The sequence below is a fragment of the Pelobates fuscus genome, chromosome 3, assembly GCF_036172605.1.
Source record: "Pelobates fuscus isolate aPelFus1 chromosome 3, aPelFus1.pri, whole genome shotgun sequence".
In the NCBI taxonomy this organism is placed as follows: Eukaryota; Metazoa; Chordata; class Amphibia; order Anura; family Pelobatidae; genus Pelobates; species Pelobates fuscus.
In genome coordinates, this window is record NC_086319.1 from 370,321,423 (window position 1) to 370,393,511 (window position 72,089).

A 72,089-nucleotide genomic window follows, 5' to 3' on the forward strand; every position below is an offset into this window, starting at 1 on the left:
CGGTACACGTGACGTGGCGGCGTTCAGCCAACCACAGGTGCTGCAAAGGTCTCTAGGGGAAAACAATCCAACGTTGTTTGCTGAAAGCACCAGATATGAGACAGATTCAGACACGGATTTCTGGAGTGGAAGATTAAAGTGGAAAGTTGAGGTTCTTATTTTTTTTAACTCTTTTTCTTCACTGTTTTCGAAAGAAAAACACCGGAACAAGCAGACAAGACCCTCCCCCGCCCAACCTACTTTTGTTCACCTTCTGTCTGTTTTGTTGTTCTGTATTTTCCACACAGTCATCCTGTCCCTCTAGGCCCAGATGCCCAATCGCAGGTGTCAAAGACTAAACAAACCAATGGCTTCACAACTTTTTGTATGTTTTAAATTTCTAACTTCTGAAGCATCTTAACTTGTTTATTTGGCTTCGTATTTTAAGTATTGGTTGTCTAAAAGACGCAAGGCTGGCCTTACTTGGTTCTGGCATTTCTGGATTGAATGCATAAGGCACGTTCTAATGCTCTTTCTCAGTGGTGGCTCCAACAATATATTAAATCATAAACTTAAACAATTTCCAAGTTATAAATCGTACATCAAAATATAATCTTAACCTTTATAGGCCATGGAATGAAACTGTTATGTATCTAGAAAAAATTTGTTTCTCTGATATACTTTCCAGTTACTAAACCATCAATGGCACATTGCTTGGACAGTTGTGTGACACCGTTTATAGATCATCCCACCCAGACTTTTTTTTTTTAATCCGTCACCTTGCCTAGATCTTATGTAATATTTGTTTTAATTTCAAGCCACTGATCAAATTTCTTACTAGTAAGAGAAAACCAATGCTTTATGCCCCTGTCGAAACCTTTCCACCCATAAATGCTCTACTGTGCCTTGCTGCAATACACCTTTGAGTCTGTCATTTAGTTCGGCTTTAAAATAACGCTGAGTTGCTTGTGTCCATACTATGAACAACTTCCACTATCTCGTGGGGAGATGTATTTTTACTGCTATAATCAATTGTCCATTAGTACTTTGATGCCGTTGGAAAATGGGAATCCATCAAGATACCTGGTTAAAGAGACCTGCACAAATTTTTAAAAAATCTTCTGAATTATTACTCCTTAGAAACCAGTATCAAGCATGTGGGAATAGGCATCACTAAATTTCTCAGCTCTGAACGCTTGCCATGGCCCATAAAATAATGAATTTACCAAATACAACAGTCATTGTAAATGCTACAAAACTGGGGCATACAAGAGTGTTTGTTGCTGGATAATATGGAAGTTGGACCTTATGGAAGTCTTGAGATGTATTTTTTTTTTTTTTTTTTTTTTTTACATGACTCCGTCTTTAAAATGGTTTACAGCTGCTAATTTTTTTTGTCTTAACTGCAAGTACTTTTTGATCAAAGTATTAATTTTACCAGTTTAATCCCAATTGAAGCCTAATTTTTCACTGTTCCTTGACATGTGATCCACGCCTGTTATTTGCTAGATTTGATCTAGTGTCTAATAAATTGGTTGACCTGACATCATAAAGGCCTCAAGGAAATGTAATGGCCTCTTATCTAGTGGACACACCCCAGTGTTGCCTACATTGAATGTATGTGGATCATGTACTTCTCCTCTGGTTTGTTCAAAACATGTCCCTTAAATGTAATTACAACGAGGTTTATTCAGTAAACTGAGAAATGTGGTGAATTGACAAGGGAACTGAATTTTAGATTAACATAGTCAAATAGGAACAATTCTCCATTTTGTTATATAACCACAATTCTCAGTTCAGTGAATACGCACACTGGTGTTAAAGAAGTTCTAATAAAACATAGGTTTATTCTGGTAGATATATTTTGCCGGATCACGTTTTCTGTTGTACTAGGCAATGTGTCTGGATGTATTTGTTATTTCTTCGTTTTTTTAATAAGCCGTTTTCTTTTAGTACATCTAACCTGAAAATTGTCAATGAAAAGAATTTCATAGAACACATTTCATTTTTGAAGGATGGTGACACACCAGTGAATGAAGTTTTATGCATTATTTTTGAAGTAGTAATTAATCATTTTTATCATATATATTTTTTTCTTTGTTTTTTGTTTTTTCCATTTTCTCTTTTCTTAATAGGCAAGAAATAAAATCTATTATTTTTTATTTATTTTTTTAAACCAAGGGTAAGCCACCTCAGCCATTCACGATGCAGTGGATTGCATCTCCCATGATGCTTTGTTAACCTTCTTCCCTTGGTTTAACCAACGAAACGCTCTGCAATGCAGTGACACAAAGGCTGGGAGTGAATGTAGATTGCCTTACATCAGGCATTATTTAAGCCATCTCACTGCCTAAAAGACCTGCTTTGCATAGCTTCCAAAGCTAAACCCCATTAAACCTTTGGGTGTCCAACATATTTGTTCCCTGCTCTCTTTAAGGAGGGACAGTTCTTCTGGGATTAGTCCTACTGGCCATGTGTTTTGTGACGCAACAGCATGAACTTAATTTTACTGTTTTCCTACTTTGCACTGATAGGATGAACTTGGGGGTCACATGAATCTCCCATCTGTGCATGGAAACAAAAGGAAATATTCCACTTTACTATTTAAATATTGTTTATACAGTGTATCAAGTGTTATATATTTTTTTTCTTCTAAGAAATGTGCTTTTAGTGTGACCTTTATATTGTTTGTGATCCATTGTTGCTGAATATTTCGAATTGTCAGTTCTGTCCATTTCAGATATAAATCCCAAAGGGCACACCTACGCTTTAACATATTGCTCCTTCCTTCCACGGAGGGGGGCTTAATTGGCATTGCTGCTTTTTTTTTTTTTTTTTCTTTTTTTTTCCTCCTGCCTCTCTTGTCATTTGACAGAATGTACATTATTACTTTTGCTGAATGTTTTGCTCTTTTCTCGAATAATAAATGTTCTGAATTTTTATTAAAAATAAATAAAAATGTATTCTTTCATGAGTTTCAACAATCTGACCGGTGTAACAGAAACAAGAACCAGGGAAACATGCGGATAATCAAGGTAAATATGTAACATGTTCGTACCGGTAAGCAAGGAATTATAGGTCAAGTCTAAGCACCAAAACCACTTTAGCACAATGGAGCAGGTTTGGTGTATAGAACTTGACACTGAATTCTCACCATTTAGGAGTAGTTATTATTATTATTATTATTATTATTATTATTATTATTATTATTATTGCCATTTATATAGCGCCAACAGATTCCATAGCGCTTTACAATATTATGAGAGAGGGGATTTAACTATAAATGGGACAATTACAAGAAAACTTACAGGAACGATAGGTTGAAGAGGACCCTGCTCAAACAAGCTTACAGTTTATAGAGTTAAATCACTGTATTTCTATAGCCCTATCCACACCTGTTCTGCCTGTGACTCACAGCCACTTTGCACACTTCCTGAAAAAAGTGTTAATTTTGAAATCTATCTCAGCAGAGTGTGCTAACTTTAGAAGTTATAGTCTCCAGCTCTGTTAGTTGCCTGCTAGAGCAAAACATGCACCTGTGTGTGATTAGGCAGTGTTAGATAAAGAAAGAATGTAATAAAAACGTCAGAGGAAAAAGCAAGATGTCTTCCAAAACAGCAACCATGTCAGAGAAGCACATTTTGCGACCTGTTCCAGCAAATCTTGAATATTTTATTTATATAGCTTGTAAAAACAAAATGCATTACTTATGTTCTATACAGATTAATTTTTGATAATCTATTTTGATGTATGGTTTTATAGCTTTCAAATGTGCTCACAGTCTCTACGATGCTTCTCAATGAGAAGCATTTGGACACTGCACAGCAAAAAACAAAAAGGGGGGAGAAGGAGTAGGTGAGATTACTTGTTTGTTCAAGTGCATTAAAAATGTGCATTTTTAAATAGACCTTTTCTATAAATTGAAATCGTTGGTGGATTTAATTTAAATCGCTAGTCGGTAAGACAATGTAAATCGTGATTTTTTTTTTTTTAATTCTTTATTTTTGTTGTGCAAGCGATACAAACGAGCCTGTGTTGCCACAACAGCAGTCGCAGGCGAAATAGATTCTTACAGTGTCAAACATGGCATTAGAAAATCTGCACAAATTTTATATATTATTAGTACTTAGGCATTGTTCAGACGAGGTAACAATAATAGATATAACGACGTTATAACATAGGAGTAGGTCTAGAGGTTGAAGCATTGGTCGTCCTGCTTAGAGTGCTAACATTGCTTGGGTAGGTAGTTATTATAGTATGGTATCGCATTAGAGAGGCATTAAGGAATGCATAAGGTTATAGGAATAGAATGCTTCACAACATGCTAGATATCTCATATTTTGTATGGAACTAAGCTTGATTAAAAGGAGGGTCATACGTGTTAGGTCAGCGTCAGTACAGGCTGATATATTATTCTAAGCATAAACAAACTATATATGTAAATCCACGTTAATTATATTTTAACTTAAGTCACAGTATGTAGAGTACCTGCTGTAAACCAGAGCAGTGAGAACAAGTGGAGAGTATAACATGTGCACATCATAGCTTAACTGTTGCTTAAAAGGTTAATACATCCATATCTGCATGGTACAAACATTACGTCAATATTCAGGCTGCGCAAGTAACAGTTTAGGCGGTGGGGGTACAACATGTTAGGAGCTGATACAGGCTAGAATGGTTGCGTAAGCTCATAGTAGTGGACCTATGGTGTATGTAGACTGCTTATCCAAAATGTGCCATAGTCTCATGTTAGAACCAATGGTTGTATACTTAAAACTTTCGCTCCGATTTACGTTAGCATAGGGGACATAAAAACATGCGAAATGTCGGTAGATTAAACTAGTAGTAGGTAAAGAAATTGGTCTTGCTTAGCAAACGAGAGTATTAGAGTTATATGAGGGTCGCCATCTAAGTTTAGCATACAGGATATATTAACTCATGAAGCAAAACCTAGTTCTGCATCAGTAAACATACGTGGGTCACATAGGGTGCCCTGTCATGCGCCGAGAGGCTAAAGGAACGTTACTCAACTAATGCCCCCACAAAATACAAATACAACTGCTAAAACTTAGGTGCAGTAATTAGTAAAACAGAACATAAGGTTAGGTATATCTCTTAGGTAGATTGCTTAGGTAATAAAACAAAGTATATGAGCCACTGAGTCCCCGCATACCCACACCTTATGGAGGCTGCTGAGTTAGGAATACCGTGCATCGTCCATGTCCAGAGGTTGGTGGCTTGGTAGTGCCGGTCGGCAATGGCGGCCTCGTGGGTACCAGCCTAACGCAGCTGGGGGCCAGTCTCGCAGAGTGGGTCTAGTTTCAGCCGACACCCGTGCTCGGAGGCCCGCTTGAGCCTCTGTGAGGCGGTGAAAGGCGGTGAGAGTCAGTGTCCCTCCGGCCCCAGGCTCTGATGAGGGCTTGCATCTCTGCTCCATGGATTCGGGGCCTCATTTCGGAGACCGGATCCTTCCCCCGCTGGGGACCGCTGGAGCTCCTGGTGTTTCCCTGCCGCCTGCGGCGTCGGAGTCTCCGCTTCTGTGGGCGATGCCGGGAGTGTGCCTCCCTATGTGCTCTCAGCCCGGGAGGGCCCGCTTCTACTGGTGCCGGTTGAGGTGTGTTGGTTGTGCCCTGAGGGGACCTGCTTGTGCCCAGTTCCTCTCCGCTCCGATCATCAATGTGGTCCCGGGCGGGCTCCGCTTGAGTATAAGCCTCCAGTTTCATCCAGAAACAGTCGAAGGCTGCGTCTATGCGCTGAGTCAGGGTGTCTAGTGTGCTCCCCGGGTATGGCGCCAGCCGCGTGTTCGCATGCTGAGTCAGCCCGGCCGCCATCTTGCTCGCTGTAGCTGTGGACTGTGCTTGTTCCTTTTTAGCAGGTTTCGTCCAATCTGGGCGCGCATAGTAGGTCAGTGGAGACCGGGATAACCCCCACCGGTCCAAAGGGGGGGGACAGTATCGATTGAGGACCCCACCATCGGTCTGTGAACCAGGAGAGCGGCCGTCTCCCCTCAGCTCCTGTTCTGGCAGGCCCCAAGTCTTGGGTCGGGTGGTTCAGCAAAGGATAGCCTTATGTTAGGTATCCCCTTGCATAGCTGCGATCCGGGAACATAAAGGCTGCAAGTTCCGATCAGTTAGGGTGAGTGGACCGGGTGTAGTCCTCATTTATTAGAACCAGACGTGGGAGCTCTAGCAACACACGTCTAGCCTGCATGGCAGTCAAGCTCCGCCCCCGTAAATCGTGATTTTTAAGTGTAAAGACTCATATTTGCTGGTTGATATAATGCTTAATATTTGCAACCAAATAAACTAAAATGAGAAGTTATCATTCTTAAAGAACCACTATAGTGCCAGGAAAACATACTTGTTTTCCTGGCACTATATGTAGGGTCACTAGGTCCTCCCCACCCTGAGAGCCCCCGTCCCGCTGGGTCAAAGCCCCTACAGCCACTTACCTTAATCCAATGCTGGGCTCCCTTGGCACTGGGGAACTCTCCTCCTCCTGCTGACGTCAGATCCGAATGTGCCGCATGCGCATTCAAACCGCCTATAGGAAAGCATTACTCAATGCTTTCCTATGGACCTCCAGCGTCTTCTCACTGTGATTTTCACAGTGAGAATCGCAGAAGCGCCTCTAGCGGCTGTCCGTGAGACAGCCACTAGAGGCTGGATTAACCCTTAATGTAAACATAGCAGTTTCTCTGACACTGCTATGTATTCAGCGGCAGGGTTAAAACTAGAGGGACCTGGTACCCAGACCACTTCATTGAGCTGAAGTGGTCTGGGTGCCTATAGTGGTCCTTTAATAGTAATCAAAATCTATTAAACCAAATATATATTTGACTATAATTTCTATAAGGTAGATTTTTTTTAAAATTCAAATATATAACTGAATTAACAAAAAAAAAAAAAAAAACTGACATGAACCTTCACAAGATTAAACTGCTCGATCTTCCAATCTAGAAGAATTTGAGTATGAGAACATAGGAGGAAGAATGAGTCAGAAGGAGAGGTCATCAGGGACAACATGCATCTCTTGCTAAAATAATGGAAGAGAAAACAAGTGAAAACACTCTAGCGTAGACCGTGTGCGCATAATGGACAGCGGATCTACAAATGATGTTCGTAGAAACAGGGCAGACTGGTGAAAAACAGAAATATCCCACAGATATGTTTTGAGGGTCTTAAGGGGACACTCCAGACCCCTAAAGCACTTCAGCTTGCTGCAATGGTTTATGTTTAAAGAGTGTGTCCTCTTCATTTTATAAAATGTGCAGACACCAGGTCCTGTTACTTCCTGGTTTGGTTAGTTCAGTGGAGCTAAACACAAGAGGCCGCAATTGCCCAGAGCACCTGCTTTGCAAAGACTTCTCATTGAGCTGCCGTTGGACAGACTGAAAGCAGTGGCATACATATAAGGGTTGCAGCTGCGCCAGGCCCGTCACTCCAGGGGGCCCGGCCATCCTGCGTACCCCTGCAACCGGGTACCAGTAGCCATGTTATGCGGCCCTGGCCCGCGCAGGAAACCGCCGGGCCGCACGTTCAAGGGGCCCATGCTGTTAGGGTCACCCGATGGGTATGGATTTCCAGGGGGCCCGGGTCAGCGCTGCGGCGCTTTAACAGCGCGACCAGGCCCCCTGTGATGAGATCACTGCTGGGAGGAAGTGACTGCCACTGGATCAGTTTCGCACCGGGGCCCCATGGATTGTGTGTACGCCACTGACTGAAAGTATGGGCGGTGTTAGAAAGGGAGGGCTTGCAAAGGCCGCAGACAAAAGATCTGAAGCTTTTGTAAGTTGTTTTTAGATATAACTCCAATGTGAACAATTTAAAACTAAACGCACGCATTTACAGTGATTTGTATTTTGGGCAGTGGGGGGGGTCCCTTTAACCCCTTAAGGACACATGACGTGTGACATGTCACGATTGCCTTTTATTCCAGAAGTTTGGTCCTTAAGGGGTTAAAGGACTCCAGTATCGCAGTCAATGGGAATTGTGATACCCTCCGGGTGAGAATTCATTCATTATATAAAAGGTCGCTGTCTGTCTGACACTGATAAGCCTCTTTTTTTTTTTTTTTTTTTCCTTCATTGGAACGTCACACCTCCAACTCCTTACCGCATAAATCAGCAACTTTTGCCTTTTTTTTTTTTATTTTTTTTTTTTAACACTGTACATATGTAGCAAGATGGATGTCCAGGATCACACATACATCAGAACACCTTCCGTTTTCTTACAAGATGTGCACATCACACCTAACCCCTGCAATGTGTCCTCTCCTTGTTTGCTGTCCTAACTGCACTTTATTCCCATCACCCTAATCATTGAATTCATTGATATAGCAACTAATGGCAAACACTACTTTTGTAGGTTCTGTTTGCTAATTAATTCATTAAGTTCAAATGACTTAATTCCAGTAATTTAAATTATTGCAGGGTTACTATCACAACCATAACCACTTCCACTTGGTATTCTGTTCAGTGTTTCTACTAGAAATGCTGCCAGTTCAGATATATTGTTGGGGTTTTTTTTCTGTATGGAACTCTGCTTCTGGGTCCTGTCAATCTGCCTGTTTTGTGCGTGCTACATGCTTTAATAACGCATAACTCATTCCATAAACTGTAGTTTCATGGCAACTGTACATGAAAGACATGCTTTGAAGTACTAGTTGTTGTAGTAATCACAAGGTACAACAAGGGGGCGCCAGATTATAGGCTACATTGTTTCTTTATGGTATTAAACACTGTGCCTTAAATAGGTAGTTTCATGTATTGCTTGTTCGTACACAAATAAAATAAGCTATATAAAGACATTTTACCCCACAATTCTAATTACAAAAAATATTTAACATAAATGTTTGAGTGGTTGTAGGGGTGTGGCATCTACCCCAGAGAATTTACTCTCTTAATCTTTATGCAAGCAAAATCCAACAAATATAGGGTGATAGAGCCCTAAAGAAGGAAAACCAAATTTTTTTTCATACAATAATAATGTAATATCGCTTTAACAAAAATGGGCACCTCCTCTCCCACCCAGTACTGTTCGGGGGGGGGGGGGGGGGTCTAAAAGATCCAAATCTTTCTTCTACTTTTTCGTTTTTGTAGCAAAGAAAGTTTTTTGTGCGATATAAGCTAGGTTTTAAAATATTTATTGCTCATATTTAAAAGCAAGCCGCAAATAATTAACCATTTGGTCCTATGCCACAACTCTTAGAAATTGTGGTTATTTCAAGATATACCAAAAAACATATGGCTTGTTGATGGAATTTCTCAAAAATGCATTTCCAAATGAGTAAAACATGTAAATACAGCAATATAAACAACTCCTGTTTTAACAGGCCGATTACATAAACAACGCCTGTTTTAACAGGCCGATTACAACTGTAAGATCATTAAGAAACCATAAAAAGACCAACAATTCTGACATCTAAGTGACATTCAATAGACTAAAAATGAAAAAGGTTGTTGTTAAAACTGGGTCGAAAGGGGGCGGGGCCGGACTGCCAAGCTGGACGGTCGCAAGTAAGACCAGCAACTTAATGTAAAATCAGCTACGAAACCGAGATTTTTGACATAAAAAGCGCCCAGCAGCGGCGGTCCTCAACGGGTGGAGAGTAGTGGATCCAGGGAGAGGCTGGCCCAACGGGCTTCAGTCCCCTGGAGGAACAATCCTCGCTGACACAAACGAGGCCTACTCTGGTGGTGAGTGGAGCGGACGGCCGCTGCTCCACTATCCTGCCCATCGGAGCTCGGCCAAGAGCCAGACCCGCAGGGAACCGGCCCCGTTCCCCCCCCTGTGGACCGGGGGGGAAGATCCCAGTCCTCACCCTCAAGCCCCATCCGCAGCAAAGCACCCAAGGTGCAGCAACAAGGCTGCCCGTTCCGCAACTTGAACACTGCATTTAAAATGGCGGAAGCCGCATGTGATGGCGCCGAGATCAGAGGCACCACAGTTCACTCACCCGCATCTGCAGTAGACAGGACGGGGAACAGGCAAAGGCAGCACAGACCACAACTGCAGCCATCCACCCACCTGCACCCTCGTGCCCTACCGAACCGATCATCTTTAGAAGCTGAGACTGGGCCGAGGCTGCATGAAGAACAGGGCCGCGACAGGCAGCGGAGAGAGAAGCATAGCAGGCAAAACAAGCTAAACGGCACAGACCACAGGATCAGGAACCGCAACTCGCCACTACCACGACTCACCAAGATCCTGAAATACCCTGCTGAGAACCGCACGCTACTCCGGGTCAGCCGCACGGCGCCTACCAGGCGACACCGATGGAGTCACACCACACACGGGCAGCCGACCTGCAACGGGAACAAGCTGAAACCACAGAAGGCAGAGACTACCAAGAGACATATGAGGACACTTTGAAAGCAAGTCTCTCTAACACACAGATTTAGCTTTAATAACCTTGACTGGATGAGCGGTGGGGTGGGGGTGAGAGCGTGAAACCTAGCATTCGATAGCTATAGCTTAAAGGACCACTCTAGGCACCCAGACCACTTCAGCTTAATGAGCTGGTCTGGGTGCCAGGTCCTTCTAGGGTTAACCCATTTTTTCATAAACATAGCAGTTTCAGAGAAACTGCTATGTTTATGAATGGGTTAAGCCTTCCCCCTATGTCCTCTAGTGGCTGTCTCATTGACAGCCGCTAGAGGCGCTTGCGTGCTTCTCACTGTGATTTTCACAGTGAGAGCACGCCAGCGTCCATAGGAAAGCATTGTGAATGCTTTCCTATGTGACCGGCTGAATGCGCGCGCAGCTCTTGCCGCGCGTGCGCATTCAGCCGACGGGGAGGAGAAGAGGAGGATCGGAGGAGGAGAGCAGGAGGAGATCTCTCCGCCCAGCGCTGGAAAAAGGTAAGTTTTTACCCCTTTCCCCTTTCCAGAGCCGGGCGGGAGGGGGTCCCTGAGGGTGGGGGCACCCTCAGGGCACTCTAGTGCCAGGAAAACGAGTATGCTTTCCTGGCACTAGAGTGGTCCTTTAAACTAAGTCTAAATATATGTATTGGTTGCCTGCCTACCTCAGCGTGACACACTAGATTATATGCAATTCCAGCCTACCATGTTCCTCACTAACGATAATATACTGACCCATCAAAGCTTGCTTAACTAAAAGTCAGGGCACGCGTATTACTTATAGTGAACGTCTGAGGCCACATAGTATGTTAATTCTATGTTATAGCACGGCTACTACTAAGTGCAGTAAATCCACCAAGCAAAGTTAGAATCGTATACTACTTAAATGACTTTCCATTTACTGCTAACACCTGTTATTGCTGACTAAACTCAGGTGAATTGTCTTTAGGCTTGTGTTTGCTATACAATGCTCAACTGTTCTTGTTTATCTTCTTTAAAAAAAGAAAAAGAGGCAGATTTTGCTAGGAGTTATCTCCTATCTTTGTTTACCAAGCTTGTATGAAACTTACTATGACTCTGTAATGCCTGTCATGTATCCTTTCAATGCCTCAATAAAACAAAGAATTAAAAAAAAAAAAAAAACTGGGTCGAAAGGAGGGAATATGCTTTGCGGCCACCAGACTTCTGTTCAGTAAGTATATCCATGGGTCAAGAGCTGATGCCCTGTTAAATACCTGCCTCACTTCTCCCCTTACCTCTTCCCAGAAAGCCTTAATTTGGGGACAGTCCCACCACATATGGAGGTATGTACCTCTGAGGCCACAGTTCCTCCAGCACAGGTCAGTCAGCATTTTGTGCATGCGGTGCAGCTTAACCGGGGTGGTGTACCACCAAAATAATGTTTTGAAGTACTGTTCTTGCATGAACACACATATGGTGGAGGATCCGCTGGCCTCCCAAATCTCCTGCTCTCTATACCTTCCATAGAGGAATTGTATTCCTAGATATGTGATCGAGTGTTCTGCTATCCGGAGTCGGTTATCCCTGCATATAAGTGCCGTGCCCTCCGTTGACAGTCCTATCGGAAGAGTGCTAGATTTGTTCATATTTGTTTTGTAGCCCGATATCAGGCCAAAATGCATAAGGATCTCCTTTACCACCCCCATGGAGGCGACAGGTGTCGTTCGGGTCAACAGAACGTCATCTGCATATGCCGAGACTAGTAATTTGCGGCCCCTTACCTCCACCCCTTGAACCCTTGGATGTCTGCGTAGTGCTTGCAGCAGGGGCTCTAAGGCCAATACGAACAAAAGAGGAGACAGTGGGCATCCCTGCCTCGTGCCGTTGGTGAGCTGAAAGGGTCGGGGGGGCTCCAGAGATGCGTACCTGCGCTGTAACATTATGGTACATGGCTTTAATCGAGGTGACATAGGATTCCGGGAAGCCTAAAAAGGTAAGGAGGGTAAAAAGATAGGACCATTTGACCCTATCGAATGCTTTTTCAGCATCCAGGGATACTACCATGGTGGGGAAATGTTAGTGGTATGCTGGCGCCAAATAATGTCATAATTACTGCGTGTACTTTCGAACAGTTGTCTGCCCAGTACAAAACCAACTTGGTCTGTGTCTATTAATGTATCTAATATGGGGTTTAACCTGTCTGCTAGGATCTTCGCGAAAATGTTTGTGTCATGGTTGATGAGCGATATGGGTCTATAATTTTGAGGGCGTAATGTGTCCTTGTTGGTCTTCGGCAGCAGCTCTATGTTGGCCAATGACATGTCCCTGTCTGGGAGTGGTTATATAAGGACTTGTAAAAGTCCAAAAAGATCGAGGCTATGTCTACTGGGTTTTCAAGAAACAGTCTGGGTGTCTCAGTGATGTAATGTGTTGTTGTGCTTGTCTCAGTCGTGATGTGTGGGCCAGTAGTGTGTGCATTCTATTTGCTTTTTCGTAGAAGGTCCATTTGGATCATGGGCAGCATCATCAAGGAGCACCCCCTTTACTGATTGCCGCACTGCCTCCAACTGTGCATAGGTCGTCTCATCTGGGGCTGTTTTATGTTTCTGTTCGGTCCTTAAGGAGTCTGGGAGTTGGGTCAGCCTCTGGGTCTTCTGTTTCTTTTTGTGGGATGCTACTCTGATGAGCGTTCCCCTAATCACAGCCTTATGAGCCGCCCAGACATTCCTGGGGATAGGTCTGGGGCTTCATTAGTGGAGAAGTATGAAGTGATGTCCCTTTCAACCGTGTCAGTCACCATTGGGTCCCTTAGGAGGATGGAGATGCCACCCCCAGGTTTCCAAGATTCAAATGAATGTCTGCATGGTTGGACCATGTGATAGATCCGATGCTAGAGCTTAGGATTTGGTCACTGTGACATTGTTTACCAGGAAAAGGAATATGTGCAATGAGGGGCCGAATAAAACGAATAGTCAGTGTCTCCTGGGTGTTGTGCTCTCCATATGTCTATGAGGCCTGTTGTTTTTATACATTTATGCAGAACCTTATCTTGGGCCCCCCTTTCCTGGGATCTCATCTGTACTCTATGGGTGCTCCTATTGACGGCACTGCGTTAAGAACCCCCCCCCACACACTGATCCGCATCCCATGCGGGAGTGTAAAATGTTTCTTTTCTATGCCCCTCCAGAAGTGGTGTTTGGTGCGTACACATGAATTAAGTGCATGGTATGTGAGTGCAGTGTGCCTGAGAGGATCACGTACGGTCTGTCCGGGTCAGTGGCCGTGATCTGAAGGGGACAGCTATGGTGTATTAAGGTAGCCACTTTGTTTCTTGGGAGCCATGGCCTCGATTGTAGTGCTATAGGTATGATCCCTTATGGTGAATTTAACGTGTTTGGGTATGTGTGTGTCTTGTAGGAAGGCGATGTCGGGCGTAGGCGCTTTAGCTCCCGAAACATGAGACGTCTTTATTTAGGGGGAAGTTCAGGCCCTTGACGTTCAAGGAGGTAATTCAGAGTTCCATGGTCTTATTGTCATTGTGTCTCTATCGTCGTCATCTGTCCCAAACCCGGGTCACCCATTTTTAACGGTATGGAAATCTATCTCAAAAGCATATTATTTCAAGTAATGTGTTAATTTGCCCTACAAGAGAAGATTAGATCCTTTCACATAAACCCAGAACATTTTCTGTTATGAGCGCAAAATAAATAAAACTATAAAAGTCTCCTTTTTAAATAGGCCTATGTTACTGTACACAATACATATAATGTCATTGCTGAGATAGAGTCCTTTATTAGTTACATAGAACAGAGTAAGATATGAGTAAATCCAGTTTAGAATATGTTTATACGGCGTAGGTTGGGGACAAGGGAACACATGTAGGTCTTTGTAGGTAGTACTGTATACAGTATTGATCACCCCCTTATTCTTCACAAATCCTTGTTTCCAAGGCTCCTGTCTAACCCCCTGGGCCCTAGACAGCTGCGTAGGGACTCCTTATGATTAATCTTGCTATAAAGAAAATTCAGCAACCCTTACAGTGCATACTTTAAATGAGAAGGTTTTATATAAAAAATGCTTTATTATCACTGCAGAGATTCTAAGCATTCTTAGTGCCAATGTACTGTTTGCATTTCAAAAAGTTAAATTGTTTGCTTTATAATTTTCTTTTATATCAAAGTATGTGGGATTTTAAAAAAGAAAACAAAAGCTATGAATTCCTTGCCTATCTCACAAGTTATAATTTAAAGGAAATACCAACAACTTTTAAATGTAAAGGTTCCTCCCCCCCTTGCATAAACAGTAAAACACATGGTCTTCAATCGCTAGGCAATCCTAACAGAGAACAATCACCGTAAATAAAATTATCTGGAGGGGATCAATCCCCCTCACCATTTCCCCATCTTCCCATGGCACTGCAGTCTTGATACCGGAGAAACTGACGGAAGCCAAGCACAGAGAGATGGACACAGGTTTCTTCAGGAAGGAAGAGATTCTTTATTGGATCACCGATCGGGACTCAGAGGGACTAGCGTCACCAAAATACAGCAAAGTCTGAGTCCTGAATACATAGAGTACATTCCTTATATAGCACTGTAGCTCCTCCCACAATTAACTACACCCACACATACCCTTAACCTATTTAATGAATAGAGTCTAAACTCATCCATCCGGTCTAACCACGTGGCTCATCTGATACAAAGGAGAGGGACGCGTAATTCCAGTTCTTACATTCCTGCACCTGGTCAGTACAGTGATGACAGTATCTTAGCTACGTGTTATTAACTAACTGATACTACAAACACATATACATACATATGCCTTGTGGCAATCTTAGCCTGCTAAACTTGTATTTTACTGGAATTACATCACATTCCCCCCTTTGATGCCTCTGATATTTCACAATTACTTGAGGCATCACTTAACCTTGGTTTGCATATACCTCAGGTTACCATGAACCAGACCAGACTTATCTTATGATGTGAATCTTTTAACACTCATCTTCCTGCATTGGTTCTCCTTGATCTAGAGCCTTATACTTATATATCGCCATTATCTGTGCAGCAGCCTTCCTCTCTGCTATACTTCCTATCAGGCTTTGCACAGACCTAACTACTAAGGGTATAAGACACGGTAGGAGTAGACACAACAGTAAAATCAGTAGGACTCCACCTACCACTGCCTTAAGCCCTCCAAACCACTCATACCAGCTACCAAACCAACTACTTGGATTGTACCCTTTCCATACCTGAGTAGGCACATGCACTAGTTTAACCATATGGCTAGTAAGCTCAGCTATTGCTTGCCCTTCGTCATCTATTTGAAGACAGCAATTGCTCAGGTTAAACTTCCCACATACACCTCCCTCTACTGCCAAAAGGTAATCCAAGGCTAATCTATTTTGGTAGACTGCTGTCCTCATCCTGGTGTTATGCTTCGCTAGAAGATTGAGCGCTTGTGATGTCTCATTTGTGATAATCTCAACCACCGCCTGTAATCTTATAATACGGTTGAGCATATAAATAGGGGTTCTATAACCAAAGGTACCATCCTCAGCCCACGTGGCTGGCCCATAGTAATCTATAATACGCTGGGGAGGCCATTCATCATCTTCCCAGGCGCCTATCTCTATGGGTCCCCTTTTCTTCCTATGATTCACATCATACACTTTAACACCTAAAGTCTCACCTGTTTCAATCGGTAACAAGAAGAAGGATGGTTTGAGCATACCCAACACACATGCCCCTTCCCAGTCCTGTGGCAACTCCGAATAGGCTTTCTTACCACAGATCCAGTACAAATTTGCTGGGGCTCTCCAGGTAGATGTGATGGATAAATCAAACCACACATCCTTTAAACTGGCATATCTAGCAAACGGGTTAGATGGTTCTGAGACATTTGAAGCCGACCACCAAGTTGTATTTTTAGTATCATCATCATAAGCTTTTTGCCCTAGACAAGTTAATTCTCCTACAGAAGTATTATACATTATTCCTTTCCTTGCTATGCAAACATAACCTATGATGGAGGTCTTTAATCTCCACTCAGATTTACCTCTAACACTCAAATGATAATCGGCTTGTGTAGATATTAGTTGGTCAACTGCCTCAGAACCGGACATTACCTCCTTTGCTTCCCAAGGCCATTGGTCTCCCATGTTAGTACCTCCACACACATAGCAGTTGGTAACATTAAGACTACCGGCAATACTTTCAGCTAAATCGATGAACAGGTTTTTAGCATTATGGGGGATCTTATTATCTATACTCATCTCTTCGTAAAAGGAATGGTATACTTGATGAGTCTGGGAGGATACCGTATCAGTCTCTATTCCTATAAACAATAATGTCCCAGGATCTAAACCCGTCCCGTATATTTGAAACCCAAATAAATTTCCATACTTATCTAAGAACTTGTCGGGGTTATTAATGAGTATATGGACTGGGTTGCATTCCATAGACTTACAATAAGGGCTAGTCGGCAACTTAGTCACTATCATGTCTTTGTCTACTGTCTGTCCCCAAGTTGCCCACCCCACACAAGACCAATATGGGCAAAAGTTATAATCTCTATTTGGGCATCTAGGACTTACATATTTATTTTTGCTACTGAGACAAATATATTTATCGTTAGACCCATACGTCCTCTCCCATCTAAGATCCCCACATACATTCCACGGCTTTCTACCACTCGATATCGCTTTACACGCATCAAATAGCAGAACACCCGAAGAATGTACGGATTCTAACACCGTTTTATTAATTAGGGTCCCCTGAGGATCTCCATTCCTGAGAGTCAACCAAATTGTACGAGGCTGATACTCCGGACTGAAGCACTTAGGTTCTCCTACTCCTAAATGGCACACACTATAATCTATATTTAAGTATCTACATCTCGATACATCTCCTTTACATTCGTATTGTGAATGCCAAATTAGGGTTTGGGAAATATGGTTACCTGTTCTCGTAGTCTTAATGCATACCTCACAGCTAGGAGTGTCGGTACCTCTACCTTCCTGAATATAAAAACACATATAAATAAACACTATCAAAAGCACATCTTTCGCCGTCATCCTCAGTCTTCGTCCGTGCGATGGCGCCTCAGCTTCCAGGATGTGAGGGGCTGCAGGGAATGGAGTTCTGCTCATCTTCACAGGTGTCCCTTCGAGACTTTCCTGGCTTATACACTATGTGATGGTAAGCGGACAGGCTTTATTATGGCCTTCTCACTCACACCTGTAACAATAAAATTTGTAATCCACAATAATTCCTCGTTACTCCGACTGAGTAGTGCGTTTTAACCGGATCTTGCAGGGATTCTCTGGATCTGCTGTAACTTGCCAAGAATCGACTGCTGCTGGTTTAACCCTGGAGTGATGTATCCACGGAGTTACTTCGGCTACTTTTATCGCTGTAGGGGTAGACAAAAGAACAACATAAGGACCTCTCCACTTGGGCCCTAACGGTACATTATTCCACTCTTTAATCCACACTTGGTCTCCTGGATGATAACTATGAACAGGGGGATAAATATTCACAGGTAATCTATCTTGTACCCATTTCTGTACCTCCTCCATAGTCTTACCCAACTCTACAACCTGCTGCCGAGTAATTCCTTCTCCCAACTGACTCAAGTCCCCCCTTAAGTTACCAAGTACGGGAGGTGGTCGCCCATACATGATTTCAAAAGGAGAGAGGCCCATCCTTCTGGTAGGGGTACTGCGGATTCGCAATAAGGCTATAGGTAAGAGAACGTTCCACTTAAGTTGGGTTTCCTGACACATTTTAGCCAACTGGTTCTTTATAGTTCTATTCATTCTCTCTACCTTACCAGAACTCTGGGGTCTATATGCAGTATGAAGCCTCCACTTTATACCAAGCATATGAGTCAGTTGTTGTAGGCACTGGTGAACAAAAGCTGGACCATTGTCCGATCCTATAGAACAGGGTAGTCCATATCGGGGTATTATTTCTCGTAGCAGGAATCTCACAACTTCTCCTGCTTTCTCTGTACGAGTAGGACATGCTTCTACCCAGCCTGAATAGGTGCACACAATTACCAACAGGTAACGATGTCCACCCGATTTAGGCATTACTGTAAAGTCTATTTGTAGATCGGACATGGGGAGTCCCCCCATAAACTGGACTCCTGGTGGCTTTACTGGTCCTTGTCTTGCATTATTCTTAGCACACGTTACACATCTGCGTACAATGGCCTGAGTCAAGTTGGACAATCTTGGTATGTAGAAATGTTTCCTGAGAGATTCTTCAGTACTGTCTCTCCCAGAATGTGTCCCGTTGTGATAATTTTGGACAATTTCTACCGCTAGTGATGCTGGTATGACTATTCTTCCATCTTCTAGCTGATACCACTTGTTCTCCAAATACTTTCCCGGTTCAGTCTTTAACCACTCCTCTTCTTGAGCTGTATAAACTGGAGTCCATTGGGACAGTGGAGTTGGTATAAGAGCAGCTATATGCCCCACATACTCCTGTCTTCCTGATTCAGCAGCACGCTTAGCTGCACTATCTGCCATCCGATTTCCCTTGGTTACATCACCATCTCCTCTCAGATGCGCTCGACAATGTATGATACCGACTTCTTTCGGCTCCCACACTGCTTCCAATAGTTGTAGGATTTCAGCTGCGTACTTGATTTCTTTGCCTTCTGAATTCAGTAGTCCTCTTTCTTTATACAAAGCTCCGTGGGCATGAGTGGTTAAAAACGCATACTTAGAGTCCGTATAGATATTTACTCTTAAACCTTCAGCCAATTGTAACGCTCGTGTTAGTGCTATTAATTCTGCCTTTTGTGCTGATGTTCCTTTCGCCAGTGGCCGAGCTTCTATCACCTTGTCTATTGTTGTCACTGCATATCCTGCATAGCGGATCCCTTCTTTCACATAACTACTGCCGTCGGTGTAATATTGAACATCGGGGTTCTGGATGGGAAAATCACGAAGATCTGGTCTACTTGAGAATACTTCATCCATTACTTCCAAACAATCATGTTGACTTTCAGTAGGTTGTGGCAAAAGGGTAGCTGGATTTAAGGTGTTTACAGTCTCTAAATGCACTCTTGGGTTTTCACACAACATTGCTTGATACTTGGTCATACGGCTGTTACTAAACCAATGATTTCCTTTGTAATCCAACAACGTCTGTACTGCATGTGGGACTCGTACATAAAGTTCTTGACCCAGAGTGAGTTTATCGGCTTCAGCTACTAGCAGGGCGGCTGCAGCTACGGCTCTTAGACAAGGTGGAAGTCCGCTGGCCACTGCATCCAGTTGCTTAGACATGTAGGCAACAGGTCTTTGCCATGATCCCAAGTACTGTGTCAATACTCCCACAGCCATTCTTCTTTGCTCGTGTACATATAAGTAGAATGGTCGTGTGTGATCAGGTAGACCTAATGCTGGGGCACTCATCAAAGCCTTCTTCACATCTTCAAATGCCGTTTGCTGTTCTTGGGTCCATAAGAAGGGGTCGTGCTCTGTACCTTTGATAGCTGCGTACAGAGGTTTTGCTAGTATCGCATAACTGGGAATCCATATCCTACAGAAGCCTGCTGCCCCCAAGAATTCTCGCACTTGTCTTCTATTCTTGGGTATTGGTATTTGGCAGACAGCTTCTTTTCTCTCTGGCCCCATAATTCTTTGACCTTCAGAGATATGGAATCCTAGATACTTGACAGTTGGCAAACACAACTGAGCCTTCTTTCTAGACACCTTGTATCCTGCCTTCCAGAGAATGTGTAGTAGATCGTGCGTTGCTTGCTGACAGATTTCTTTTGTAACTGCTGCTATCAACAAGTCATCTACATATTGTAACAATACACACTCTCCTGGGATGGACTCGAAATCCAATAGATCTTGACTTAGGGCTGAACCAAATAGGGTAGGTGAATTTTTAAACCCTTGGGGCAGTCTTGTCCAAGTCATTTGGCGTTTTGAGCCCGTTACAGCGTTCTCCCATTGGAAAGCGAAAATACATTGGCTTTCTGCGGCAATTCGGAGGCAAAAGAAGGCATCTTTGAGATCTAAGACTGTGAAGTAAGTAGCCCCGCCCGGAATTAAAGCAAGCAGGTTATATGGATTGGGTACAACTGGATGTATGCTAACAACCGCATCATTGACTGCTCTTAAGTCCTGTACAGGTCGATACTCATCTGTACCGGGCTTTTGAACAGGCAGCAATGGGGTGTTCCAGGGGGAAGTACAGAATTTTAGGATACCATACCGTATGAACTTATCCAGATAGGATTGGATGTTCTTCTTAGCCTTCTGCGGAATGTGATATTGTCTTAGGCTCACTGGATAAACCCCATGTTTCAGTTCAATTTTTATTGGTGGAATATTGCGGGCCAGTCCTGGTGGGTTGTTCTCTGCCCAAACTCCTGGTATGTTAAACAATGTCTCATCACTCCTAGGGTTTTGGCTAGTCAACACTGTATAAAGTCGCCACTCTTCTTCCTTTGGTACGGATAAAGTCATAATACCTGAAGGTCCATTAAACTTTAAGGATGTTGTTCCATTTGGTAGGAACGTAATCTGCGCTTGTAATTTTGATAGCATATCACGTCCCAGCAATTGGACTGGACATTCAGGCATATAAAGGAATTGGTGTTTTACTACGTGGCCTCCCAATGTACAGAGTCGACTTTTAAGAACCGGTTTTTCAGCACTTCTTCCAGTTGCTCCTATCACAGTAATAGTCCTTCCAGATGGAGGAGCAACTAGATTAGTCACCACTGAATGTTCAGCACCAGTGTCGATCATGAACGCACTCCTTTTCCCCCCTATTGATACATCGACCATAGGCTCCGCTCGACCAAGGGGGATGGAGCCCGGTCGGTATCAATAGTCCTCCATGACAGTGTCAGCCAATCCTACAAAGTCCCTACCTTCTCTATCGCGGGACCTTTGCGCTGCTGGAATATACCTGTCTTCCCTAACACTTCCTCTGTTCCCATTACTCCCTCTATAACCATTACTCCCTCCGGGGCCTCCTCTACCTCTCGCTCTACCTCTAAAGTTTCCGTAGCCTGCCCTGGGTTGGTCTCTCTCGTACTGCTCTCTTTGCGGACATTCGTTCCTCCAATGCCCTTCTTCCTTGCAATACGCGCATTGATCCCTACTCAAAGGCTCCCTACTCCATCTATTATTGCCTCTATCTGGGCCCCGTTTATCTACGCCTGCGATCGCTACCGCTAGCATATCAGCCTTTTTACGCATCTTGCGCTCCTCCTCTTTCTTGCTTTCTGTTTCCCTATTCATATAGACCTTATTAGCTACCTCCATTAGTTGGGAGATTGACATACCTGCAAACCCTTCTAACTTTTGTAGCTTGCGCTTAATATCTCCGTAAGCTTGGCTGACAAAGGCGGAGTTAACCATTCGGGAATTGTCTGCGTCTTCCGGATTAAAGGGGGTATACAAGCGGTATGCCTCCAATAATCGGTCATAAAAGACACTGGGCGCTTCATCGCTTTTCTGGATCACCTCAACTGTCTTCGACATGTTAATGGCTTTCTTTCCTCCGGCTTTCATGCCAGCAATTATAGCGTCTCTATAGGCTCTGAGTTGAACCATATCAGCACCATTTACGTTCCAATCGGGATCGGTGTTGGGATAGTGTGTCGCGGCCCATGCTGCTGGATTGGCTTGGTTCAAAGCACGGGCTCTATCCTCTAATGCTTTAATGGCTGCTTGATTTATTCTTGTCCTTTCCTCATTGTTAAATAAAGTCATTAATAACTGCTGGCAATCAGCCCATGTCGGATTATGTGTCTGTACTATTGAGGTGAACAGATCAGTCATGGCTTGTGGTTTCTCAGTATACGAGGAATTGTGGGTCTTCCAGTTTAAAAGATCGGTTGTAGTGAAGGGAACATATACGAAGACAGGGTCAGCTTGTGCCATTTGACCTGCGGCATTAATATAGGCTGACCCGGGATTCAGACGAAGAGGCATCTGATAGTGTCTCAATTGTTGGGCACCGGTCAACTGTCGGGTCTGTATGGGGCTACGTAGAGAGGCGTCAGTCATGGGTTCCGGTCGGGGAGAGATAGGGTATGGGGATGTGGGAGGTCGGTTTTGGGAAAAGGTCGTAAATAAAACACTTCGAGCCGAGCTAGATGAAGCTTGACCGGAAGTCTGAAGTGGCGCCAAATCAGGATATTCGTTTCTAATGGGGGTGGATTCTGGTTCCGGAAGGGGAGATTTAGTACGAGGGGGGGTGGATCCTGTACTGGAGGAGGAAGCGGAAGTGGATGAGGGTAATGAGGGGAGGGGTGCAGGACTTCCTGCGTTTGCGTCACTTCTTCTTAACGGAAAGTAAGGGGGCGGCAAAGGGATCTCGGACTCAGGGGGCGTGTCCAAAATGGGCCTAACACCAGTCCTAGTGGACGAGCAAGTCCTAGCTACCATGAGGCGACACTGCTCCTCGTGGCATGTCTGGAGCCATTTTGGCGAGTCATTTACGGCCTGTCTCCAACAGTCAATATAAGGAAACTGGCCGTAAAGTTCAGGCCTACCCGATACAGCCACGTGTAAGCGCTGTACCAGAGTTGGATCCAAACTGCCACGTGGCGGCCATGCCGCAACCAAAGTAGGCCACTCCCTAGTACACAAAGTGACCAAACGTACAGGAGACATCTTTACCCCAAAATCACAAACTTTGAATCCCTTTTTAAAATTCTTAACCATACATCCTAAGGGATCCGGAATCGTTGACTGCGACGCACCCATACTTAACAATGGAACGTCGTCGACAACGAATACTATACACGCGTACTATTCAACAGTCACACCCGTTTCCTCTGGCAACAGCACCACGTGGTACGGTTACCAAGTGAAACGTACACAATAACAATAAACACTCAGGGAATTCCCGTACACACACAGCTGCTACACCAGTCACTATATAATCAATATTATGCCCTTTGGCGTAACTACACAGTCACCCACGCTATAATTCTCTATATACGAATTACCCGTCTATAACACACCCCAGTAACATCGTCTTTTACAAATAGCGGTTACAGTACGGTTAGCATAGGTCAAAGCACAAGTTAAGGTCACAATACAATTATTAGTGGTTATGGTGTTAAACATGCAATGGACGACAATGATTAGTACTTATTATATAATGTCAGTAAATATACAGGGTTATGGTACCGTGCACTATAATACAGCAACACACTATTAACACTCTCGCTAGACGGCTGAGCTCGCGCTATCTAACAAGATATACACTTTACTAAAACAATCGTTAACACATTTACAATTCCCAACTAAACTATTGGCCAGTACCTTGAATGGACTACCTAAAACTATATACACCCGTTTTGGTTAGCCACACTGCCCAATCACCACATATACATAGCGAGCTAGAGAACCGAATTTACACAGGCGCCTCTTAGTCGCACTATACAACGAGCTAGAGATCCGAATTTACACAGGCGCCTCTTAGTCGTACTATCAAAAGTCTAGTGGGTTCCAAATTTACACGCCTTCCCACTTAGCCCAGATAGGATGAGAACTAGCGAACCGAATTTACACAGGCGCCGCTTAGTCTCCCGGTCCCTCCGACCTAGCGAACGTAATATACACCCTAGAACGCTAGTCTAGACAAGACACCGGTGTCCGGCTAGGGCTATCTTACACCAGGACCCCGCCTGACTAACCAAATCAAACGGTCTGACTAAAGAGCGTTCGATCGAGCGGTGCGCCTTCGCTCCTTCCCTCCGACAGAGGGGGCAGATACAGATTCAAAAACCCCTTTGGGCCTACCGCACAATCGGTATACCCCTAGCGGGTCCTGCCGTCTAAAACAGCAGTTATCTTACCTCCTCGTTCCTGAACCTGAGTTCACACTCATCGACGGGGACACCCCAGCACTTCTCACGTAGAGGCCGATGATCTCCTGGACAACAGACCAGTGGCGCCGAGACGAAGGGAGGTCCACGCAGAAGTTCAGGGGTGCAGCCGTAGAGAACGTGGGCAAAGATAGACCGTCTCACGCCTCTGCCTCTCAGCTACCGTTGAACGATGAGCTTCCCGGCCAATGCACCAAATGATACCGGAGAAACTGACGGAAGCCAAGCACAGAGAGATGGACACAGGTTTCTTCAGGAAGGAAGAGATTCTTTATTGGATCACCGATCGGGACTCAGAGGGACTAGCGTCACCAAAATACAGCAAAGTCTGAGTCCTGAATACATAGAGTACATTCCTTATATAGCACTGTAGCTCCTCCCACAATTAACTACACCCACACATACCCTTAACCTATTTAATGAATAGAGTCTAAACTCATCCATCCGGTCTAACCACGTGGCTCATCTGATACAAAGGAGAGGGACGCGTAATTCCAGTTCTTACATTCCTGCACCTGGTCAGTACAGTGATGACAGTATCTTAGCTACGTGTTATTAACTAACTGATACTACAAACACATATACATACATATGCCTTGTGGCAATCTTAGCCTGCTAAACTTGTATTTTACTGGAATTACATCACAGTCTAATTTTGGCACCCCAGATGTTCGCAAAGATGTTCAATCTTCCTAAAGGTTAAATTTGCATTATCACCACCCAATAAAAAAACTGGCGCCAACAAGTTATGTACCAGCATTAGGTGAATGGTTAGTTAGGACCCACCTAGGGGGGTCTGCCTTGACGTTGGCAGGTGGGCTCATCCTCTCATGGCCATTGGAGGTAACTAAAAAACCTAAATTTGTTTAAAAATACATAGGGATTAAGGAGAGAGCGCAGGTAACTTGTTTTTCTTTGGTATGTACCAGCATTAGTTCAAGGCCTAGCCTTGATGTAAATAGAGGGACCTTGTGAATGGTGAAAGCTCAGCATGGTATATGGAAAAGGAAACCAGTTCCTCTCAAACCCCTGGAGGACAGAAATTGGTACAAAGAGGGCAGTTATTAGTGTCTTGGATATACTTAATATGACTTTTTAAAAACAGACCAGGAAAGATTGAGGTTAGAAGGTGGGTTAGCAGAGGATGAGACTTTGTCTGAAGTTACATCCTTCATTTCTGTAATTCATTCAAGCGATTTCACAGAGAGTATGACTCTGTGGTTTGGCGTTTGTAGTTATGCCTAATTTAAGCGATGGGATTTGTGTAATCTATTATGAAGACATAGTGTGAAAGACGTCTAGGACAGAGGAAATCTGAATTTATCCTTCCATTTTGAGAGCAAGCTGTTTGAGCAACTTTTTTTTTGGTTTGTCAGGAGTCATTTACAAAAGAGTAAATTGCATAAAAATTAGATGTAAAATAAACTTTAGGACAAAATCTCAAACTATTTTACGTATATTAGCCTGGTTTTTTCTTTTTTTTTAGCAAACTGTCTGCAAACATATACAAGGTTATTTGCTGATGTGAGAATTCAAGGTGAAATCAAAGGGAAATTTAAATTTAAAGGGCAACAGTCACTTCAACATAGTTTTTAATATAAGGATCCTACCATCAAGTTTTGAAACAAAATACTGTGTTACCGTAATTTGTTATGTAAAAAAAAAAAAAAAACAAGTTTTGCCATTCTCTATTCGTCTACTCTATGCTTACAGATTGCCAATCGAACCTTTGCCATTACGGCTGTAGCTGAGGCTTCTGACTTTCTTCATGATGTCCTGGTGGGGTGGGACAGAGTCTTTTCGGGCTCGTTAGCACACCCCTCACCAAATTGTAAGTTGCAGTAGTATTGTTGTCGCCATGCTCCTTTGGTTTCTTCAGGTGTAGATAGTTTGGGCCCAATGGTCCTGCCACTGGCTGGGACAGACGAAATCCAATACCAAAGTGTATCACTGTGTTACGCTTCACTACACGCCAAGGTATCGGCTAATATTCTGATGTCTCACTCAATGCAAATTATTCCTGACTCTACTCTCCACCTTCTCTCTTGAAATGTGAAGGATGCAAACACACCCATCAAGAGAGAGACAATTCTCACGTACCTATCCAAACACCAATCCCGGAATGTCCTCTTGTTGGACACTCACTGGTCTCTGTCTGAGACTACTCAACTCAAGGCTCCTTGGATTTAGTCATGCATAGCAGCCAAGTACAACTCCAAAGCTAGGGGTGTGGCGATGCTCTTACACTCCAAATTGCTATGTGTATATTATGTCTTACCATCAATAGTACTTTTTATTGAATAGTTTTTTTTAAATCAAACTACTAACACTGCTTACTCAGATTGATGTTAACCAACTAATCATGGGGGGAGTCTTTAACTGTAACTTTCATGACCCCTGCAGGATACTTCATGGTGGTAAAAGGGACTACACATTCCATTCTCTAGTACACAACTCATTTTCTAGAATCAATAGGTTCCTGGTTTTCCCAACAGTTTTACCTTATGTCACTAACTCCACTATAGAAACGATTAATATCTCGGATCACGCACCTATCACCCTGAGAATTTGCACAACTTTTCCTGCCCATTCGCTGCACATTGGCGTTTCCCAGCATACCTTGTGAATAATCTGCCTTCCCAAACTCATTTACAGTCCAGTTGGGCCACCTTTATTGATCAAAATTTGGAACATACGGATGACCCAAAAGCACTATGGGAGACGTCTAAGGTGGTCATGAAGGGACAGATACTCTCTTACACGGCAAAAGCAAATAAACCGTGAAGAAAGGATTTTACACTACTTGAAAGTGACCTTAAACAAGCACATAGGCAATACTTGGCTAATCCATCCAGTGTACACAAACAAGCAGACCATGACGCCCAAAAAGACATGCAATCACTCACTGTAACTTGGACATAAAACTTCTAACAGGACCAACAATATATCGTGAGGTATTTTGATATTGCCATTTACCAGTGTTAGGCGTCTACTATAATAAAAAGAAGCCATACATTAAAGAACCAAAATTATCCAGTCACATCCTGGCCATGATATGACCTTTGAATCCTATTTCAAAGTGCAAAATGCATGAAGCCACAGTAGCTGGTTGCATTGTTGTGTCTAATTTATCAGAGGAATTCGTATGTACTGGGGATATATGACGCAGTTACAATCCATCTGGGATAAATTATTATTATTTTATTACATGAATGGGAAGCATTTAATCATTTACAATTCAGTTTCCACAACTCAGGAATAATTGAGGACCTTTAAAAATGCCAATTTCTCTCTTGGTGTTTAGTATACCTTCATTAATGTTTGATATTCCAGAACCTGTGAGCGTCCATTGTTGTTGGAATGTAGAAAGCTCTGTTGTATGAGGCCTTTGTTCCGATAAATGCTGAAGGACACCGTTCCCCCACTAACCAGATGTTCTCCCAGAACAAAGCATTTCTTTGACAACAGTTTAAAGGCACTTTGTCATTTCTTAAATACCTCTGTCCAAAACCATCCATGCAGGAGGAGGCAAAACCTAGAGATAAGGCTAATAATAGAGACTGGATACGTGGATGATGTATCAAAAGAAAGAATTGTTTTAAAAGTCGTGTATTACAAGTTACTTTTAGCCTTACTTGTGGTTACACCCACATAGAACGAAAGGATGCTAAATTCATGGACTGGCCGGGATTTAATAGTGGACAGGACCAATACTGCATGGAATTAAAGAATGAAATCGATTTACGTAAGGCTTTTCTTCATATTAACTATTAGCGTGCCAAAGATACAAACAGCACGTAGAATGCCTTAATATATGCCAATATTTTAAATTAAATCAAGCATTACGAGAATGTTGCATAATGTAGTTATGACAAGATCTTATCTAACAGTGGAGCTGAGCTGGACAAATAGTTGAGTAGGCGGTGTTTTCTAATTTTTAGCTGGCAGTAGGCAAGTAATTCAAATAAAACCGAAGGTGGTCCCCTAAACCCTCTTATTGCTTAACAGCATAGGAAAGACACCCCATCCTGTATGATGTATTCTTTACCTATTGAAGGCTTCACCAGAGCAGATCCCATTTTCAAAAGGACCACTCCAGGCACCATAACAACTTCACATCAATTAAGTCGTTATGGTGCAAGAAGATCCTGGGCGCTTTATCTGAAAGAGTTAAACCATTGCCCCTGCATTGTCTAAGGTTCCAATCAGGAAGCCTATTTAAAGGAACATTGTAGGGTCAGGAACACAAACAAGGTATTCCTGACCCTATAGTGTTTAACCCACCATTTAGGTGGCTTGCACCTCTTAGAAAAGGTGAAAACACCTTTTTTCCAGCGCTGCGCGGGTCTGCCAACGCTGGTCCCATCCCTAATCTGCCTCCTTGGTGACATCAGAATTGCCGATCTTTAGCCAATCCAATTCTTTTCCACAGAGAAAGCATTGGGTTGGCTGAAATCGGCAAGAAGGTAGAATGTGGGAGGGGCCAAATACAGTTTTAGCCAATCAGCACCTCCTCAATGCATCTCTATGAGGAAAATTCAGCGTCCCCATGCAGAGTGTGGAGACACTGAACAGCAGTGCTGCCTACTGTGCAGCATTGCCCCAGGAAGCACCCCCAGTGGCCATCTGAGGAGTGGCCTCTTGGAGGTGTCCCTATGGGGCAATATAAACACTGCCTTTTCTCTGAATTCAGTGTTTACATGAAAATGCCTTAAGGGAATGATTATACTCACCAGAACAGCTACATTAAGCTGTAGTTGTTCTGGTGACTCAGGTAAGATGGCACCTGCAACCTCCTTACACTATAACAACTTAATTGCGATAGTTATGGTGCCTGGAGTGTCCCTTTAAACCACTTTATAACTAGAATTTCTAAAGAAAGTGACAGGGATTTTGTCATGTAGTTATTTACGCACTCATTGCGGATCTTAGTTACATAGAATCATGTAACATGTTTTTGTGGTGGAATAACCAGAGATAATTAAATTATTATTTTTGATGATATTTTTGTGGTTGAATTAAAAAACATTTATAATAAGCTTATGATAATTATGACTTTTTACTTTAAAGAGGTCATACATTGTGGTTGAATTGTTAAGACAAGTTGCACCAGTTCAAATTTCTCCAAGTCTTGTAAAATACAGGTTATACTTGGAGGAAAACTGTATTTAGACAGGGCAAATATATAATATCCATTAATGTATGAATCGGCCCAGACAAACTAAACATAAATTAATAAAGTCAAGAGATGTATTATAACAGCTTTGTTACAAAATCTGTATTCAAGAGGAAGTTTTGTTGAAGTGCAAAGGAGCTGGTGCCTAGATCACAATAAATTTGCTCTGAGATTAGAAGTACAATGTTTTGTATATATCTCTACAGCTCTAAACCTGCCTCTTACGGTTGTCAATCAGGCAAATGCAATGAGATAGTTCAGTGGGTTAACACATAGATAAAATGAGTACCATTCAATTGGGTAATAGTAACATCCCTAGGATGTACTTGGAAACCATAGTAATCTGAATGTACCTTTCCTGGTTAAATACTTTGTTATTATCTATATATGAAAGAAAAAAAACTGGAATAGAGCCTGTCCCTCTTGACTAGTGTCTCTGACTGCCTCTCTGCTGTTTCTAACTGGATGGCTGCCCACTTCCTTAAACTAAACTTGACCAAAACTGAAATTCTGGTCTTTCTTCCCTCAAGTGTTGTTACTCCTGTGTCTGTCTCCCTCCAAGTCAACGGTGCTAACATCAGCTCAACCACGCAAGCTTGCTCCCTAGGTGTTCTCTTTGACTCCGACCTCTCCTTCAAGCCTCATGTTCAATCTATCGCCAAATCCTGTCATTTCCATCTCAAAAACATTGCGCGCATCCGCCCCTACTTAACGCCAGATGCGACTAAGGTGTTGGTCCATTCCATTGTCCTTTCTCGCCTTGACTACTGTAATCCGCTTCTCAATGGTCTTACGTGCTCCCAACTTGCGCCGTTACAGTCCATAATGAATGCGGCGGAGAGGCTCATCTTCCTGTACGCCCGCACCTCCCCTTCTGTCAGTCCCTACATTGGCTTCCTATAAAATATAGAGCTCAATTTAAAATTCTGGTTCTTGCTTTCAAATCTCTACATAATGCTGCTTCCACCTATCTATCCTCCCTAATACACAAGTATGTCCCGTCTAGGCACTTACAATCTGCTGAAGACTTACGTCTATCTTCTGTCCGTACTCCTCTGACGAATGAATGAATAGATGAAATTCCCGTTTGCATGCCCAAGTGTTTAACTGGGCATGTGCGGGATTCTCAGTGCTATCTAGTGTGGGCATTTGGTGGTGACTAGGGGGTCAGTTAGATGTAGTGGAGTGAGGAGGGGGGGGGGGTTAAAAAAAAAAAACCGGGATTCGGCCATGACAGTGCCGCTTTAAGTGAAAGCAGACATACACAGCCTAATACATACAGTCATACTGCCTAAAACATCAATGCATTTGGTGGGATTTAATTTATAATAATGGGACTTAATTTAGTATTAAATTTGTCAGTTTAAAATGGAATTAGATTAATATATATTAAAGGAACACTATGGTCACCTAGATTACTTTAGCTAAATAAAGCAGTTTTAGTGTATAGATCATTCCCCTGCAATTTCACTGCTCAATTCACTGTCATTTAGGAGTTAAATAACTTTGTTTCTGTTTATGCAGCCCTAGCCACACCTCCCCTGGCTATGATTGACAGAGCCTGTATGAAAAAAAAATACTGGTTTCACTTTCAAACAGATGTAATTTACCTTAAATAATTGTATCTCAATCTCTAAATTGAACTTTAATCACATACAGGAGGCTCTTGCAGGGGTCTAGCAAGCTATTAACATAGCAGGGGATAAGAAAATCTTAATTAAACAGAACTTGCAATAAAGAAAGCCTAAATAGGGCTCTCTTTACAGGAAGTGTTTATGGAAGGCTGTGCAAGTCACATGCAGGGAGGTGTGACTAGGGTTCATAAACAAAGGGATTTAACTCCTAAATGGCAGAGGATTGAGCAGTGAGGCTGCAGGGGCATGTTATATACACCAAAACTGCTTCATTAAGCTAAAGTTGTTCAGGTGACTATAGTGTCCCTTTAAATTATAATTATACTATAAGGATCTCTTCACATGTTCACTCACACACACTTTCATTCAAATACAAACTCATACCACTTTACATAAATTCACACTTTTTTTATTACACACACATAGTAATTTAACACACACACACCAATTTACAACCATGCACAGGATAGCCAGTCTCCCTTAGCCTCCAGATATGACATACCTGTCCTATTGCTGTGAATGGGAAGGAGTCCAGCCACCAGCATGTTCCTGCTTTCTGCTGGGTGAGCAGAGCACTGTGTGCACCAGCTGCTTCCTGTTCCCCTCAGAGTGCTTCCGATGTTCACAGACAGGGGGCAGCCAGGATACTAAGTCATGTCCCAGTACCGGCTTCCCCTGCCTGCATGAAGCCGTGTGCTCGGCTTGGTTGCTGGGGTTACAGTAAACCCCGCTCCCTTAGCAGGTAATGGGCTGCAGAGGGAGCCCAGCAGCTGGATTGCTGCGGTGGGGGGTGGTTAAGGAGCTGCTCGCCCAGCACACCAGCCCCAGACATCAGCAGGGCAGCCCACCAGGAATATTCCTGGTGGGCACCCCCCCAGACGAATGCCTTATTCGCCTAATGGTAGCGCCGGCCCTGATCTTAAATCTAAGATCACCTTATGCCTATCCCACGCATGCTTAAACTCCTTTACTGTGTTAACCTCTACCACTTCAGCTGGAAGGCTATTCCATGTGTCTACTACCCTCTCAGCAAAGTAATACTTCCTGAAATTATATTTAAACCTTTGGCCCTGTAATTTAAGACTGTGTCCTCTTGTTGTGGTAGTTTTTCTTCTTTTTAATATAGTCTCCTCCTTTGCGGTGTTGATTCCCTTTATGTATTTAAATGATTCTATTGTAGCCCCCCCCCCATCTCGTCTTTCCTCCAAGCTATACATGTTAAGATCCTTTAACCTTTCCTGGTAAGTTTTATTCTGCATTCCATGAAAGTTTAGTAGCCCTTCTCTGAACTCTCTCTAAGGTATCAATATCCTTCTGGAGATACGGTCTCCAGTACTGCGTACAATACTCCAAGTGAGGTCTCACCAGTGTTCTGTACAATGGCATGAGCGCTTCCCCCTCTTTCTACTGCTAATACCTCTCCCTATACAACCAAGCATTCTGCTAGCATTTCCTGCTGCTCTATTACATTGTCTGCCTAGCTTTAAGTCATCAGAAATAATAACCCCTAAATTCCTTTACTCAGATGTTGAGGTTAGGACTCTATCAAATATTGTGTACTCTGCCCTTGGGTTTTTCCCCTCCCAAGATGCATTATCTTGCACTTATCCACATTAAATGTTAGTTGCCACAGCTCAAACCATTTTTCTAGTTTACCTAAATCATTTGCCGTTTGGCTTATCCCTCCTGGAACATCAACCCTGTTGCAAATTTTTGTCTAATCAGCATGAAGACATACCTTACCATCAAGACCTTCTGCAATATCACTAATAACAATATTAAAGAGAATGGGTCCGTCCAAGTACAGATCCCAGAGGTACCTCACTGGTAACAAGACTTTCCTTAGTCTATACTCCATTGACTACAACCCTCTGTTGCCTGTCACTCAGCCACTGCCTTACCCATTCAACAATATTGGAATCCAAACTCAAAGATTGCAGTTTATTGATAAGCCTTCTATGTGCAACAGTGTCAAAAGCCTTACTGAAATCTAGGTAAGCAATGTCTACTGCACCACCCTGTATTATTATTTTTGTTACCCAATCAAAAAAATCAATAAGATTAGTTTGGCATGATCTCCCTGAAGTAAACCCATGTTGTCTATGATCTTGAAATCCATGGGATTTTAGATGTTCAACAATCCTATCCTTTAACATGGTTTCCATCACTTTCCCCACTACTGAAGTAAGGCTTACTAATGAACGTATTTAGAAAATTAGTCAGACTAGATTTGCCATCACATTCTATGTTTCTATGTGCTTTGGGGGTGACTTTAATTTGTGCCTGTTCTCTCATTCCAGTGAGACTACTACTACAGATCAGTTATCTGCCAAGAACTTGAAAGGGTTACAGGTAAGACATAATCAGAATCTTCTTGTTAAAGTATTAAATTCCAGTGCGCAAATAAGGAAATTCATCCTGAAGCTACTTATTAGGATAGGAACCTATAGCTAGGATAGTCTCAGCTAGATGCTCGGGAAAGAGGGATAAAACGAGGATGATGGTATTAAACACTACACATTTTCACCCCCACAGTTTGAAATGAAAAGCCGAAGTTTAAAAATATTTTTTTTTTTCAAATGTATTTTATTTTAGACAATTTGTCTTATTTGAATCTTGTAATAATGAATAGGATACTCTGTAATCTGTTGAAAATTTGGCTATAAAAACCCACATTTTGTCCATCTGAAGTCCAGGGAATGACCCTGTAGGCAGCCACCATCTTTAGGTTTGTAAACAAGCACATACCTAGGTATAACTCCAACAGAGTTGTAAAACACATGGTCTCAAACCACCATCAGTATCGTACATTACAGGATTCCAGAGAGGGTTATTTCACGAATAATGGATAGTTTATATTCAATGTCAATTTTACATGAGCACTCAGAAGTACCATAACTGCACACTGTAATGGTCATGTGCCTGGCCCACCAATCAAGTTTGTATTTATAATTGTTTGACTACTTACTTGGCGTCCACCGAATGCTGCTCCCGGCCTCGACTACATCCAACAGAGAACTGGACTCACTCTGTGTTGAGCTAAGCCCAGTGGTTAAGGGCTTAGCTCTTTGGTTGAGAGTGATGAGCTGACACATTCCGGCAGTGAGCTAGCCCTGCACTGCACAGCTCAGCTCAGTAGAGCCAATTGAAGCTCCCAAGCAGGAGTGTCTGACTTTGTTAGATGTGGTGGAGGCCGTGAGCTCACTAATGTTTTGGTGTTTGGAGTGTCAAAATGAACAAATAGACTTGGACATTTTTTCCAGTTTTGCTGTTGTAGTCAAAGCTTTGAAAGATTACTCAATGTTCCTCAACGTTCATACTTAAGAGGATTACCTGGTATGTGTAGCTTCACATATTCTACGCTTCATGTCAGACTGGTGCTTCAGCTTGAAGTGATCTAGTAAGATAAACTGGGGCAGCTACACACATGCCACAGGAGAGGTTAGAATAAGAGTAGATCCTGACTCCACTCATTTTCTTGAGTCCAATATGGAGCCATGAATCTTATTAAATGTAGTAGGAAGAGTCTCCTATAATCTCCAAATGCAGATCCCACCCACCATGCAAGACACCAGGGAACATATGGGAGGTGTCTCAGGTGAGATGTTAAGTGTTTCAGTAGGACCCTTGTACATTGTCTCTGAAATGGGGCATTCACCATGGAAGCCAGCAGGCTCATTGCACCAGCGACTATCCCCCCCCACAATTATCTCAGACATGGTGCCAGGTACAGCTGGCTTTGCTCCAAATTATTCAGTAATCACAGATTAAGAAACCATAAATAACAAAAACTTTGAAAATTGAAAGAATAAATAAAATTGATAATCCTTTGAGGGGTTGAGACCAATCCCAGACACCTCATTGGCTATGCTGGGAACCATCGCAAGGCCCATACACTGGTAAGCCAATGTCAGTCTATAGGAAAGAACACATGCATCAAGGAGTGATCATTTTAGCCATCTCCAAGCAATTCCACAACTGCATGTTTGGAGTTGCTGAGCCACGTGGTCAATCTAGGCTTATTGTAATGATTCAAAATATAAAGAACAAAAAGAAAAAAGGAAAGAACCAAAGTTCAACAAAATAAGCCACCACAAATGCTTAGTTTTGTATTTTGAACATGTTTAATACACATTTAAGATCAGTTTAAACATTAATTAAAATAGTCAAGGCACACAACATAAAAAAGTCACAACTTAGACACCAAAGTAGACAGCACACCTAACAATACTGCACTTTATGGTAACTTAAGGTCACACACGTTCCAGAAATGTACAGAAGAAAAATGGATATTTACAGTTAATACCACTCCCATCACAAAGACCTTCATGTCTCCTTGGCAATGGCATCTAGCCATGCCTTGATAAATGGCTTCCAAGCTCATTATAAGAGCACTGCCTCTTACCTACACAATTATAAAAGTTTATTTTAAGTATTCATCTGTTCCTAATGAGGAGTGAAGTGTGGTTTAATGATCCCACATCTTTAATTGAGGTAGCGCAATGTGTTCCTGATTTCTAACCAGCTTAATGGGACACTATCTGCTTCATCTCATTAAAACTGGCTAGTGTCTGGAATCCCCGGTACCATAATTTCATTCAGCATTAAAAACAGATTTTAATGACAGAGTCCCCCTCTGTGCTGCTTTGGTTAAAAGTATCAGCTGACTTAAAGGGACTCTCCATTGCCAGGAAAACAATCCGTTTTCCTGGCAGTGCAGGTCCCCTCTCCCTCCCACCACCCATCCCCGGTTGCTGAAGGAGTGAAAACCCCTTCAGTGACTTACCCGAGACCCCGCCGATGTCCCTCGGCGGTGGTTTCGGGTCGCCGTCGCTGCTCCTCCTCACGTCAGCCGGCAGGGGGAGACTGATCCCGCCCGCCGAGACCTAATGCGCTGGCCGCGCATTAGAGCTCTCCATAGGAAAGCATTGAAAATTATTTCAATGCCATAGGGAATTGAGCGACGCTGGAGGTCCTCACACAGCGTTATAGCACAGAAAACTTGTGCTATGAAGCAGGAAGTACCCTCTAGTGGCTGTCTAGCAGACAGCCGCTAGAGGAGGAGTTAACCCTGCATGGTAATTATTGCAGTATGACACTTGCAGGGTTAAGAGTAGTGGGAGTTGGCACCCAGACCACTCCAATGGGCAGAAGTGGTCTGGGTGCGTGGAGTGTCCCTTTAAGCTGGTAAGTTTTATGAGGTTTTAAGGGGACTAAGGGGAAAGGCAACCCACATAAGTGGTAGTTTTAACACTGTAGGGTCAAGAATACATGTTTGTGTTCCTGACCCTTTAGTGTTCCTTTAACCCCTTAAGGACCAAACTTCTGGAATTAAAGGGAATCATGACATGTCACACATGTCATGTGTCCTTAAGGGATTAAACTGCTCTAAAATGGTTTAACACTAAATGGAAAGAGTCTGGGTACCCAGGCACTATAATCATTTCAAGGAGATCGTGACTACAGGGTCCCTTTAATTAGTCTGTCACATGGTGGCAATTGGGTCATGAACTGAATTGATATAGAAAGTGCTCTCAAACCAAATGCTAGGATTCATACTATATCTACTCTACCTACAATATTATTTGGGTTGTAGAAATAAATATGCACATGTGTTTGAGATAAATGGAAGACACATTTCTATCCAATTGAAAAAAAAAGAAAAAAGCGGTAAATGCATTTGAGTTATTAAATTAGAAGTAGCACCAAATTCAGTCATTTTACCATGGTCACAGAATGCAGTATTTGTGGCCTAGTGCAAAGCTCAGCTTCTGGGACGCAACAGGCAACCGATTATAGGTAGGACTAGGCTCAGTGGGGCTGCAACAGTTTCCTTTCCCCCCTCCCCCCCCAAAAAAAAAAATACAAAAAAAATTCACATTATTAGCATATATAAAACAATATATCTGCTATAAAATAAAAGATTTACATACATTATAAATATTTAGATTAAAATAATTCCTGCAACAATGATTTAAAACAAAAACCATAAAAGATTACAGATTAAAATATGGATCACTGTCCTTTTGTGGTCTGCATAGTCCTAACCTGGCCATAGAATGTCTAAGCCGAAAGTATATATAGTCCCATCTGGGAAACCAATCCACGTCTGGAACAATATACATCCGAAGGCATGGAGAGGGATCTGTTGAAATTCATACTTTAGAAGTATTTTCTTCTGCGACCATAGCAGCTTTGTACACCACCCTTTTCTCCTCATTCTTTTTGCCCCTGTAACAAAGACAGAAGTTAGTATATTCCAGCCAGCTAAATACCAAGTATAATAGAAAACGTCTTTCCATGGAAATGTATTGCAGTTAAGGGAGACAGTACTAAAGTCACATGAGTTGCACGAAGTGGCCTTAGGGGTTAGCCATTAACTATTTAGGGTCAAGGAAGGGTTTTATGAAAAGGATGGTTTTAAAAGGTTGTGACCAAAGTAACAGGACCAAGAGATTTGTTCCTGTAGTAGAGTGTCAGGATTTCTAGTTGATCCAGCATGTAAAAGTATCACACCGAGGACTACAAGGCAACGTGTTACCAGGCCTTAGAATGGCCATACGCAACGTACCAAAGAATAGTCAGAATACTTGCCGATGTCAGGGACACAACGATAACGGAAAGCCAGAAGTCAAAGTCAATAACCATAAATGAACGGTCGGGAACACACACTCTCGGACAACCACGACAGGACAATGAGAAGTAGAAATGCGTTTAAATAGGCCTTTTACAAATCTGATTGGCTGAAATCGGCCTTCGACCTCAGAACGTGCGCGCATCTCCCATGTGACGTCACATGCACGCCGATGTTATTACCGTGGGGCTATAATTTGGCGTGGATCCACAGCAGCCGGAGTCCACCAACATGAAGCAAGAGTCAGGTACACTAATGCATGGCCGCTGAGCGCGGATGAAAATGTTACATAGGAGGAACATGAGGGATAAGGGGAAGTAGGACAGTGATTGAGATATGGTCTGTGGAAGAAGCAAGCAAAGGGTAGAAAAGGTGTATAGTCTAAACAAGTATGAAGAGAAGAAAAGGAGGAGGAAAAGCAAGGCTGTAGGTGTATTTTTAGAATTCTAAATTTTAGAAAAAATTAGCGGAACTGGAAGCAGAGCATTTTTATATTTTTGCTATTGTGGCCCAACATTCCTAACATTTCTCAACTTCATGAATATTCCTTAAGGTGTAATGAAGTAGAAGACGAATATCTTTATTTTAGAAATTAGATCAATTCTTTAAGTAAAAGGGGTAAACATTACAGTGAAGGCATGGTAATGGGGACATAGCAGCATTGTGATTTAGTGAATGTGGAAGTTGCAGCAGGCAAGTCTGACAAAGAGGGGATCGTTAAAGATTATTCTGCAAATTAAACCAAACTTGAAAAGGAGGTAGAAGTAATACACCAGTATAGGAGCTCATGTGAGTAGGTATTCAGTAAACAGGTTCAAAGACTAAACCGAGGACACCGCGTCAGGAGAATAGCATTGTACACTACACGTTGGGATTATAGGGGTTAACACAGTATGTTTGTCCTGTACCCAATGGTCACCGGATACTGGAATGGAAACTTTATAAGTTGTGACGTGGATAGGCTGTATATTAGGGATGGTGGTGCCACCTTAATATAGCTGTATGAGTTGAAGGTCTAATATTAAGATGCAAAATCCTGAGGAACATCATTGCAAATGTAGTTTGAGGTGTAATCTTCTGGAGAAAGTTATGGTTGATTGGACACATCCAGCTTTACCAATACGTTTTTTTTTAAAAAAAAATAAAAAAATCCCAAGTCTAGTTAATATAGCACATAGAAAGATTCAGAATGAAATGTATTTTATAAAATGGCTAGATAGCAAGAAGTCATAGATGGAATAATAAGATTCTAGCCTGATGGTTCCCAGGTCTTTGTTCATGTCTTACCGTCTTTTACGATTACACAGATAGCAGGTCACTCCGGTAATCACCAATACGCCGAGGAGAGAGGCAAATACCACAGCTAAAACTACACCTGTAGGACACAATGAAAAGAAGTACATTACAAACTCCAGGACAATACATTAACAGCAAATGTCCCATCAGGAGGAGCATATATTTAGTAACCTCTCTAATACACCCACATGGTCACTTGTGATGGACAGGCAGATAAAAAAAAAAAAAAAAAAAGGCATTGTGACTATTCCCCAGATGAGGATGCTTTGTTCTATAGCACGTTACTCACCTTCTCGAAAAGATACGGACACAATCCTGTCTCCTTTCTTTTGTAGCTGGCGATAATTATCTATCATTTCCACGGATACAGTGCTGTTGCCATCGGTGCAGTATAGCACAGTCTCCAAGGATTGCAGCTGTAAGCAAGACAAGGAACCAAACAGCGATCTGACATGATCATTTTTATACCACATACTGTGCCGTATTAAACAAGAGGATATTAAAAGGGACACCACACCCTTAAAGCACTAAAGGTGCACTTTCATAAATTAACCTTGTTACACTCATCTAGCTGTTAGACAAGGCCTGTTACTTTCTGGTTGTGTAGCTCAACACAAGAGGGAGGTAAGCTCAAGAGGCAACAATTGTCCAGAGCACCTGCCTTGCAAAGACTTCTCATTGAGCTGCATTATGAAATTCCTGATTGGACAGCCACAGAAAGTCTGGGCAGGGTTAGAAGGGGAGGGCTTGCAAAGGCTGCATACACCTATAGCTTTCACAAGTTTGATATACCTTCGGCAAAAAAATAAAAAAAATTTAAGTGCATACGTGTTAATTTGAGTAGATCTACCAAGCATAATCTTTTTATATGGTTTGCATTTGGGCAGGTAAGTGTCCCTTTTAAGACAATACAAGAGTGAGACACGCAGTACCAAAGAAAATCCTTCTCCTCACCTGTTCTACAGAAATGAACACTGGATTTCTAAAGACTGTCCATAAAACACTGGGATTACAGGGTGGGGTGGTGAGCGATCCCTCATAACGATAGAAGTCATCCAGCCTTGCAGGCAACAACGCTTGCAGATTAAATCCAGGAATTAGAGCATTCTGACCTGAAATCAGAGAAAAATCAGAGATTGGTAGAAGCTAAGAACATCTTTTCTTTGCACTAAACATAAGTGACACATTTAGCAATACATTCTGCACTCCCCATTTTCCAGACCCACAAATTATACTCGTGGAGAACGGTCCATGAAATCATCAAAAAATTATATGTTTTCCTGACAAATCTAAAGATTCTAAATGATGATAGGCTGTATGTACTGCAATGCCACCTTAATATCTTTACCTAATACCATTATTCTTGTATAACACGACATCACCATTTTCCACCTGTCCCTTTTAAAATTTTGTGCCCTCATTTTTTATTCTTCATTGTATTTTCTGACTATTCTAGAGAATACATGTTCAATAGTTTATTCACAAAGTATTGAATATTACAAAATAAAAAAAAATTCACAAATGTGAAGCTTCTGATATAATCTGAAGTTTGTTAGTTCGATACACCCATGGTACTCTAGCACTGGAGGTCACCTTTGTATTTGACATTGACTAGCTGAGACAAGATTCGGTCATAGGATGAATGAAACGAGCCAACCTGGAGGAAAGTTGAAAAAAAATAAAAAAAAATAAACCACCTTTGCCACTTTGTATTTATTTTTATTTTTTTAATATACAAAAAGTTGTTTATATGGTTTCTACATTTTTTTTTTTTTTTAATAAAACCCCCCTCCCCAAAACAAATACAAACGTTTTGCACCAAGTAAATGAAGAATGAATATCTATAATGCTCTCACAAGCCCACAACTCATCTAGGCATACAGGTTAGCATCCATTCAAAAAGCGAGAGAGTGTTGATTTCTACGTACCATGAGACAAAATGATCTTACCTCTAGGAGGATCCCCAGTACAGCCAGACCATCAGCAGCATTCATTGCAGTGGCAAGATCCGCATACTTAGAGTTATAATGCACAATATGCACCTGGAAGGGAAGGTTACATTGTAGCAGTGTGAATAATGGATATATTGGAGGATGTTGAAATCAAAAGACCTTATGCATTTTACATAAGTCAACAGGCTTACAAGGCCTGAAGTTAGGTCTTTTTTGCCATATGGGTCTAGGTGATCCTGTACAATTTCCAGGAGCCCCTTCTCACAGGGGAAGGGAGACAAAATTACACACAGGATCTGAGTGGGAACAGAGACAGAGGTGTCGGGAGGGGGGGGGGGGGGGGAAGACACACACAAAGTGCCAGGGAGAAATGCCAGGGAGGGGGGCACAAACAGACACAGAAGGGCTGGGGGGGGGGGGGGGGGGGGAAGAGAAGATACAGAGGGGAAGGGGAATAAGACACACAAAGGGGTTTAGGGAGGAGAAAAATAAAATTAAAATAAAGGGAGTGAAAGGCATGCAAGCCAGCCAAAGTCATTAAGGGGAGAAGAGCCACTTTGGACTGGGTATTAGATAGCCATGTTTTATCACGATATTGTGAATAAGGGGGCCAGAGAGTTGGAGACCCCTCTTCAGGCCCCATTAGACTCATTTGTAGTCTAGTTGTGCAAAATATATTCTTAAAAATACAAAGACAAAACCAAAACGAAACTGTGGGTGTTTTTTTTAACCTTCTAAAGTTAGAGGGTGACAAAAACAGGATATGCCTCGGTGGCAAATGCTCTATTTAAACCCCTGCCTTCGGCTATTCTATATCCACGCAGTATTGCCACTATTGTGGTGAAAGGCATTCGTTTAAAAGAGGTCTGTCTTCGAGAGGGAAATGTTAAAGAGACATTCTGGAATCTGTTGGTTCAGGCTGGTTTCAAACCCTCCAACTACCTGGGGGCAACTCTTATCTTGTCTCAAGGTATCAGTCTTAATGCAATTCGCTTTTTCTGTTTTCTCATAACCAGAAAGGTATTGTTGTTCAGTATGCCAAATTCCGATCTACAGATTATTAATAAGTTACTGAAGTTTAGTCCTTTCTATTAGTAGTGTATTCATTGCCAAATTTAGATGCAATAATATTTCCCCTAAATGGCTACATTTAGTAGTTTCCTTTCACATCCCTTTAAAACATATCCGTTTGGGGGGCGTGGCCTGACCACGAAGCCGAGCGGTCGCATGTAAGCTAAGCTCCCGCCGACGTTAGGCCCCAAAGCACACAAAAGCTAACAAACGAGCAAAAATCACCGCAAAACTCACCCTGGGCACCGGCATGGATAGAAGGGTCCAGCGGAAAATAAACAAGAAGCTGACAGAAACGGGTACGTCTGTGGCAGACATGTTCGCGGCCTCCCGTGCGGCACAGCCGGAGCAGCAAGATGGCGGCCGACACAGCCCTAAGACCCCGTCGGCACCGGTACGACCGGAGTCCCCGCGGAGTCCCAGCTCACCGAAAGGGGACACCTCCCAGATCATCGCTCAACTGCTAGAGGTAAAATCTTTCCTGGCGGGCGAGATCAATAGGACCACGGCAGAAGTAAAAGCCGAGATCGCGGCACTGGGGCACCGCACGGCCATCCTGGAGCAGAGGCAGGAGACCACCGTCAGAGCACATAACGAGGTTACCTGCCAGGTAAACTCCCTCACCACGAGGCTGAGGGCTGCTGAAGCCGCGCTGGAGGACCTAGCAAACCGCTCACGCCGAAATAACATTAGGCTGAGAGGCCTACCTGAAGGTGAGGGGGAGGGGAGCCTACAGGACATAGTGCTCGCAATCTTAAAACCCCTTGCACCTAACATCCCCGACCAACTATGGCATCTAGACCGGGTACATAGAGCTCTAGGCGCCAGGAAAATTGACACTAGACAGCCGAGAGATGTCATAATGCGCTTCCAAAACTTTCAAACAAAAGAAGCCGTAATGAAGTGCAGCAGGGAAGGCCCAGTCTCTTATAAGGGGACTAAAATTCTCTTATTCCAGGACCTGGCCCCAGAGACCCTCCAGAGACGCAAGGAATGGCGACCGATCACGGACTTGCTCAGAAACCACAACATAAAATATGCATGGGGACACCCGTTTAAGCTCATGGCCTTCAAAAATGGAAGGCCGAAGACGTTGGCGCCTGATGGGGACGCAACAGCCTTCCTCCACGCACTAGATATACAGGCCCCGCAAAATCTACAATGGCAGACCGCAATCCCGACGGACTTACAGCAGTTACCCAGGGAGTGGTATACAGCCGGAGAATGAGGAAGGCGGCCCTCGGCTCTGACCGCTCTTAATCTTGCTCCCTGCCATGGAGAATTACCCCGCATGGACGCGCATCCTTGGAAGGGTGAGGTACACAGAGACTCAATGGACGATCATGCCCCCCTTCCCCCCCCCCCCTGGATCACCCCCTTCTCTCCCCCCTAACGCACCCCGAAATTGCTAGTATTATATGAAACACACCGTTTAAAAAAAAAAAAATGGGACATTACTCTCTCAAGAATGTACTTAAACAGGCAATAAGTCTTCAACGGATGCCAAATGATAGCCTCCTCATTAATTAACAACCTTAAAAATTTAAAAAACAACAAAAAAAAAAAAATGAAAAAATAACAAAAACAAACAAAAATAACAAAAATACTCTAGGGAACAAGCGAAAATATATTGAAAGTTGGTCATGGAGAAAGATGGAACCATTCAAGATCCTGCCCACATCCACGAACTCACTTTCTGCAACAAAACTACCGAACTGAGATAGAATACCCAGACAAATGGCAGAGGCGAGCCACAGCTTTATTGTTAAAGACAGCAGACCTACCAGACACTTGATCCCAGCCGAGTTGGGGTGGGGAGTGGGGGGTGGGGGGGGGACAAGGGGAATTGTGATCGAAGACAGGGTTTGCATACACTTGTGAGCTGAGAGGCTCACTGCCCCTCTTCCAGACACAAGGAGTCTCTAGAGTGTTTGAGATGCCCCGAAAGAACATTGCCCAGACATATCAGAGGCGGAAAGCGGAAAGTCCACAAGAGCAACTCACGGACCAGCGGGCAAGTCTGCCAGGGTGACGAGACAGCCCAGCAGCCACGCTCATGCATGCATTACAGGGCCTATAGGCCAAATTGGTACCAGTTCGGGACCTTGCTTCGGTGCTATGGACCCATTTTCCTTTTATGGGCCAGCAGCACCGATGCAGACGCCCCACACGAGTCTGGCAAAGGATAAGACCAGACGGTTTATCTCTCTACTTTGTTTATTTTACGTTACTTGTATTTGTATTTGTATTTGCTTTTGTAAATATGTGCGCAGCAATTTAAATAACCTCTCTCTCTCCCTCCCCCCCCTCTCCCCCTTCATGGTGACCGGAGCGTCTCAGGCTAAGAGGTCAAGGCAACTAGAAGCGGGGACACCCCAAAGACACGGCTGGAAGGCAACACCCGTAAGTCAGCTCGCATACACGCAACCCACCCACCAACATGACTACACGAATTAACTCCCTAAACGTTAAAGGGTTGAACGCCCCTAAAAAACGCAGACTCCTTTACAGGGAACTTAAACGACTAGGCCCAGATATAGCCTTCTTACAAGAAACTCACCTCCCAAAATCTCTAGGGTTTTCACTCAAAGATCACATTTACAACACGGGTTATGAGGCTAGAGCACACTCCAAACGCAACGGTGTTGCGATACTGATACACAAACGCTGCCCACTACGGGTCACGGGAGTCAATCTAGATTCAGACGGGAGATACATAATACTATCCGGGACATTGTATGCACACACCATACACCTGATAAATATATACGCACCTAACGAACCAACCAAAGAATTCTGGGACCAAATGTCTGACAAGCTACGAGCCCTACAGCACGGCATGATTATCATGGGAGGAGACTTTAATGCTGCTCCGTGCCCAGCTACAGATAGGGGGACCATAAGGGGCCTACCACGCTCACACGGTAGAGGGAGACAAGATAGACTGGTACACGACTTCATAAACTCATCAGGTCTGATAGACGCGTGGAGAGCCCAACACCCAGGGGAGGTTGACTATACTTTCTACTCAACGCCCCACGACTCTTACTCCCGAATAGACTTTTTTCTAGTTAATGGCCAAACCATCCAAAGAACCACCAAGACATCAATAGGATCTATAACCTGGTCTGACCATGCAGACATTTCCATAGAACTGGGCAGTCTGTGCGCGGGAACCCAATGGAACTGGAAACTAAACACCTCCCTTCTACAGGACCCAGATATCAAAGAGACGGTTCGCAAAGAAATAGTAGAATATTTCCAGTTAAACACCACTCATGACCTGACCCCGGCAACCATATGGGCCGCTCATAAATCGGTCATCAGAGGTGTCATAATTAGAGAGGCGACCAGAAAAAAGTTAAGAAAAACGACGCGCTTAAAATCCTTATTACACGACCTCCACACCCAAGAACAGAGACACAAAACCAATCCCTCCCCCGAAGGACTCACTGCCCTACAAATTACAAGGCGCCACATCAGGGAAACCCTACTAGATGACGTAGCTAAAGCAATGACCTGGTCCAAGAGAAATTTCTATGAACAAGCCAACAAGATGCACACGCTCTTAGCGCGCACTCTCCGCCCGAGGCCAAAACAAAATCATATCACGGCAATTAGAGACCGCAAAGGTCAGACAAAGACGGCACCCACAGACATAGCTCAAATATTCACAGAATTCTATAAAACTTTATACAACCACACACCCACAGACGCAGACAAGACCCCGCATATGCAAGACGAGATTAGGCAATTTCTACATAAACTCAACCTTCCGAAACTGACCCCTGCACTCACGGAAACCCTAGGGGACGAATTTACAGCAGACGAAATTGACAGAGCCATCACGAGACTTAAAGGACATAAAGCCCCGGGCCCAGACGGCTATGAGGGCAGCTATTACAAGACGTATAGGGAGGAACTAATACCCCACCTGCTAGAATGGTTTAATCACCTGATGCGGGGCGGACGTCCCGACCCAGATATGTCAACAGCCCACATAGTATTAATTCCTAAACCGGGAAAGGACACGTCATACCCGGAACATTACAGACCCATATCATTGATCAACCACGACGTAAAACTATTAGCTAAGATACTGGCAGACAGACTGGCCCCACACATACATAGATTAGTACATCCCGACCAAGTAGGATTCATCCCCGACCGCCAACTGTTCGAAAATACCAGACGCAACATCAACCTTATATGGACACAGACGACTGCACAAACTCCTACGCTCGTTCTCTCTCTCGACGCCGAAAAGGCGTTCGATAGAGTTAACTGGGTATATCTGTTTGAACTTCTACGACATCTCCAATTCCCAGATACATATATACAAACGATCCAAGCCATGTACACCGACGTCAAGGCACTCATAAGGATCCCTGGCGCCAAGACATCCCCTATCACCCTGCATAACGGCACACGCCAAGGCTGCCCATTATCCCCCCTCCTATTCGTACTCACGTTAGAACCCTTGCTACAAGCAATCAGAACGAACAAGGCCATAGAGGGAATAACTGTGGGCGACCAAACGTATAAAGTTTCGGGATATGCGGACGACGTCCTCCTCACCCTTACGAACCCAAAATCCTCGATGACGGCTCTAGACAGGGACCTAGCAGAATACGGAGCCCTCTCGGGATATAAAGTCAACTTGTCGAAATCCACTGCCCTCCCAATAGCCATGACGGCAAACGACACGATGCACATTAGGAATCACCACCACATACCCATAACACACACCGCGATTAAATATTTAGGGATACATTTGACGGCTGATCCCCGAAAACTGTACGGAGCTAACTACACCCCCCTTATCAAGACTTTGGACGCGGACCTTGACAAATGGACAGATAAGCCCATATCCTGGATAGGGAGAGTGCACACAATCAAAATGAATATACTCCCCAGGCTCCTCTTCCTCTTCCAAGCCCTCCCCATCCCCATCACCAAAAAAGACCTGGCCCCCTTACAGAGAGCTATCGGAGACTTTATATGGCAGCGCAAACGACACAGAGTAGCCCGCAACGTCCTATACAGACCCAAAGATGGAGGGGGGTTAGGGTTACCCCATCTGTACAACTATTACCTAGCGGCACAATTGACACAAGTGGCCTTGTGGCATTCAACGCCGGGAACCCGCAGATGGGCTGACCTTGAAGCTGGCTTCACAGGAGCCGACTTGCCCCAATTCTACATATGGGTACCCAGAGAACACAGGGCGATTCTACGCACAGGCTGCCCAGCCATACTAAACTCCCTACGGGTATGGGACTCCACGGCCATAAAATTCAAACTAACCTCGGCCCCTTCCCCAATGATGCCCCTGCTACGAAATAGAGCGTTCTTACCGGGTATGAGGGCCCAAGATTTTAAAAACATAGAGGAGGCAGGGATACAGAGGGCGCTACATTTATATGAAGGGAACCAATTAGTGACGTTCGACGGGTTGACAGAAAGGACCAGGCTGGGCCCCCCAGACTTCTTCAGATACTTGCAAATAAGAGATTTCGCACAACATAAATTAGCAAAAACGGCAGCAACTACCGCACTCACAGGCTTCGAGCGAATGTGCCTCAAAGAAAACCCCCCAAAGGGGTTGATATCCAACCTATACGCGCACTTATGCACAAACAGCTCAGATTGGGGTAGCCTCCCCTACACCACACAGTGGGAAACGGACCTAAATGAGACTCTAGAGGGTACAGATTGGAGGGAGATCTGGGAAGTGAACAAATCTACCTCGATATGCGTCACCCAACAAGAGCAGGCCTACAAGACCATGCTGAGATGGTATACAACCCCAACTAAACTGTATCGCATGGGGAAAACCCCAGACGACCTGTGCTGGAGAGGGTGCGGCCATAAGGGGACCTACATCCATATGTGGTGGGAATGCCCTAAAGCACAGGCCTTCTGGCGAGATGTAGGGACCCTACTACAACAAGTATTCCACAGGCACATAACTATAGATCCATGGGTATTTTTACTTTCGAGAACTCTAGACGATTGGCCTAGGAAGCACCAAAAACTGCTTCATAAAATCACTTTAGCGGCCAGACTTACCATGGCACAGGCATGGCTTAAACCAGAAATCCCCCAGGTGACTGCAGTAATTCCTAAAATAAAGGACATACGGGTCATGGACGACCTCACAGCACGAGTGAGGGGTAACATAAAAACATACGAAAAAACCTGGGAGATGTGGATGGCGGGTGACTGGGGTTCATGAGCAGACCACACTAAGACCACTCCACTGATACACTGCCTTACACCGCTACCACACTTGACTGGTAATAAGTGGATCTCCTCCTGTACGGCGCTCCGACGCTCACCATGGGGATCCCCTCCCCTCCCCCTCCCCCTCCCCCAGACTACCCACCCCCACCCCCCCTCGGCTACTTCATACCTGAGATGATGAGGGACAACAGACTAAGTCCACTCATCAGCAGAAGCGAGAGGACTTACTCATTGAGCATCCGGCCAACGAGCAGTGTTTGATGTTCCAGAGGTGGATACCCCACGCTCAGAACTCAGGTCTGGGCTACGTGGCTCGTACCTCCGGGCTGGATAATATATGGTGTAGCCGAGTATACTTAGATACCTATATAGCGTGCACCTCTAATATGTTCTTTCCTTCTTTTTGTTGTTATCCCTTTATGTTTATCATCGTTTCTCATTGTACGATTTCTATGTACAATGTATATAATGTATAATTGTGACACCAATTGGCTAACACTAACAACTCAGGAAAATATACCTAAACCGCGGATGCGGCATGTTCCAGTGTTAACTGTACCAATACCATTGTCAACAAAGGAACTTGTATTGTAACTGATGATGTGTTATACGCAGAAATACCAATGTCACTTCAAAAATAAAGAATTTGAAAAAAAAATAAAACATATCCGTTTTCGTCCTTATGTGATATTTTGTACCGGCAGAAGCTATTGTGGTTGAGCATATCTTTCTGCATTTCTGCATATCTGTGCTCTCAAAAACATAATATGGCGCACAAGCGACCTAGCTGAGCAACCAGCATTATTACTTACTCTATCTCACTCAACCTTCTTAGGACAAAGCAAATGTTTAGTTATGCTGTTAAATATAAAAATTGTGCTAAATTCCATGCCACTGTATACCTTGTAAGTTAATCCACTGCACACCCTCTCTGAGCTAAAGTTCAAGCTAATGTTTAGGATAATGTTATTGTTTAAGCTCATGTTCAATGTGAATGCCACTTCTGTGCTGATTTCCTGCATTAAGATGCCGATGGCGCACCATGCCTGGTGTAAACTTACTCTAATAAGCTTGTAACCCACAACTATATGCCATAGTCAGTTAGAAAACCACACTGTGTACCTAATGAATAGTCACTTATAACTGACAACTTGATCTATAACTCGAGGAAACTTTGTTATATAAAATTACAAAATGTGCTATGTTCTAACTTGCCACGCAATTGTTCATATGTGTTGACAGATAAGGCAGATACTGCTGTTGTGGCTTTACCTGCTCCATTGTATGTTTCTTGCTATGCACAATGAAATAAAGAAAAAAAAAAAAAAAAATATCCGTTTTCACATTTTTTATGCAATTAAACAAAAAGATCAGCGTTTCAGTCCAAATCAGAATCCTCCTTAAAAAGGAACAAACTTTTTCCTGACCCTATCTTGTTAAAAGCACTATCTAGTCCCCCCTAAATATAGTAAAATCTTAACTTCTATCCAGCTCCTAGTGTGTCCACCAGAGCTGGCTCCACCTGTACCGGCCCTCCTTGGCCCAGATAGTCAGAATTGACCATTTCAGCCACTCCAATGCTTTTTTTATGGGACAGCATTATGATTGGCTGAGATCACCACTTCTGATGACGACATGGCACTGACACCAGAACAACTACAATAAGTTGTATTTGCTCTGGTGACTATAGTGTCCTTTTAAATCATTAAAGGGACACTTGTCACCAAACCAACTTAGCTTAATGAAGCAGTTTTGGTGTTTAGTTTTCGGATCTGATGAAGTCGAGTGTATTGGCGAAACACGTCATCACGCTCGACGGCCATAAACCCCGCCTTCCGGAAGTGTAACATATCCAGTTCTTGGGGTCTCGTGAAGCCGGCATCTGACAGAGTCTGGTTCGTTCACTCATCGGAGGAGAGACAATATAAGAAAGGGGATTTACCTGCCTGGAAGCAGTTTTTATCCAATTGTGAATCAAGTTTGTTTACCTTCACCACAGCCTGAATTCTTCATATTTACAAAGAATGCCAATACCGTTCAGAGCAGACTTTACTGCTCTACATTTGTGAGTGCTTTGGTTTATTCATTCTTTTTATACAGTACATATTGCCCTGTGTGTGTCCTTTTTTCTCCTTTTGAGATATCTACATGGAACCCAGTGACAAGCAAAGTTGAATACTCCCCAGGGAGTATAATAGCAGAAGGAGTTTGCATTGCTTTTGTGGTCTTATTAAAAATTGCACTGTTACTTTGGGTACAAATACACAGCACACCAATTGTTTTATGTGAAATATACTTTTACCATAACGTATTTTAGACACAGCGCACTTTATTTTTGTGTTTATGCAGGCTGTGTCATGAAAAAAAAAAAAAATAATTATATATATATATTTTAATTTTCAATTTTTTTTTAAACAAATAAATAATAATAAAAAAAAAAGAGTTAGATTTTAAAAAAGTCACAGTACCTCTGCTGAAAACCTCTTGCCTCCGATACAGTGTTCTGATCCTTTAGGGTGTGCCAGATTGCCCCAGTGGAAATGAAGACTTGAGGCAATGTACGTGAAAGGTGGAATCTCAATAGACATTGTCGGCAGCAGAGACATAGAAACTGGGTAGGAAAGACATTCATTGAAGTGAATCTGTGCAGGAACGAATTCGGAGTCAGTTGTATTCTGCAAGACTCACCTGTATGTCCATTATTAGACAACGTGAAGTAGTCTGTGGTGGAGACGTTGTATCCTTGCAATATGATGGGAACCAAGGTGGAGTCATACTGCAGGATACTATGGTGGAAATCAATGGGAGACTGATGGACTCCCCCACAGAACCCATATTTTGTTGGCCATGAAGTCTCACCATTTTCACCTAGGATTTAAAAATAATTCATTAAAATGTGTGGACAGGTTTTTGTACCTTAGGTCTCCCCTCACTAAAAAAGGTGTTTAAAATTGTTGATTTGTGGATCTATCAGAACTGTGCGCCAGACATTGGAGAATTATGAAATGTTCTATGCTGAAAACTGGTCTAAAGGCAGTGACATACTGAGGGTGGGCAGGGGGGTCCACCCATGGTGACAGGGTGGTACACAGCATAGACCCCACCCCTGTCCCCCAGAGTTAGCACTTGCCTACTGAGACCATGCTTGTGGGGGTGCCAAGCAGGAGGGGTCGACTCTGCAGCTATATGGAGTGGCTATGAATGTATGTGTCAGTGTACACGAGTTTCGTAACAAAAAGGGGTTGGGACCGAATGAGATCCCCAAATACGTTGTAGAACAGTTTGAGAGGAGGGGTGGGGCGATGAAATATATTTCCAGTGCAGGTGCCATGTTACCTTGGTATGACTCTAGTCTAATGTACCAAAAGTGGGACAACTACTTCAACGAGTCAAATTACGTTAGGTCTGCACCACATTTTAGAATGGAACACTTTAATAAATCTCACCCCTTTGTTCCCTTTATGATTTAATCTTTCACTAAAGTCTCAACCTAATCAGGTTTCTGTTAGCAATTTCTCCTAGCGATGTCCCTGTGAAAGCGGGATCAGGACTGATGACAAAGCTTACTGTCCTGCTTGAAAATCTACCGTATTTGGAACTTTACCTTGAATAGCACCTTGTCAGCATTGATACATATGACCTATACTACCCTGATTTCCTCCCATTGTGTGTTCCAGCTGGCAAATTAGCACATGTAAAATGGGAAATACATGCAGCCGATTCCAGTTACATAACCAGAAATATGGGGATATAACTTTAAATAACCTAAAAGGAAAATATACAATAGTGTAATCCTGTTAGAATAGTACAAATCCCAAGCAAGCTCAGTTTCACTCACAAGCTAAAAGCGGTACAGAGAGAGACTCAGGGCGCCTGCCCCCTCCCCCCCCCGGTAATTGAGGGTCTAAAAGAACACCATCTGGATGTAAAAACTAATGGGGACACATTTGGATATCCACAAACTTCAGCGGTGAGCCATAATGACTTCTAAAATACATTTTATTGGCACAATGGAATTAAGAGATATATTAAAATATAATCCTTTAATTCCAATGTGCCCGAGGCTCTAAATACACACACCTCTTATCTTGAGAGTGAAAATGATATGGCACAATTAGAACAGGATTACACTATTGTGTAGTTTTCTCTTTTGGTTATTTAAAGCTGTATCCCCACATGGTTTATGGTTATACAGTTAGGACTGGAATTAATTGGACTGACAAGTTGTTATTTTGGATGTTTACCATAATAAATTTAAGTTAACTAATGAATATGGGCTTAAAGTGCAGTTGCAGCTTTAATTTGAGGGTATTCACATCCAAACTGGAGGAAGGGTTAAGGAATTATAGCTCTTTAACCCCTTAAGGACCAAACTTCTGGAATAAAAGGGAATCATGACATGTCACACATGTCATGTGTCCTTAAGAGGTTAATATGTAGCCCCCTCTTTTTCAGAGGACCAAAAGGAATTGGACAATTTGCTCAAAGGCTGTATAATAGACAAGTGTGGGATATTTCTTTATCAATTAATCAGGTAAGGGGTCTGGAGTTGATTCCAGGTGTAGAATTTGCATTTGGAAGCTGTTGCTGTGAACCCCCAACATGCGGTCAAAGAAGCTCTTAATGCAAGTGAAACCGACCATCCTTAGGTTGCAAATAAATAAAACTAGGGACATTAATAGTGGCCAAATCAACAGTTTGTTACAGGGAAAAAAAAAAATTTCAAAACAAAAAACAAACAAAAAAAAAAAAATACACAAAACAACCCCAAACCACACTGGGTACATACATGTAAAAAGAAAAACCCCTTCACAACATCCAACCAAGTGAACAACACTCTCCAAGAGGTAGGCATAGTATTATCCAAGTCTACTACAAAGAGAAAACTTGAGTTAATATAGAGAGATCACGTTTGTGGCTTCCATTGGGCGAATCAATCATCTGATGGAGCATGCATTTCACTTGAAGACAAAACTTTACTCAAAAAGACCCACAAACAACTGAAGACCAAAACCAAGCATTTGGTGGATGCCCATGGGCTCCAGACTTCAATCAGTCATGGCCTGCAAAGGATTCTCAAAGTATTAAAAATTAACATTTTAGTTATGATTGTGTTAATTTGTCCAATTACATCTGAGCCTCTGAAATAAGGGGACTGTATAAAAATGGTTGCAATTCCTAGAAATTTCAAACAATATTTTTTGTTCAAGCCCCCCTTAAATTAAAGCGGAAATTCTTCACTTCAATTCTATTGGTGGAATTACTAAAATTGTGTCAGTGGCCAAATGTTTCCAGACTTAACCAGGGGAAGCTGCCACCAATTACAAAAAAAATAAGAAAAATAAGACAAAAAAAAATAAAAAAAATAAGACACACCAAGGTGTAGTATTTTTCATATTTAGCAATTTATTTTTGGTTGGTGGTTATTTTTGTTTTAGATTTCCAATTTTATGGTGGTCCTAGCAGCTAAAACATCTCCCCCACCTTGCATGTATGTTTTCGTGAGCTTTATTCCTTCTTCATTCTCCAAAAGAATGTTTGGTACGAGTGATTTATCCAACCAGCAGTCACTGCCAGTAATGACCGTGTGTAAGTTACACTGTGTCTGCAGGTGGTATGTTCCCTTACAGGTTCCGCTCTGCAAATGCCGGTAATGACTGGATCTACTATAAAATGTGGAGGTGCAATGGGAGTCAAGTAGGTTTCTCCCAGACTGGTTTCATTGCACATCGAAAGGTCCCACAATCTAAAATGTGCTTTCCGAAGTTCTATTTATTAAAAATGACCCCAGCTCTCTATAGCTTTTGATTTACAGCAATACAGGGGAAAGTCATCACTTTTTAAAATCTCTATTCTGTTCATATGTATGCGGTTTTAAAAAGTGGTTCGAGGGGTGGAGCCTGAGCAGACGCGCTGAGTCCCAGCTACCGATCCAAAGCGACTGTTTTGGGGGGGGGGGGGAAAAAACCCTAAACTTGGCGCGTCAGTCTCCTGGTTAGCTTTTAACAAGCAGGGGAACACCCAGGCGACCAACCTGCTACCACACGTTAGCGGATCGACACCCGGGTGCCACACTCAAGCGACAGGCCTAATGGGGTTCGAGGCGGGAGGGGACGGACGCTCTTCCCGTCCACGGCCCCATAAACAAACTCTAAAGCGTGCTCACTTCCTTAGCATGCCTAGCCTGCCATGCCACCCAAGCTTACTATTTAGTAGACTCCCAACAGTACTTGTAAATTTAAATCGAATGTCCTGCTATGTTCTTCTAGACAATAATGTTGATATATACCAACTTAGACATGACTGCCTAGCTTAATCCTAGCGTGTTTTCCACTCTCAAAAAAAATGTGCTGTTTCTGCAAATGTCATACCAATGCTTGTTATCGTGTTTCACACTGAAGGCTTACTAATGTTGTTGTGACATTGTGAGCATACCTGTATTCTTTCAAAAGCACATAAAAAATAAAGAATTTTAAAAAAAATAAAGTGGTTCGTGAAAAGTACAATATTATTTCGCACCTGTGGTGGCGATACGTTAAAATCCTATGGCCAAACGCTTTCCATGTGCCTTACTAACGGAGGATGTCACCCAATTTCAAGAACATTACGTTTTTACTGCATGTGTGTAGGAGGAGGTGGGGAGGAATAAGTTGACTGAAAATTTGGAATTCAAAATTAACCAGAAGCAAACTTCAAACAGTTCACCCTTGTGGATAATAGATATGGAAAGTAACTATTTAATATGGATCCGAATGTGGCAGGTAAAGGGAAATCTTCGCGACCAGCACGAATGCAACAAACCACCCAAATACTAAATGAGTTGCACAGCATATGGATTCCAGGTCGATAAGTTCATTTTACACATTTATGATGTACCCACTTACTGAGCCTATATGACACAAACTATAACACATTTTTATTTTACGCTAGGTTGCTAAACTTATTCCAAGACTTTAACTTACTATTTTTGGAAGTTCTATAGTTGGATTCATCAAAACACTTAGTGACTGGTCTAGATATTGTGCAGTATATTTAAAACTATTTTAGCTGAATGAGTGTCTGTATACCTTACAAACCTCAAAGTTAAAAACATATAGCTCCCCCTCATCGCCGTTTTAAGAACAGGAGGTTTCAGTGGCCTAGAGCCAATATAAAAATCTACATAAATAACATGTTCGTTCCCAATGCCTGTTAGTGTAAGATGAGGTATAAACTCAGTTTCAATGGACTTTATTTTGGCATTTGTTATATCCAATGCATCACTTCAGTCACCTCTTCGCTATAATAATCCATTAACAGACCTAAATCAGATTCACAATATCATTAACTATGTTACATTATAAATCACACCCTCCAATACAGGTATTAGGGTACCATGCCTACAATAGTCATTTGTGTGAAATACCAGCATCTCCATCTTTGAATGATAGGCTTAAAAGGAAAATAGCTTCAGAAGATGTACCATTGAAAATTCACCTATAACGGAGGGTAACATTTTCCCCCATGAGATACTATTTTTTACTTTACAATGTTAAAAGGGATACTGTAGTCACCAAAAAACCTTAGCTTAACGAAGCAGTTTTCTTAACTATTTTTGTTTTTGCTGGCTGTGTGGGTTGCTGTAGACACCTTTTCTCTTGCTCTGTGAATTAAAGGGACACTATAGTCACCAAAACAACTTTAGCTTAATAAAACAGTTTTGGTGTATAGATCATGCCCCTGCAGTCTCACTGCTCAATTCTCTGCCATTTTAGGAGTTAAGTCACTTTCTTTATGCATCCTAGTCACACCTCCCTGCATGTGACTTGCACAGCCTTCCTAAACACTTACTGTAAAGAGTAATCTAAAAAGTTTATCCTTCCTTTATTGCAAGTTCTGTTTAATTTAGATTTTCCTAACCCCTGCTATGTTAAAGGGAAACTCCAGTGCCGCGCATGTGCATTAGAGCTCCCCATAGGAAAGCATTGTAAATGCTTTCCTATGGGAAATTGAGCGACGCTGGAGGTCCTCACAGTGTGAGGACGTCCAGCGACACTATAGCACAGAAAACCTGTGCTATAGAAACGGAAGTGCCCTCTAGTGGCTGTCTAATAGACAGCCACTAGAGGTGCTGTTAACCCTGCAAGGTAATTATTGCAGTTTATTAAAAACAAAACAAAAAAACCCAAACCTGCAATAATTACACTTGCAGGGTTAAGGGTAGTGGGAGTTAGCACCCAGACCACTCCAATGGGCAGAAGTGGCCTGGGTGCCCGGAGTGTCCCTTTAATAGCTTGCTAGACCCTGCAAAAACCTAATGTGATTAATGTTCAATTTACAGAGAAAGATACAATTATTTAAGGTAAATTACATCTGTTTGAAAGTGAAACCAGTTTTTTTTCATGCAGGCTCTGTCAATCAGAGCCAGGGGAGATGCAGCAAGGGCTGCATAAACAGAAACAAAGTGATTTAACTCCTAAATGGCAGAGAATTAAGCAGTAAAACCTGAGAGGCATGATCTACACACTAAAACTGCTTAATTAAGCTAAAGTTGTTTTGATGACAATAGTGTCCCTTTAAAAGTTCCAAACATCACATGACATTTCAGACAAGAAAAGATCAGGGCAAACAGAAGCAATGGGTCCATGTATAAAAAGTAGTCTGAAGTCCGAAAAGTGGGGCAGTCACTATGGAAACGCTCATTTTCCATATTTGCACCAGGTTTTATACAATTATTCCCAATGTCTTATTCCTCCTCTCTGCATACGTTCTCTTTTCTGGTGAGAAGGAGAGAGAGCTTATAACAATGACAGACAGGTGTCAGACTGCAGAACAAAGAGTTGTGGAATTCAACTCTAACTCTTGAAACACAGAAAGAAGTAAATATATAAAAAATTACTGGGAAGTTACAGTTCCCTTTTATGTTCTAATCCAAAATCTTCTTGGGCACAACGTTCTTTTGCTTTACTACAATCCTCTACACACAAAATATATAGGCAGATGTTTGTACGAGTCATTTAATACATAACATATTGGTAAATTTTATGGCAGTCTGGGAGGTTAATGTTAGAATGTTTAAACCGAGTTACAGTCAATCAATTAAAAGGGATAATAGGCACTATAATAAACTATAGCCCATTTAAATGTTTATGGAGTAGTATCTTCTTGTTACATCACAGTATTAAATTAGAGGGGCAAAGGTTTCAAAACAATATCAGGAAGTATTACTTTACTGAGAGGGTAGTGGATGCATGGAATAGCCTTCCAGCTGAAGTGGTAGAGATTTACACAGTGAGGGAGTTTAAGCATGCATGGGATAGGCATAAGGCTATCCTAGCTATAAGATAAGGCCAGGGACTAATGAAAGTATTTAGAAAATTGGGCAGACTAGATGGGCCGAATGGTTCTTATCTGCCGTCACATTCTATGTTTCTATCACTATTTATCCTCCAGACATCTACAAAGAAAAGCAAAATAAGCCTGCACCGACTGTTCTACAGGGTTCAAACAGATTTACATAGCCTGCCCAGGTTGTACATAAAATTGCACGTGACAGTTTTGCAAACCAAGATCTGGTTCTAAAGCAGACAATGCTCCCTGTACATTTATTTGTACAGAACACCCTTGACGTTCTATTTCCCCCCCCCCCTGACAGGTTCTATGCTGGAGGTACAACGGTAGCTGTATACATCTAGTCGGGGGTCTGGACAAACGCTGCAGAGTCCATTTACATTCTGAGTGGGGCAGTCAGCAATGTAACAGAACATTACAGCAGTTATCAACCTATCCAGCAAGTTCACTCATCAGATATGATCTATGGAGCTCATGCTGAACTACATATCCTTTCAACATCTACTGAAGAAGAAATTAATCATGAGAAAATCCAGATTGGGAATTAAACACAAGACACACATACCCCTGCATGCAAAAAGCAGGCAATTTCTAAAATGCTGTTTGATTGCTACCAGGTTCTGTGCGAGTAATGGTGTTACGCACAGTAAGAACTTTTTGATTGAATAAGTGAGATGCTTATGTTCAACAGCTATAGCAACATTTATTTTTGGTCCAGACACTGCGAGGTAGATGAACCCAGACTACTTTTTTGCTTTGGCACCAAGCAAGGGATTGTACCCCCAATTACAGTGACAGGACCCCCATGGGTTCCTCCACTTTAAAATAATTAGCTTCACTTTCAGAGTGGGGGTACTTAAATACCAACTCAGGGTCCTTATATGAATTATGCTAGGATGGTTAGCATGAGAATATCATTTTAATACAAGAGATTAACAGAGAAAAAAGTCTCAGGGGGAAAAAAAATAAAAATAAGCAGTGTTACATTACAGCCTAGAAACAACTCTAGTTGCAGACACTCAGACGGCCACTAGAGGTGCCTCCTGTATCAGTGCTGCACAGTGGGCAGCACTGGCGTATAGAGTCTCCACGCTTTGCATGAAGTTGCTGAAAGTTCCCCATAGAGATGCATTGATTCAATGCAGCTCTAGGAGGAGATGCTGATTGGCAAAGTGTGGCCTTTTGCTGTGGATGCGCAAGAGCCTCTCAATGCGATTATCTTAGCCGTGGAGGCAGAACCAGCCATGGCAAGACGGCATACCATGGAAAAAGAGGTAAATAAAATCACCTCTCAAGTGATCCAAAAGGAGGTCGGCCACCTTAACAGCCACATCAGCACTATAGTGTTAGGAATACAGGTTTGCATTCTGGACACCATAGTGTTCCTTTTAGAATTTCCACCAGTTAATTCTCATTATGTAGTATAGAGATAAGGAAACAAGGTAAAAAAATAAATAAAATAAAGTCATTGAATGTCTACAACACTAAAACCACTCTGCTACAAAATGATAAAACAGGTGGTGATCTCGTTAACACTTACCAGAATATGCCCAATGGTAATCTGCAAAGAGAAACAAGAACATTTGTCTTAATGCATCAGACAATTTTTTACAAAAGCAAATATTAGGAGGAGTTTTAATAAGACATCCTGGGACACTATCTGGGTTCTATTAAATGAATGTATGTGGAACGCTATTAGAAAGGCAGGCTAGCAGACTGGAACTAGTGGCATAGTTTCATCATTTAATGAGTCTTGATCATAAATCTAGATTATCTGATAACACACAAACATACAGTCTATAGATTACTTTCAGGGCAATCTTAGCAGCCATGAGTGTCACATGTAACAATAAGTAAAATGAGAGACACAAAAAATAAATAAATAAATAAAATTGCTCCTATTGGTTTGGCTGGCTGTGCATGATTAGACATCCAAAAGATGGCTGCAACTCTTAACAGCCTCAGCAAGTCCACTACAGACAAAATATTCAACACCAACATTAAAACATAAGTGATCAAAGTAAGCTAGTTACAGTCTCACAGACCCATAATAATTAAAAGGTAAATGACTCTCAACAAGTTCTCATTCAAAGAGACCCATCCAAACTGACATACTACTAACAATTCAATGATTAATAAAACGAGTGCACTATCTTACCATCAGAGGCTGCCCAGGCAGCTGGTATGGACAATATGAGCAGAAGCATTGTGAACATCTGTGTGAGTTTCAACTACTGAGACAGTACCAGGGAGTTATCTAGACTGCTTACACACACAGTGACAGATCTAGCACAGATCACCTCCTCAGTTACATACAACTAACTGTTCTCTTAGACTCAGCCCAGATCCTCCCAGTAACACAGCCCAACCTGTTACCTGGCATTGACTATGACCCCTCCCTTCTACCTGTCCTGCATCACCCATGATTGATGACTCCTGTTGTACTGAGCATTCCAATAAAGAATCAGAGACTCTGTGAATGGGTAATGATATCCAAGGTTTCACAGAAGCAAATTGTTCTCATACTAAATACATTTCCAAGGAGATAAAGTATCCACCTCAAAAGTAACACTGAAGTCAAGATTATTCATTTAACTCCAATTTCTAGCAAATTAAAATCTGAATTGTAAAATTTAGCATCAAGTAGCCAAGCTGTGTCTATAGCTGAGTAGGAAAATATTTGCTAATAGGTTATTTTAGCTTACATTTTGTCATTCAGATTTTAATTACCCACAATTTAGAGTTTGATGAATTACCCTGAATGTGAACTAGTTTTAGTGAAATGATTAATGGGTCAAAGGGGCAATTCAGGCTTGTAGTGACCCCCATATATGATGCATGATAATATGGGGGAAAAAAACAAGATAAATAAACACAACAAGTTTCGACATGCAAGCAGAAGAAAGCCCACCCCTACCAGGAAGAGGTTCCTCCAATCAGAATCTTATACCATAACCATAAGTCCAGCAGGACTTTTAATGATATGAATTCTCCACCAATAGTTCCATTAATCAGATCTGACCAGAGGAATTGCTGAACAAGCCCACAGTGGCCATACTTGGCTGCCATCCATATAGTGAAAGCTCTGTTCACAGAGCTTTGTGAAAGGAAGTCACCTTAGTCACCTCAGCTCTGCATCCATAGTTGGGTTTCTTGATCAGAGGCAACTAGAGGAGTGTCATTATACCCACTGCCATTCTGCTGTCTGGGCGCCATGTTGGAGAGAGTCTGACCTTCTGGGCACCATCTGTGTCCATTCATGATGCACATGATGATTGCATCTCACATGGCTCTGACCGCTCCTCTTGATCCCATCCTTGCCCTGTTGTGGTTTCCATCCTGGTTATCCGATAGCGTGTTATATCATATTTGATACCTGTTTTTTAATCTTTGCTTGTCTTGACTACCCTGATTTCCGTATCCCCGACATCGTTTTTTTTTTTATTGATTCCGTGTACCTGTAATATTCGTAATATTTGGCTCTATATTGACCTTACTATTTCTCTGTGTTTATTATGTTAAGTCCGACTATTCTAAGGTCCGGTAATACGTACCTGTCTGTTTCCCTTTCCTTGTCCTACGTGACTGATTCTGTGTTTTGGGTGACAACAAGGAGGTAGTGAGTGTGACTAGTTGAACAGTACATATCAAGGCAGCATTCACATGACATACAAATATTCTGTACATGCCGAGGAGGAAGAAAATATATTCAGCCTCAGCAATATTTGCAAATTACTGCACTTATAAGTAAGTAGGTGTAGGAACACAGTGACACTTCATTGTACTACAACCTATACAAAGAGTATACCTTATTTTGTGGATTGGTACGTTCCTATAAATACCTAAGCTATTTAGGAGCTAACTAACCTAATGCAATAAATATATCTATATCTAACTGGTCAAGGGATGAGAGTCCAGGAGAAACACATGGATTAGTTTGACAGTATTTTATAACCAATACAATTATGCCCTCTTCTTGGTCAATGCCTGAACAGCTTAGTTGGGAAAACTAGTTATACCAGATCAAATAGTTTGTAATAGTATACAAATCTGGTATTGGAGGTGTGCGGTGTGCGGAATAACAAGGTACGTTCACCTGGAAACATATCGCTGCTTCTTGTAGCATGTAGAAAATAACCAATTCATTTAAAATGGGTTTGGTTTTTCCCATCTTTCATAGCAGTAAAACATTAGTTTAAAAACTGCGCCAAGATGACTGGGGAGATCCAACCCCTCCATCCCAACCACTACTTGTTCAAGGGGAGTCCACCTCCAATTCCCATCTTTTATACAAGAATTTGGTGCTTGTTGGAAATCAATCAATCAATAAATCAATAAAAGGATTCCAAAAGAACGTCCATTAATCATTGATTTCCCTTCTAAAGCAGTAGAATACGTCATATTTCTGGTCAGCACTATTCATACACAGGTTCTGAGCAAGTGTTCTGCTCAAAAATGGTTATAATTCTAAAAAGGGAAGAGTCATCAATGGAATGCCCCTACTTGTTCCACTGGTTCCATGGTGATTGCCCCATTCATAGTACTTTAGACCACTTTTAGAACAGAACACTATGATAACCCTAATCCCTGTTTTAAATATTTTCATGATCAATTTCAATTTCAATCAGTTTCAATTTCACACAAAAAACAACTAATTAGGACATTAAAGGACCACTATAGTGCCAGGAAAACAAACTCGCTTTCCTTACACTATAGGGTCTTTGGGTCCCCCCCCCCCCACCCTCATGCCCCCACTCCCGCCAGGCTGAAGGGGGAGGAAGGGGTTAAACACTTACCTTTCTCCAGCGCCAGGCTCACTCAGCGCTGGGGACTCTCCTCCCTCTTCCGACGTCATCCGTGAATGAGTATGCGCGGCAAGAGCCACGCACGCATTCAATCAGTCCATAGGAAAGCATTCTCAATGCTTTCCTATGGATGCTGGCGTCTTCTCACTGTGAAAATCACAGTGAGAAGCGCGGAAGCGTCTCTAGCGGCTGTCAATGAGACAGCCACTAGAGGCTGGATTAACCCATTTGTGAACATAGCAGTTTCTTTGAAACTGCTATGTTTACAGCAGGCAGGGTTAACCCTAGATGCACCTGGCACCCAGACCACTTCATTGAGCTGAAGTGGTCTGGGATCCTTTAAGTGACTGGTAAAAGGAATTCAATATGGACTTATTGCATTCTAATATACACAAACACACACACACACACACATATATATATACACATACTTTCAATGGATTAATAAAGCACCATTTTTTCACATATATAAAGACCTGTGAGTGCATCTCATTTTTCTAAATCTATTATATATATATATATATATATATATATATACATATATATATATATATATATATATATATATATGAAACAAAAATAGTTAGCCCTCTCAGGGTTTTTAAAAAGATTCCAATTTTACTCCAATAGTCGACGTTTCAGCTCCACTTGGGAGCTTTCATCAGGACAGCATACAATGTATGCTGTCCTGATGAAAGCTCCCAAGTGGAGCTGAAACATCGACTATTGGAGTAAAATTGGAATCTTTTTACAAACCCTGGGAGTGCTGACTATTTTTGTTTCATGTCTATTAGTGCAGTCGAGCACCGGGGTCCAAAGAATACTGAGTGAGTAGGAGTGCAGGGCTTTTTTTTTTTTTTTTTATATGTATATATATATGTGATTGTATATACATTTATTCAGTTTACAAATGCTTATCATCGCAGTACTTTTCCTAATAATCCTCTCTATGAAGAAACTTGGGAGCAGATCTGCCATAAGCAGATTTTTCTTATATTTTTGCTGCCTGGTTAAGTCTGATGGCCCTTGGCCCATGTAACACAATGAAGGTACACAGGTACGCTATTGTACCGTATTGTCTTCTCCAACTATTGCTAGGGAAAACAAACTTGTTTTCATGGCACTATAGCTCCCCTTCTCCACCCCCTACATGGTGCAAAAGGGATTAAAAAACACTTACCTGAGTCCAGCTTCAATGTCTCTCAGTGCCGGCTCAGGCCCGCCTTCACTCCCGCTGTCTAACTAACACGCATTAGCTGCAATGGGTGCTTTCTCGCATTAGGATTTCCCCATGGGAAAGCATTTATACAATGTTTCCTATGGGGATTCAGGTGACGCTGGATGTCCTCATGCATAGTGTGAGGACGTCCAGCGTCAGTTAGATGATCAAAAGCCCGGAAGTCCCTCTAGTGGCTGCCACTAGCGGTGGAGTTAACCCTGAAAGGTAATTATTAAAATTTATTAAAAACTGAAATCCTTACCTTTACAGGGTTACGGGACCTGGGACAGTGCACCCAGACCACTTCAATGAGCTGAAGTGATGTGGGTGCCTATAGTGTCCCTTTAAAGCTAATCCTTTTTCTTATCCTAGAAACCCCTTCTGTAACAAGAAGTTGTTTAATTTGAATTCTATGAACATGTTCTCCCGACTCCCATCATATTCACTGATCTCTTCTCTAACAGAGTATGTTCGATAACTGATTAAAACCACTTTGATGAGGAGAATTGAAGAGATCCAACAGAATTTCAAAACAGTCATTGCTGGCAAGGAAGCACCGAGGGATACATTGATAAAACACTGAATTTAGCCCTAGCCACAGCTTCGCTATTTTGGCCTAACAGAACCACTCACAAAAGCAAGAACCGTTGGGAATTCCAAGTGAATTTGAAATTGAAGGCCAAAATATTGAAACTGGACATATTCTCCCCGTCCTTCATCTTTGCTTCCAGTCTGACAATCTATGTGTCTATGTGTAACACACGGCTGTCAGTCATGCAGACAGTTCTGGTGAGTTTCAGTGCAGTGACACGTGCACCGGCTCTACGGGTTTTCATAGTTTCATTCAGCATAGGGGTTAATAGAAAGGTGGCAGGCTCTTTCTAATACTGCATTCCCATTCCGAGGTCAGGAGCCTTTGAAGTTAGAATGTTAATTAGAAAGCAGAAAATAACGACACAATCTGTCCATTCATTTTCCCGTTTAGCACAGATTCATGATAGACCGTACGTCAGTTGCAACCTAAAAGGATATTTCTATAGCTTTATTTATAGACTTCCATTACTTGATGTGCACGTAGATCTCTGCTGCTGTCTGTTATAGAAGCCACAGGGTAAAACCACTTGTCTCCCAGACAGTTGAATACATGAATATTATAGAGTACTGGAACATGCCCTGCTAATTCTGGCAGTCCTGTGCTATAACCATAATAAAAAAGGATCACTAAAAGTACAAAATTATCTTCGGGTCATAGTATATCACCAGGGATCTGCAGGGATACCTATCTGTTCTGCAGGCTGGGTGGTGGTGGGGGGCGTATGGTTTCAACGTACAGCAACGTACTTCAATATACATCAATAATCTTTAAAAAAAAAATAAGAGTATTTTTTTTAAACGAACTAACAATTTTAATTTTAGAGTGTTATTGTTTAGATTACTGCCGTCCCCACTGCTTTTTTTCTTTGTGTTTTTTAAAGTGATAATTCACTATAAAATAATTTAGTCCAATGCTGGGAAGCATTGGGAACATAGGGCACAATTATCACGTTTTGCAATCAAATGCTTCCTATAGAGTGCTTAATCCAGTGCTTCTCTATGAGAAACATTAAGATCACTGTACGGTAAGACCTTTGATTTTGATTTTCACAAGAAAGAACCACTATTGCCAGCCCCAGCTCAGACTGACAGACTTGGTTGACACTAGAAGCATTGTATCGGACAAATGTAAACATTGCCGTTTCTCTAAAACAGCAATTCTTACATTATCTGAAGCATAGGCGTTGCTACGGGGTGAGGTTATTTCCCAAGCCAATATCCACTTCTGACATAGAGACTAACCATTCTAGAGCCAAAACTAGTCCGACTCCCTACTGTTATCAGGGTAATTCTTGGTCCATTTAATTTGGTTATTGCCTTTAATGTTGAGGTGGCCTTGGACAAACTTACAGCCTGATTTATAGTTAACAAAGTTTACGAATCGCTCATGGAACACATTTGTGAGCAAAATTGGAATTCAGATTTAGTCCGTTTTTTCATGACACTTAATATCAAAAGAGTGACAAAACCATTTTACTTATCATTTCCTTGTATTTCTCAAGCAAAAGATGCAAATTGCTGACATAAAGCACAGTTGCCTCCACAGATTGTCTTTGTAGCAAAACTAGCGCAAAACGTGCAACACACAATCACTTCTGGGTCAGAGCTGTAGAACACTCAAGGAAAGTCCTTCACAGAGATAATTTCTTACAGCAGTGATCCCTGCAGCCCTGTGTGTTGTGACTTACAAATCCCAGCCACAAGTTTCTTTCTCTCTGCCCCAAACACTCTTGGCTGCTTTAAGTGTCAGCGAACCCACTGAGCCCAGCAAGTGCTATTGCCTACAATCCATAAAGACATATATATTCTCAATGTCCCAAACTATACAGAATGTCACACAATGCATAGTGAGAGGAGTGTACATTGTTGCAGTGAGCACAATCTACTCTTTGGACTTAGGGGAGAAGAGCACGGGACTGAAAACATGAATGTCAGGGAGATGAACACATGGTTGGCCAGGGAAGGAAAGGGACTAGAAGCATGGCTGCAGGGGAGGGAAGGGCACTGGAGACATGGCTGACATAGAAGGTTAAAGGGCTGGAGACATGGCTGGCAGGGTTGAGAAGGGGGATGAAGACATTTCCATCTGGAGAAGGCAGTAGTTATGAAAAAGAAGTCCAAAAAGAAGAGAAAACAAGGGCATATTGAGTGAGGGAAAACTACTAGGACCATGTAGTCCTACTGTGTTGACCATGTTTAAGTGGGTGTTGGAGTAAGAAGAAATCAAGGAATTGTGTTTAGCGAAGAGGGACAGATCATGAAAACAAGGTTTGTATAGAAGGTAAGAACAAAGAATGCTAAATGAAATGTTAAAGAGGAGATGTGTCAGAAATTCCACAAAATATCTATATACAAATATACCTCTGCGTGCGCGCGCGCATGCGTGCACAAACACAACATAACAATAAAGTGCAGGGTAATGTGCATTGTTGAAAAACATTATTTTATTATTTTGAATTATTATTTATTATTATTATTTTAAAATGTATTAATCAAATATATAACTTGTCATTGTCCCTCTTGAGATTGGGCTCTGAGTTCATCTCTGGAGCAAGGCATTTGCTAGACTAGGCCATATGGTGTGAGGAAAATCTAAGCATGTCATAAATAACACATTCTGGAACAAAGTTAACCAAATCGATTATTACTGTCCTCTTTAAGTAATTGGGCCTCAAGGGATTATAGGAATTGTAATATTTAACACAACCTAATAGCTGAACTGTGATATAGTTAGGTCAGTTGGGAGGGAAGGTGGTTGCCACTTTTACTCCATGGTTATGACTACCATATTTTTCAGCATTTGACCTGAGTCACTGCCACGCATCTCCCTCCCCCCCCCCTTTTCCTTTCCAATGGAGAGGTAAGACGAGGAAGGTGCTGGCAAGATAAAATTAATCAATTAATATGGACGTGGCTTGTCATGTACAGCAATGGACATCATTACCCAAAATACGTAGGCAGACAGAGAATAGACAGGGTTAAACACCATCCCTCCCCCAAGAGCCGGTCCCATTCACTAGTTCAGTAGCACTCTTCATAGGTATGGCATGTTCTTGCAAGCTACCAACTCAAATGGTATCCATTTTTTATTAATTTACCTTTGTGTAACATCCCCTTTCCATCAGGACAGTATTGGGGTTTTGCTGGGTGGGAATCTGATGTTGCAATCACCCTGTAGTGCACATTTTTTATTCTAGAAGATGCACCAAGATGAAGGAGACACTAATGTATCTGTCCTAACACCCTATTCACAAATAGGTTTATCTGGTACAGAAGGCCCTGTTAAAATATTTAGTAAGGGATTAATTTTCCAGGGAATCATCACTACTATCGGTGGAATAGAACACCCTTGAGTGTTGCCAGATCATGCTCTAAATCTCCGATGCCCATGATAAAAGGAATAATTCAGAAGTTGTTGGTTATGGTTAACATACAGACCTGATGTATGTATTTCTTCCAGCTGACATCCATAGTTTAAGCGGAAATCTGACAGCCCTACTTCAGAAGGACTTTTATAAAATATGATGTAACTTCCTTACACACCTTAATGTAAATAGAGAGCATGTTTCTCTAACATTCTGACCTTGAACGATGCCTTCATGAACCATGTTAAGTTTTCTCTAGTCTTTGTTAAAGAGCTATAAACCGTAACCAACTCCATTAAATCTTGGGAGTGGAGTAGAATATACTAAATCGGTCACGCATGTTGCAGCAGTCTGAAAAAAAAAGTCCTGGATTATCATATGCCCATTGGCTGCATCTGACATCACAGTATTGTAATATATCTCTACCTATTAGAGACATGCAGCCGCTAGCGTTTGATAGACAAAAACAATAGTTTTTTTTTGTGTTTAACCCCTTAAGGACCAAACTTCTGGAATAAAAGGGAATCATGACGTGTCACACACGTCATGTGTCCTTAAGGGGTTAAAAAAAATGCAAACATTCTACAAATGAATATTCAAAAAGGGCAGTATCTCCCTAAAGGGACACTATAGTCACCAGAACAACTTCAGCTTAATGCAGTGGTTCTGGTTAGCAATAGCTGTCCAATGCTTTCCTAGAGGAAAGAACTGTATTGGCTGAGATCATCAAGACTGATAATCTCAAAAATGGAGGCGGAATCAGCTGTTGAAAGAAAATCATGGCGATGGAGAAAAGGTGAGTAAAATCACTTTTTTAATGGGGGGGGGCTGGACACCTAAATATTTAGTTTAACAATATAGTGTTAGGAATACAGGTTTGTGTTCCAAAAAACCATGGTATTCCTTTAAGTACTGGTAATCAAGTCATCTCAATTGATAATGTTTAATCAACATGTCCCTGAAATCTAGATTAACCTATAAAATCAGCATGTACAGAGTTCAGTGTTGATTGTTATTTTCCTGTGAGAATCGGCAATATGATCAATTATAGTCACATGGAATAAGAATTGCTTGACACGTAGTAAAGTTTGATAGATGAAGGATGCACAAATTGAATGTGTTGGAAGTGGAGTTTTTATGATCCATTAATGCAGTTATTTACTAACATGAGAATCTGAAGAATTTATCAAGGGGATTGCAAACATTAGAAGAAAATTGCTGAGCTGCAGAGTTAGCTATAAAAGTTGGAGAGAAATTATCCAATCTGCAAATTTTGTAAGTCCTTTGTCAATTCTCCCCAATTTAGTTGTTTGGTAAATAACCCTCTGTCTCGAAACAATAAATTGTAGAATCTTGAAACTGAATAACACAATTCAGGCAAAAATAACCCAGCTGTGATCACAAGGATGTGGTTTATTTAAAAAAAAAAAAAAGTATATTTGGGTTAAGAAGGAAAAGAACATGGGTGGTCAAATGGATATTACTAGATGGGATAACCACTATGGGTACAAAAGAGAAGGAAAAACCCCAAGAATATAAATGTTTCTCTTTCTTCTGCAAACAAAGGAATACCTACCCCAGTATTATAAATAAATATTGTCCCCCCATTGATATAAAACCAAAAGCTGTTTCTTACCTGTATTCCACTAGTCACCACAGTGCGTTGGCAATGCTTCAAATAGAGAAGCATTACAAACAATTTCCTGTATGAGAAGCCTTACACCTACTTTGAGCAAGCACTGCACTCAAACTACATTAATTTACAATTTTATAAAGTAAGACAGAGGGTCACTGTTTTCACCCTTAAAGGGACGCTATAGCCACCAAAACAACTTTAGCTTAATGAAGCAGTTTTGATGTATAGATCGTGGCCCTGCAGTCTAACTGCACAAATCTCTGCCATTAAGAAGTTACATAGTTACATATAGTTACATAGCTGAAAAGAGACTTGCGTTCATCAAGTTCAGCCTTCCTCACATATGTTTTTGCTGTTGATCCAAAAGAAGGCAAAAAACCCAGTCTGAAAGTTAAATCACTTTGTTTATGCAGCCCTAGTTACACCTTCCTGCATGTGACTTGCACAGCCTTTCTAAACACTTCCTGTAAAGTCATCTAATGTTTATACTTCCTTTATTGCACAGTCTGTTTAATTAAGAATTTCTTAAGAATCTCCTGCTCTGTTAACAGCTTGCTAGACATTGCATTAGCCTCCTGTTTGTAATGAAAGGTCAATTTACAAAGCAGTGATACAAACATCTAAAGTAAATTAACATCTGACTGAAAATTAAATTATTGCTACGTAAACAAAAACAAAAGTGATTTGACTCCTACATGGCAGTGAGACTTCACAGGCATGATCTATACAGCAAAACTGCTTCATTACAATAAAGTTGTTTTTTATGATTATAGAGTCCCTTTAATGCACTTCAGAAAGCTCAAGTTCTTATGAGGTTTGGGGTCTTCCTTTAACATCCGCTCTCATTTTCACCTTCTCTACTTTTCATTATCTATGATTTGTACTGACCTCTCTTCACTGTTGTCACTTTGCTCTACACAACATATGTTCATTGTCCTATTCTGTCCGCCACTTACGTTTCGTTTTCCTCACTCTCCTCTCCATTTGTAAATGTATCCTTGTTTTCACCCCAAATTCACTCCCCCCTTTTCCATTCATTTGCAATATTTTGTTCATCTTTTTGTTTGTGCTTTTTGTTCTCTGTCTCTGTTATCTGTCACGTTCTCCCATGTATTGTGTTGTGTTTCACCTTACTATTCTTAACATGTATTTCAAAACACAAATCATTTACCAAAGATTACGTTTTTTTGTTTTGTGTTTTTTTTTCTGTTCTCTTTATGGGAATACCAGGCTGTTTAAGCCTGAACAGACTATTGCTTTTTTCCCCCCCTTGGTACGTTAACCTCTTTGGTTAAAAAAAAAAAATACTCATCTTTTGCTATTTTTAAACGACTCTGCAGACAAGCTCCCTGTAATTTTTGTGACCTATTATTAAGAAAATTACGGGGTTTATTTATTAAACAGGGATGACTGAAAAGTGGAAACCGAAACGGAAAAAAATAGACCAAAATAGCTCAAATAATAACCTAATATTTAAAAAAATAATGAAACTGGGGATTTTTCAGCTCAACTAATTTTTTATTCCATATTGTAAATTGGATTTCGATTCATTGTTTAGAAAATAAACCGTAAGTCTCATTTTCACTAACACAAAGCATCTATCGTGACTCTTGTACAGAGAATTCACTGGGGGTTACAGATAGATGTTCCCACACGCAACCTGAGCAGCTTCGTTCTGCTTTCAAACTACCTCTAAATGTAATTACAGAGCTAAGATTTTCTGCTAAGCCTCTGTTTTCAACCCCAGGACTCTCATTACGTTAAATCCTTTGCGCAGAGTTAATTATCATTTCGTATCATGCGCAAAAGAAATGACCACAAAAGGGAGAGATGTTATTCTGTTAACCTTAACAACAAAACACATGTTCTAAATGCAGATTAGATATACTATTGACGTCCTGAATGCCTCAGAACAAATTATCTCTCCTAAAGGGGGTCCCATGAAAATGTACAAGAACAAATAGAATAATTGTACTTTGCAGTAAATATATGTTCTAATAGATAGATTCTTGTAAATAGAACTTAAAAAACCCCAAAAAGCATAAATTGCATACATGAGCTATGCTTTGAATGTTTATCTATGTTCTTATGCTTCATAACATGGTTGGTATTTATTTATTTATTTAGTTATTTATTTTGTAAATTAAAGTTTTTTTGTCAGTCAGCAACAATCGTAATAAGCATGTAGGGCTGTTGACGAATAGACCAGTTACGCTGAGATCCTATAGAATGTAAGCTTGTTTGAGCAGGGTCCTCTTTAACCTATTGATCCTGTAAGCTTTCTTGTAATTGTCCCATTTATAGTTAAATCCCTCCCCTCTCATATTAGTAAAGCGCTCCGGATTCTGTTGGCGCTATATAAATGGCGATAATAATATTTTTTCCTTTATTTTTTTATTTCCGACGTGTACCTGCCTTTTATAAGTTTTGATGATGCTTATGTAATTCAGGCATTGGTACAATGTCATCATAAATTGTCATAAATATATCTTGCAATTCTATTAATCTTACTAATACCTCCCACCCGGATCCCCCCTATACTTATTAATTAATTCTTAGTATAAGTTTATGTCTGTTTACTTTACTCATCTGATCTTGGAGAGAGAGAGAACCTCTTCCATCCTATATAGTTTCGATGTTTTATTATTCTGTTTGTCTGCCCGTTTTGGGGTTGTATTCTTTTCCTTTCGTCTCCTCTCATCTGGTCTAATACTTCCCTTCACTGTGTCTGACCATGCGCTCTATCTCTGCTGGTTATTGTGATCTAAATTCTGAAAGAAGGAAAAAAAGAAAAATCACTACAGAGAGCAGAGAAAGCCTGATATATTATCCATTTTGTTTATCCATGTGCCCCAGTCGTCTATTTGCTTATATCTGTTTTCCACCAGGATACCCCTTCCATTCTTGCTTGCCATTTAACTTGCTTTATTACTTCATTGGTGCATGGAAT

At 42.0% G+C, this 72,089-nt stretch overlaps 2 protein-coding genes across 2 annotated transcripts in view; one reads left to right on the top strand and one right to left on the bottom strand.

Moving 5' to 3' along the window:
• The window catches only part of RAB8B (RAB8B, member RAS oncogene family), a 37,573-nt gene extending 36,488 nt beyond the window's left edge, over positions 1–1,085 (top strand). The window contains exon 8 of the mRNA XM_063449403.1: positions 1–1,085. This exon is cut by the window's left edge and continues 131 nt beyond it. The gene's annotated coding sequence lies outside the window, so the exon portion shown is untranslated.
• Positions 1,086–36,947: 35,862 nt separating this feature from the next.
• CA12 (carbonic anhydrase 12) lies at positions 36,948–59,828 on the bottom strand. The gene is made up of 10 exons (XM_063445907.1): positions 59,679–59,828; positions 59,061–59,081; positions 50,879–51,058; positions 50,659–50,801; positions 40,871–40,963; positions 40,515–40,578; positions 39,876–40,033; positions 39,211–39,337; positions 38,913–39,000; positions 36,948–37,222 (listed from the first exon to the last, which is right to left on the bottom strand). The coding sequence occupies exons 1-10, from the start codon at positions 59,734–59,736 to the stop codon at positions 37,147–37,149; spliced, it is 1,008 nt and encodes a 335-aa protein (XP_063301977.1). The 5' UTR covers positions 59,737–59,828; the 3' UTR covers positions 36,948–37,146.
• Positions 59,829–72,089: the final 12,261 nt, after the last annotated feature.

Coding starts and splice junctions, on each gene's coding strand:
- CA12 (XM_063445907.1), bottom strand. CDS start 59,736: ATGTTCACAATGCTTCTGCTCATATTGTCCATACCAGCTGCCTGGGCA. Junction 40,034..40,514: donor AGTCAATGTCAAATACAAAG/GTGACCTCCAGT, acceptor CTCTGATTTCAG/GTCAGAATGCTCTAATTCCT. Junction 39,338..39,875: donor TGTTCATTTCTGTAGAACAG/GTGAGGAGAAGG, acceptor TCTTGCTTACAG/CTGCAATCCTTGGAGACTGT.